The following is a 72,089-nucleotide window of genomic DNA, read 5'->3' on the forward strand; positions in this document are numbered from 1 at the left end:
CGTTGCTTACTCCACTTTTCTGTCAGAATAGTTGTGATTTCTAAAATGTGTACATAGGTCAGTTGTAGTTTTACCTCTGCAGTGTATGACATCCCTTTTTCGCATGATACAAGTCAGACTGCAGGACCTGCAGACAATGTCCTGGTTGATTAAATATGTTTTACATGTCCTAGTGCACAAATATATGAATATAATATGTTTGTATTCCTTCAGACATATCCATGACTTGTAAGAGAGCTTTTTAAAAGAAGTTTTTAAAACGACATTTCTATCTCAATGTAGAGACTTATGAAAGAGAAATGGCAGGAGAGTGAAACTTCTTGTTCCTAAAAGTAGCCTCAAGGAAGCTGAACAGGAAGCAGTGTGTATTTGTTTCCCTTGCGACAAATGCCAACCGAGTGGCACGTTAGCTATAGGCAGATGCTTGGCAAAACTAAGTCCAGAGTCACAAGTGCCCACTATATAACCAAAGTGCACACTGAGTTGTTTGTGAACACCTAAGAACCAAGCTCAGATTACCTTTATACACAGAACAGTATAGGACAACTTGGTCTTGTGAAAATAATTTCCCGCTATAACGCCATGTTGCATCACTCTGAGGCATTGTGAGACATTTAAACAGTGGGCCTAATCCAGGCCATGGGCTGCTGCTATGGAGCTCTGCTGCCCAGCATGGCTTCCAGATCAGTCCTCCACAGTTAACTAATAATGTATGAGGGGCCTCAACCAGCGGCACTTTGCCCAAAGGCTTTTCAAAGCTGGAGTCAGAACTGAGGAAAAAGTAGCATCTAAAGCAGGCAGCCTTGTCTTCTTTCAGGTTTCCAATTCTCTCTCAACTCTAATTCAATACGTATCTGTTTGTCTCCAAGTGCTTTTTACATACAATTGTTTAGTTGACCTCTCTGCAACAATTACCAGGTAGAGCTTTCTTTCTGCATTGCCTCACAGCCCCTGGTAAGTGTTTCATCCGTTATTGGGATTTCTTTCTGTTATTTGCCCTTTTTCTGTCTTAGTACCTTTGCTTACTTCTCTTTTTGTAATTACCAAATCTTTTCCCATAAGAATAACAAGCAAGCAGAATGCCAAGGTAACAAAGATCCATTTGCTGCTCTTTTATAACTGCCTGCCTTCTCATTACTAGTGAGAGAGCTATTACTTCTGCTGCAAAACATTGTGAATTTAAGGGGGGGGGGGATTTTGTAAAAGTTAGTAGATCATCTTTGCCAACCTTGTGTCCTCCACATATTTTGGACAGCAACTCACATCAGTCTCAGCCATTGTGAACTGTTGGCAAAAGCTGTACATGATAATGCGTAAACTTCCATGCGTTATGCTGTTATCCTTCTGTCAGGGAAATTGTTTCCTAATAGCACATAATGGTTCTTCCTGGAACCTAATTGTGAGGAGATGGTCCCCTGAGATCTGCAGATCTTCTGTGGGCATTTTAAGTGAAATAGCAAAATGTGGGTAAAGTGATAGAGAAGATGGGTGACTTCTGTGCCTGCAGAAATAGCAATTTGCAGTTTTCAATTTGGTCAAGTGGAGGGAGAGTGAAGGAGAGATGACTGAAATATATATTCCTGCCTGGCAGGGCTGTCTTTAGCAGATGCAATGCCGGGGTGCAAATATCCGCCCAGCGCCCCCAAATTACCACGGATAGTGGGGGGGGTTGAAGCGGAGCACTGCCAGCCATCGGGGGGGGGGACCGCAACTCTCCCCCATGCCGCTGCAGGAGAACAATCTCCACAGAGGCTTGGGAGGGAAGCTGCACATCCGCCAGCCATATGGTAGCTGGCTGGCATGCCCCTGAGAGGCCGACGCCCTGGCGCAATGCACCACTAAGTCCTATGGGAAAGACGGCTTACTGCCTGGGATGGCCCAAGATACATTGCTGCCTGAGGTCACCCACTTGCTGCTGCCTCTCCATCACCCCCCCAACATCCTGTAATCATACCGCAGTGATTACTGCCACTCAGTGCTCCTCCACAGCTCTGACAATGCGGACATCTCACCACCTCTCCCCTGAGCTGGATCCAGTTCTTTCCCTCCTCTGCTCCTCTGTTTCCAATACATGACAGCAGAGATGCAGGGTATTTCTCTCTGGGGACATGTTGCGTAGCAACTTTGCATACTTTCTTTATTAGATATATTTTTATATCTGCCTTTCTAGTTACAACTTGAACAACACAAGTTACCAACTGCGTGTTTCCCCAATGGATGGAGGCTGGGTTTTTTGGTTGGTTGGTTTTTATTGCAAATTCATTAAAGAAGAAAAAAACTTAAAACTAAATAATAATTTAAAAAATCACGAGAATGTCAGCTCACACTAAGAATACATTTAAACATCAATGCACCCATCTTAGTTGACACATATAGATGCCATCCCAATAGCCAAATTTGTATTCAAGAAAAAGTGGTGTTTATAGAAATTATGCTGAAGCGTAACAAGGATGTTAAATTCATCAAGCCCAGTATTGTCTAATATGACTATTAGTGATTACATAAAGTATTTTGTCTTTTCCCCCCATTATGATGTCAGGCGGCAACTTCAAAGGGGCTCACTGTAACTGCTGATCCATCAAGCTGATCTGTGTTGGCAATCTGTTTTCAAAGCAGCTCACTGCAATTACCAGTCAACAGCTGCATTAAGGAGTTCCCTATTGAGGAGTTCCTAGTGGGGAACTTCCTAGTGCAGCTGATCCTAGCTGGGCTCCGTGTCAGCGCAGCCAGCAAGCCTCACTTGCGAAGGAGCAATCGGGAACTTGCTTTAAGCTCCCCGTTCTTCCTTTGGAGCCACATCCTCACCTGCCCCATGCCTGATGACATCAGGTGTGGTGTAGATGGGCATGGTCTGGAGAATATGGACTTGTGGGCCAAACTGGGACAAATGCTGTGTCTAACTAGGCCCGTGGCTAGAAGCTCCTCACCCCTGTCATAGAGTGAAAGGAATGTTCAGGGTGGGGGCACAGCATTGTGGTGGCAGTCAGGCTCCTTCGCTGACTTATCCACATTCCTTCGAACATCTGAGAAGGGCTGCCATGTATTGAAAGCACAAGATGGCAAGATCCAGAACAAGTGGTATTAGTGAGAATAATGGGATCAGGGAGGAACAAAACCACCCTATTTTGTTACTTAAATTTAAATGGAATTGAGCTATTATGGCCATAGTCTTGTGATTGCTTACTAGGAAGTAGCTTCTGTTGAACTCAGTGAGACTTAATTCCACATAATCATGGACAGGATCAAGCTTCATGGCTCAAGGAATTTTCATTTCAAATAACATTCATTATACCACCCAGAGCATATGCTATGCATTCGATATGTTTCAGGTTATTGCATTCTTTGGAAATTGAAAAGGCAGATGCAAAACACCATAAGCCAAGAAAAGGAAACCCAGTAAAGAAGTGTTTATATTATATAATGAGAACCTACATCATGTGTAATTTGGGGGGACTCATTATAGCTTAATTGCAATTGTAATATGCTACAAATCATCTTAATTTTCGTTTGTAAAAGTGACACTTTTATGCGGAGAAGAATTTACTGCATTATCTCAGAAACCAGCAACAAACTTCAGCCATGAATTTTTTAAAATGTCTATTTATGCCAGAAGCATAAAGTGTTTAGCAAAGCAGATATTCTCGCTGTATTCTCTTAGTACAAAAGAGACCAAGAAGGTAATCTCTTCTGGGTCTAACTAGACATGACTTTAACAATGTGATTCAAAAACACGCTTAGACTGGCCACATCTCCTTGTTTACAAAAGTAGCTGTAAGGAGCCCTGACGCAGTTTAGGACTGGTATGTTGAAAAAGAGAGAGTATGAAACAAGACAAGTGTTGGGGTTGTGACTGTTAGGAGCAGGTGCTCCAGCCAATGCTGACTGTATTCCTCACTCCTTAAAATTATCAACCATGTTCTTCCATCTTGGAGCCCAAGGTGGCATGTATGTGGTCACTGTTCCTGGAGAAGAACATAATGTGATCTGCTTTAGCTTCAGCAAAGTGTGACGCTTGTGTGCTTGTTACAGAGTTTAAAGCAGGGACAGAGGGAGTTGAATTTCAAAGACACAGCTGAATGCAGTTAATTTATAAAATGAATAGCCTGCTTTCCTCCTTCACAAAGGAGCTGCTCAAATTGACTTAGGGATAAAAAGCAAACAGAAAAGAAATAATAACCCAACTATTAAAATCCAAATGATTAGATTAACAGCAGTAGCAGTGTATCAGAATTATGGATTGCTATGCCCCCCCCCCCCGTTTCCACTCTCCATTGCAAGAGGGAGGAGAGTGGCAAATTTCTGTATGCTCTGGAGTTGCACTAATGTTACACGTTTGAGAGGAAACTTAATGTTGAATATTACCGTATTTTTCGCCGCATAGGACGCACTGGCCCATAGGACGCATCAAGTTTTTTGGGGGGAAATAAAGAAAAAAAATTATTTCCCCCCCAGGCGCTTGTGGGGCAGGCAGCGGGGAGAAGCGCTCTTCTCCGCCGCCCACCTTGCGATCAAGTCTGCAGCGCGTCTCCCTGCTGTCCCAGGAGTGGTGGGGCAGGCAGCGGGGAGAAGCGCTCTTCTCCCCGCCGCCCGCCTGGAGATCAGGTCCGGGGACAGCAGGGAGACGCTGTCCCAGGAGTGGTGGGGCAGGCACCGGGGAGAAGCACTCTTCTCCCCACCGTCAGCCTCCAAACCACTTCGGGAGACAGCGGGATGGCGGCGTTCCGCCTCCCTCTGTCCCCCGACCTTGTGGGGCTGGCCCTGGGGCTCTCCTGAAGCCTGGAGTGTGAGAGGGGTCGGTGCGCACCAACCCCTCTCGCTCTCCAGGCTTCAGTGAAAGCCTGCATTCGCCCCATAAGAGGCACCCACATTTCCCCTTCATTTTTGGAGGGGGAAAAGTGCGTCTTATAGGGCGAAAAATACGGTATTTAACGTTTAATATCTTGTTTCAAAATGCTTTTGATCTTGGCCTGTTAGCCATCAGTTTAGAGCCCAGCTATCAATCAACAGGTCTGGTTGAATATATATAGCGGGTGCTCTGCAGGAACCATTAAAGGGCTGGGGCTCTTGCCAAGCAATCTATGTGAGACAGGTACAGGAGCCATGAGAGAACAAAATGTTGGCAATGCAAATAGACAAGGGAGTCAGACCATATTCAACTTCTGCATATCCAGCTGGCCCTGCCTACCTACCCACCTTCCCCTGAACCTTCTACTAGGGTTTCTCCCTTCTTCCAGCCACCTCCCACTAGTAACAGCCTCTTTCCCCTCAGCCACCCTGCCCATTCGTGACATCACAGGAAGTTTTTAGCCCGTGGGAACTGCTTAGGGATGCATCTGCACAGCCTCCTATCCTGGTACTGGAAAGGGGAATGTCATGAGCATTACTTAGATGCATTTAGAAATACCTTGATGGCTTGCTTAATCTCTGCTGTCCCCTTCATTGCTGCTTTTGGGGAAAGCCTTGTCGGCTTGTGAATATCCACAAAAGGCAAACACAGATACGGTGAGGGGAATGGCCCTCATTCAACAGTTATCATCCAGCCACCTCCACTGGCCAGCCTGCCAACCTCCGCTGGCTTCCACCCATGAATATCCAGTGGTTCATTCACCCAGAGCCTGGAGGGCAGCCTACAACGCTATCTGAACATGCAATATTCAGGCATACCTGGGTCTGGTGGGTGACCTATGTCCACACTCTCCATTCATACTTACCCCAGCATCAACCCACAAATATCCACACAGCTTTTGTCAATGGCCTTCTGAAGGTGCATTTCAACCAACTTACGTGCACAAACTTCAGCCTCCTTCAGCCCTGCGGCATCCTGGGCTTCCACATGCTAATCACAGCTTCTGCCAGGTCCATCGCCAGCTTCCAACCATGGATATCTGCCGCTATCAATCCGCGGTCCTGCTCATCAGGTACACTTGCCTTCTCGTTGCTCCACAGCATCTTATTGACGGATGATGGCCTCCTTCCATTTGCCACTTCACCTCCATGTGGGGGGAGATCACCAAGTACTGAATAACACAACTGTTGTCCACTGTGTCCTTTTCAAGCTTTGCCTTGGGCTTTTTCCTTGGGCCGCTTTTGTATATCCACTGAGCTGCCATGTGCTTATGTGACATCACAGGGAGTCCAGAGCCAATAACAGCAGCTGGAGAGACATCATCATCATCACCTCCTCAGGCCTCACAATGGTGGGTGCAGCTCAGCAGCCATATCTGCTTTGCTTATTTGCTATGTACAGCTCACTCCTTATCTATAATGACATCAAAGGCATGCCATAAATCCACCTTCCCATTTTGATCCTCTGGCATCCTATCTGCATAAACTAGCAATTCCAAAATATAGACGCACTTTTACTCTCGCAAGATTGAATGTCTTGCCCTCGGCTGTACTTGAGGGATGATTCCAACAGATTCCACACAAAAAACACTTATGTCCCTGTGGAGATGGCAGTACCGAATCGGTGGCGCATGCCCTTCTGGCTTGCACTCTTTATAAAGACTTGAGGAATGAGATTATCACCCCTCTCTTATTGTCCATTCCAGGTCACCCAACCACTGCCACAGTGTCTTTTCTTTTGGCAGATCAAGATGAGCAGGTGACAGCAAAGGCTGCAAGGTTTTTAGCTGGGGCAATCGGAATAAGATCCACCATTTGACTGCTGATTCAGGACCCTAAACTGTGTTTTATATAATCCACTTTTTATTTCTGTTCTGTGTATATTGCAATGTTCTTTTGTTGCTATGGCCTATGGCTGACGCAAATAAAGTTTCATTCCTTCATATATTGCAGGTGTGGAAAACCCAAATTTTAATGTGGGTTCCCAAATTTCTTTGTATTGTATCACTTTGAAAGGGCATTGTTAACAAACCATGACATGTGTCCTTAATTAACAATATATATATATTTGAAAAAATACTGCATTTGAATTTTGGGCAGCATCCTTCTTGATTTTTTGTGCAGATGAGGAACTGAGAACTAGTAGCCAACTTCAGCATCATTTCCCTAACACCATTTGTGCCAACTGCTGCGTGACTGATGAGTTCCTCTCCCTCAAGTTCTGCAGGTCTGATCTTAATGCTTCCATAATGATTCTGCCATTTGGGATTGATCATGCTGAAAGAACATCAGAATGACAGGAATATAAATTTAAGGTCTAGTGTGGAAGTAAATATGATCTTGGCTAAAGCTTAATGTTCTCTTCTTTGTAAATAAAACTCCCTCTGTGTAAAATAATGGGGATAATGATGCATTTCTGTGATAGGGGTTAGAGACTACACATTCAGGGAACTGTAACTCTGTGAGGTGTAAACTACAGTGCCCATAGTTATTTGAAAGAAAGAATGTGTTTTGAATGGGCTTTAAAGTATTGTGCATACACAGTCTTACACCTTAGACACAGCTGACTAATACAATTGTTAAATATAGAGTAATATTACACCTAACTCCTAATGCTCAGCTCTAGTTCTGCCTGATAAGCACAAGCTAGCTGCTTAACACATACAGTGGTACCTCGAGTTACAAACGCCTCAGGTTACAAACACTTCAGGTTACAAACTCCGCTAACCTCGAAGAGTTACCTCAAGTTAAGAACTTTGCCCCAGGATAAGAACGGAAATCGTGCGCTGGCGGCGCAGCAGCAGCAAGAGGCCCCATTAGCGAAAGCACGCCTCTAGTTAAGAACAGTTTCAGGTTAAGAACGGACCTCCAGAACAAATTAAGTTCATAAATAGAGGTACCACTGCAGATTGTTGTCTTGGTCTGAATGTTTTAAATAATACTGCAATGATTCTTTTGGCATAAGCACTCTGCAGTTTTTTTCCAGTACAGTGGTACCTCGGGTCACAGACGCTTCAGGTTACAGACCCCGCTAATCCAGAAATAGTACCTCGGGTTAAGAACTTTGCTTCAGGATGAGAACAGAAATCGTGCGGCGGCGACAGGAGGCCCCATTAGCTAAAGTGGTGCTTCTGGTTAAGAACAGTTTCAGGTTAGGAACGGACCTCCAAATGAATTAAGTTCTTAACTCGAGGTCCCACTGTACTTTCCTCTCTAGATTAACTGTTGCTCAACGAGGGCATAGAATCTTTCCCATACTTCCATGAGATAATTGCAAATAGGAGTGTGATTAGGAATTCTTTGACCACTGTACTAAAAGTCCGCTTACCCCCTTTTAGGGGTGTGACGGCTTTGCAGGACAGCCAGTGCCTCCCCTCCCCCACCAGCAATGCAGGGCTGGGTGTGGGGAGCTGATCCCAGCCAGAGCACGAGCTTTGGCTTCTGCTCCCATCTTGAAATCCTGTTCCGGGTCAGCCTACTGAGTTGGCCAATGGCAGGCTAGCACAGAGGGCTGGGCTCATGGGGGCAGGCATGAGGGCACAATCAGGCTTCCCTCAGGTCCACTCCCGGGGGATTTAAAAGCAGCCTGTGCCAGCCCCCACCCACCCACCCACTCACTCTGGTAGTTTTGCATTTACTCATTGAGTTGACCTTGCTATGGCTGGTGGTGGTCACCATGTTAGCGGGGCCAGGTAGGAATTTGCCTTTCAGGCGAATTGGCCATGACCTGGAGGTTTTGCCTACCTTGTCACACCTTTGGCGGTTTAGACATTGGGTAACTGTAGGCTTGATTGGAGGGGGGTGTTGTACCCTCACCTTCCCCTCCAGAAATAGGGTAACCCATTAAAGGGATCCATGATGGAGTTGCTTCTGTCCATTTGCCCAGATGGGGGACTCAGGGATCCCCCTATTTGATGTAAGTCTTAGGAATCCTCGCTGCCTGGTTGACCCCTGATGTTATTTCCGGTAGGAAGCCCAGGAATTGAAATGCTTACCCAATGCCTATGCTAAACCACCTCATCTGTAGTCAATGAAGTTGTGGCTTGATTTGATCCCATTCAACTGTGTGGTCTCTTTTATTGGTAGCTCACTTGAGCGGAAGGGGTGGGGGGAGTGCATGGCCTGGGCCTGCAAGTGTTTGGAAGTAGCAATACCACATAATGAGCCAGCCTGCTACTCGTGCAAGGGACTTTAAAACACGGAAACCCAAAAGCAAGTTATTTAATCTCCTTTAAGTAGCATGCATTTAGGAAAACAATAGTCTTTGCATTTTAATGAATCCTGGTAAGACCAATTTGCAAATAGATGAGTTGATTTAATTGCCTATTAGCTACCTTACAGCTGTCCTCCATGGGACCATAACGTACCATATTTAATTGAACAAACTAACATGTTTTAGGAGCATAATACACAAGGTTCCTCTAGCTGTCTCAGCTGTTGAACAATTGGCAGGAAAAACTTACTTGAAGGCAGTGAAGTCTGGCTTTTTTTAAAAGCCAAGCTTGATCAACAATACTGTACACTTATCCACACCTGATAATAAGTTGTACTAGCTCCCCATTTTGACTGAAGTGATGTGTGAATCTAGGTAGACTAAACAATGCCAGCCTCTATTTTCTGCTCCTAGAAAGTGTTGGTGAAGGAGAAGCAAGCTCTGTTTGTGTGTGTAAGTGTAATTCCCAAATGCCAAGATACAGGTGTGGAGCAAGTAGTCCCATCTTTTAATACATTTATTTTTATAATTACTATATATAACATTCCTGTTGTATTTGTGCTTTATTTGCACAGTAGTTTCCCAAGTGTCTTTAAAAAAACCCAACCCAAACCCACCCAGAAACCTCTTTGTTGATATGGCAACCCAAACTCACATTTCACATTAATTATCCTTTTGTGAATGGCAAAACCAGTAGGTATTTTTCCCCCCTCATTCAGGGCCTGATAATCTTCTGGTGGATTTTCTTTCCTCATTTCATTTCACTTATTTCAAATCACCTGCTGTGCTACCAATGAGGTTTTCTAGCCAGGTTGCATTATGTGTTGCAACAGAATAATTAAAGGTTGTAGACTATTGAATTGTGATCTGTGTGTCATCTTGAAAAAGTGAGTAATCTTTACTGGAAGTCTACTAGAGGTGAAAGTGCTACACACTGAGATACAAAAGCTGCTGAGATACCAAAGAGAGGTTCAGTCCCATGGCATACCTACCTGAAATGTGTTGAAGGACTGGGCACTCCCTTGAGAACAGTACAGTTATCTTCACCCGCTAGTTCTGAAAGATTATGTGCTTAAGAAAAGAAAAGAGAAATCCAAGTGAATTGATTTTGTAACTTGATAATAAAGCACTGCCCACAATACAGCAACACGTGAAATCTCCACAGACCATGCTCTTCATTTACAATTTCACCTGAGTCCCTCTGTATCGAAAAGCTGGTAGCAGGCAAATAGCAGCACTAAAAAGTCAACATGCTATCACAGAACAGGACTGCTGCCTTTATCTTTTAAAGGTTTAATTGTACGTAAGTGATAGCCAAGCCTTCACCTAGTCCTGCTGACTAGGACTGGCTAAAATAAGTTCTGTGATACTATGAATTGCCTCTCTTAGGCTGCAACTGTTTACAGACTTACAATTTAGGAGTATGTTGAACTCAATGAGACTCACCTCTGAGAAGATGGCTACTTTGTTTTCCAACAGTATAGAGAATCACCATGTTATGGGACAATGAGAAGCTGCCTTATACTGAGTCAGACTTCCATAGCCCTATTGGAGACACCTGGGATTGAACCTGGGGCCTTCTACATGTATGTAGCACAGATGAGCTAACACTGAGCTATAAACCTCTCCTGAAATCTTGTGTCTTGAGGAGGCAAATGAGCAGAATAGCTCCATGATTTTTTATGTACTTGAGCATGGAATCCTAAGTGCCTCCCTAACTTGAAAAAATTGACACATGCAAGCATATGTGTATACATGTATAAACACACACACACACACACACACACACACACACACACACACACACCCATCCATATATGATGAACTGCAACTTCTTGTTGTCAGACTCCGCTAATACTAAATAACCTTGTAAACAATCTTTTAAAACTAGAACATGGCAAGTCTGCTGCACTTAAGAAATCAACACATAGTACTGTCATGCTGAGAGAAGACATTGTCATTGACACATCCAAGTTTTTAAAAATGCATTACAGTCTTCAAACCTGACAGAGGACGAGATGGTTGGACAGTGTACTCGAAGCTACTAATATGAGTTTGACCAAACTGTGGGAGGCAGTGGAAAACAGGAGTGCCTAGCGTGCTCTGGTCCATGGGGTCACGAAGAGTTGGACACAACTAAATGACTAAACAACAACAATGATATATTACTACAAGCAGAACTGGAGTTACATAATTATCAGTTATGGAGATTACCTTGGTTTGATTCAAACAAGACCATAAAAGACTCTAACATACTGTCAGGCATGGAGAATCCTCTCCTCCCCCAGTAGCATCAAAGGCAAGAAGAACAAGCAAGTTCGTATTTATGGTTTTTATTCAGTCATCTGGTTGCAAGACAAAGAATCCATGTCTCCACAAAAAGGAGATGTTGCCTACTCTGAGTCCCTCCTCTTCCATCCCCAACAACATTCTGAGTACCTATGGGAAGTCCCAGGAGTCATACCCCTCTGCATTCTCTGTTTTTGAATGTGGAGGGATTGGCGTGACCTTGGAGAAAGGGGATCTCCCAGACTCTCCAGAGAAGTCTCTGCTGGCTGCTCTCTCCCTCCTCCTCCTCCTCCTCCTCCTCCTCTATCTCATAACTAGGCATTTTTTCCTTCAGCTGTAATTCAGCCCTGTCTCCTTCTCCTCTTGAAACTGCCGGAGACAAGGGGGGGGCAAAACTTCCCACTGCCCCTCCTCTTCTGAGAGGAGCCAAGCAGACTGAGGGGAGACTTCCCATCCCTCCTGTTCAGTCCAGTCCCTGACACATACCTACTTCCACAAAAACAATAATGAACGTATGGAGAAAATGCTCATATAGATTTAATCCACCACAATCTTCATTAATTTAAGATTTTTGAAAGGCAATTATGGAACCATTCAAACATGACAATCTGGGAAAGGTTACTTCATCTTAGCAACTGGTACAAACAAAGACATATCATCTCCAATGAACAGGCCCGAAAAGCAATAAATCAAGCGTGTTTATCGTTATTTTAATTATTTCAACTCAAATAAATAGTGGAATAATGGCAGACAAAATGTACCACATCTTATGAATCCTTTCGAGAAACTTCTATTAAAATATGAAAAAGTACAGCTGTCACAAAAATATATTCAAGATTACCTCAGTAGAAAAAAGATCAAGCACATCCATCATGGGGATGGGATAAGAACATAAGAAGAGTTTGCTGGATCAATTCAAAGGCCTGTCTCTCAAATTTTAATCTTACAGAATGGGACTTGCATATAAAAATCCATCATAATTAGTAAGTGCAAATCTTAAATTAAAAAAAAGATTTCCAAGTTATATTTCAATGTTCCAACCATTCAGAGATCAATGATACTTCTGAGGCACTGCAATATTTTGTTATATTACTTACTCCCAACCCACCTTGACTTGTTTTCTGGTACAAATTTTCATTAGCAGTCCTACTTGGTTTATCAGACCATAACAATGTCATAATTGTTTTCTGTAATTGATTAAGCTTCATTATTTCTAATTCCATTGGCAGTGTGGAAAATAAGCATAATGCTTTTGGAAATATCACCATGGAGAATGCTACTATTTTTCAAACCTTACACAGAAGGCTCACCTCAAACCTTACTTCTTTGGCAAAACCTGGCTCTGAAAATCTACATAATCCATAGGAAAGGATGGTATGGAATCCTATCTCTGAGGTTCTCACGAGGCAGAAGTAGCATTACTCTCAGCCACAAATTCTGCAATTACTGTGACTCTATGCATGATCGCTAAGAAATTTAGCCACACTATTTTCAATGGAACTTACTCCCTAGTAAGTGTGCATTGTATTGAAGCCTAAAATGGGGGTGGGATTTTCTTTGGCCTTCAATCGCTTGGGCAGGACAAAGTTTTGATGACTGTTGTCTTGCTACTGAACACACCCAACAGATGAAGTAGAAACACAGTTTGAGAAAGATTCAGAAAAGTGTAATTATTGCTAGGATTTAAATTTTGGTAGGCAGAAGAATCATCTTCTTGTATCTGAAGTGTTTAACAGAAACGTCACTCAAAAATTGCCTTATTGACATTTCATTCATGTCAGCTACGAAGTTCTTTTAAAAAAAATTTGACAGAAACTTCCCTCCACCACTGCTTCTGAACATTCATTCATTGTTCTGTCATATACTTCCTGGTGTCTGACTATGAAGGAAGATGTGTAGATGTGAACTTGATACATCCTGTGTGAGCTCCCCCACACCACCACCACATTCACTGTCCTGCATTATCTACCAAAAGTGGCAGCCCACACTTTCCCCCTATTTAAAAGTTGATTTTCCATTTATTTTGAATGCAGCTATCTTGCTGAAGAGCATTTCTGCAAAAAAGAAGCTGTTTGAAAAATAAAATTACTGAGAATGTGCCTTCAACAACAATAGAGCAGGCTGCATTCTTTCATGTGGGCTGATGGAAACACGATGGAAGTAGGAGGTGTGGTAATAAATGGTACCCAGTAAATGCCAACATACTTGTGAAAAACAAACAAACCACTGACACCATGTGCTTCAGTACATCTGCAGTCAGGTAACAAGAAATTTTATATTGGATTTTCTTCCCTTATTGAATTATCTATGAATCAGGAAAATTTGAATTTTGTGGAGGCTGGGGGAGTGCAGGCTGCTGGTTGGATGAGGAAGACTTTATGTTGATGCTGGGAAAGAGGTCATGAGTCACAAGCAGCTACAAATCCATATTAAACTCCAGCGTTGCTGAGCACTTAGTAAAATCCAATTGTGTATCTGTGCTCTGCTTTTCTTCAAACTTTTGAATTTCTCCTTTGCAGAAAAAGAGGAACTGATCCAAGTTCAAAGCAAGATGGCTGCCCCCCCTTCTGCCCTGTCCCATAAGTGCTTCATTTCTCTCCAAACCACAAACTCCTCCCCCCTCCATGTCACAGAAGGAAAAGGAAACAGTTGGCTTAGGGGGAAAAACTAAAGGAGGGTTCCTGATAAGGGAGGTGTGGCGTTTGCCTCCTAGGTGGGTCATTAGGAAAGGGTTAAATGAGTGAGAATGTGATTGGCCAGTGGGAATGCAAGGGGGGAGTAAAAGTTAGAGTGGGAGGTTTTGAAAGTCAGTTGAGGTTTGGGAGTTGAAGAAGGAAGAGGGAGGATTAGGTGTGGGTTGGTAGAGTTGTATTGTGAGAGAGTGAGAGGAATTGTCAGGTGGAGTCAGATAGATAGTTGGGAATAAACAGTTTGAAGTTGTTAGGAACTAAGATTTAAGAAACTGCCAAGAAAAATTAACAGTAACCATAAGCTTGTTCCTGCATTTAAAAATAGACTTGATTATTTGTTAATGTTAACAACTGACTTGACTCCATGTGTCCCCGTGAGATACGGGGTGGTGGCAGCAGAAAAAGCAATTGCAGTGGTTGCACAGGGTCAATAGACCGTCAAACGTCCAAGGGCCCTGTGTGATTGCCACAGGAGGCAAGAGAAGGAGATGCAGCAGCTTGAAGCTGGTTGACAGATATATACAGTACTGACACACAATGCCAGCCAAGCGAAAGCAGGAATGAACTGAGAACGGCATTGCTTTTTATGTTGAAAACAGAACATTCACAGTGTCTATATTTTCTTAATTAAGTATTCTTGTGCAAAGCTGTAAAATGTGTGCATGAAAATAATTTAACGCAGGTAGTTGTCAGGGGCTGGGCAGAGGAGGAGGAGAAGTGGGGAAGACCTCCTCCCCATCCTGAACCTTCCAGGAAAGACAGTATTGATTTACAACAGTGGTTTGCGAGAGGTCACAGCTCAGAGGAAGATGAGGGGGAAAGTTGGGAAACAATGGGAGAGGAGAAGCAGGCAGAGCCGGAGCAGCAGCTGGCTGACACATTGTCACTAGAAAGCATTCTAGACCCACCATCTCCTAGAACCCAGTGAGCCTTAAAAGTAGGAGAGCAAAGAGCTCAAAGACAGAGGGCACTTAGTGGCACCCATAGAAGAGGTGATGATGATGATGACAAATGAGGAAGTGGGAGAGATGGGAGGTGGAGATTCACTTGGGTCAACACCATTATCCAAGAGGCTGGGTTCTATAGCCTCTCTCTGTAAAGACTGAAATAAAAAAGAATTGTAAGAAACTTTTCCTTGTCTTTATACTTTGCTGGGCAAACAGAAGGGAGCCGCAGACAGCACCTTGACAGTGGTTGCCTGAAGAATGGCTGCAACTGTGACAAGGAGGAGTGAGAGGAGAGTCCAAGCAAAGGAGCTAATGGATTTCAACCACCACCTCCTCCACCACCACCTCCTCCTTTCCCTTTCTGTTGTATGGGGTGCCCGTGTGCATGTGCAAGAAAGAGAGGCAATACACAAGAGAGGCAATACACATGCTAGAGCAGGCGTCAGCAACCTTTTTCAGCCATGGGCCGGTCCACCATCCCTCAGACCATGTGGTGGGCCAGACTATATTTTGGAGAGAAAAAATGAACCAATTCTTATGCAGTTGGTGCATCAAACTGGCATCTAAGTTTGCGTACAATCAGAAAACTCTCCCTTTTTTTGAATTTCAATGCAGCTGGCAGCACTTCTGCAAAGAAAGAGGACTGCTTCATCCTGCCCCAGGCCTGCTATGCCCCTTCTTGGACAGAAATGAAAAGCACATCTGTTGAAAACAAGATAACCTGCATTGATTATGTGGTTCATTTTGCAACTCTGTGTGTTTATTATGCAATAAACTCAGAGGTTCTTTTATGCAGCTTCACTCATTCTAAAATAAAAGAAGAATTTAAAAAGCAAAAGATTGAGTAATAGAATCCCACCTGGGGTTCTAGGAAAATTTTGGCTTCTGGGCAGCGGGAGGGAGTTTGGGTTAGTTCAACTTTCAGACCAATGACAGGGGATTGTGTACTTTACTATTAGGAAGGAGAAAATAAAATACTTTAATGAATAAGCAGTAATTGAAGCAGTTCACAGCATACCTTGAGAAAAACTGAAACAACTGTTACCTTACAGCCTGATAAATAACTCACCATCACCATCTTGTGGACATAGCAAAGCAGGAGAATTATCTGCTAATATGAATCCACTTTAATGCATAAACTTTCTACACAGAAATTTTTTTCTAACATATGAAGTGAAGCCTATTCTATGTTTAGTCTATGTTTCAAATGTGATTATGTTTCTTGCTTAACTGGCCTGAGAGATACAGGGTGCTTAATCCTCTGGAATGGCGTCTCCTGTACAAAGATAAGAGTCACATTTGTCACTCCATGCCCTTTCTGCCTCTGTCCCCCCCCCTCCTGCCACTTGCATGTGGCCCCTGGAACACTGGACATGAAGGCGTGCAGCCATTAGGCTGAAAAATGACCGCCCCTAGGCTTATGGTGCTCCCTTCCCTGGTATCAGTACAGATAAGGAGTGGGCTCTACATCTTTTCAATAACAAACAGGGAAAGAGACGAAGAAAGCTGCCTTCACTATTGCAGGAGCTATGCAGGTTTTGCTGCACCTCCCCAGCTGCTGCCATTGACTGTGGACTGCCTGTGATGTCACAAATGACACATGGCAGACAAGTGGATCTATAAAGGTGGGCCACGGGGAAAGCCAAGGCAAAAGTCTTTATCCTTCCCAAAGAGGACAACAGCTGTGGCATTCATCATTGGGTGGTCTCTTTCCACACAGAGGAGAATTAGGAGACAGAAGGAGGTGGTCATCCTGCTGTTGTGGAATGATGAGAAGGCAGGTTTGCTTGCTGAGTAGAATTGCAGTTTGAACGTTGCTGATATCCATGGTAAGCAACTGTCTGGTGTCTGGCAATGGACCTGATGGAAGCTGGCAGATATTGGTGGGTAGAAGCAGGGGGAGTTCACATTTGGATGCTGGCAAATGCCGCAAGGCTGGAGCAGGCTGGTATTTGTGAATGTAAGCTGGTTGAAATTCCCTTTTGGAAGCCCATTGACGGAAGCTGTGTGGATATTTGTGGACTGAAGCTGGGGCTTGTTTGTGCCTGAATGGAGAGTGGCTGATGATTGAACATGCCTGTGTGATATGCCAGCTCTATGATCCCTGGTAAGCACCCCCTCATAAGCGATGGATCTTGACCAATGCCTTTCACCATCACATGAGTTGCAGTGTCACTGCTGACACACCACCAAACTTAATATGATTACAGGCAACTGACTAGACCAGGCATGGCCAAACTTGGCCCTCCAGCTCCCATCACCCCTAGCTAAGAGGACCAGTGGTCAGGGATGATGGGAATTGTAGTCCCAAAACAGCTGGAGGGTCAAGTTTGGCCATGCCTGGAGACTATGCTGGATATTAGATTACCATATGTGAGGTCCCTGCAAACTGGTGGAGGGCAAATGTTGCCGCTGTTTTCAAAAAGTGGGTGGGGGAAGACCCTAGTAACTACTGACTGGAAAGGTAATAGGACAGATAATTAAACAGTCTGTGAGCTCTTAGGAAAGGATGCTGTGATTACTAAGACCCAGCAGAAGAGGGCAGCCAAGAAGATCAAGGGTCTGGAAACCAAGTTTTATGAAGAGCGATTGGTTATGTTTAGCCTGGAAAAGAGGAGACTGAGAAGAGATGGGATAGCCATCTTCAAATATTTAAAAGAGCTGTCACATGGAAGATGGAGCAAGCTTGTTTTCTCCTGCTCTGGAATGTAGTACTTGGACCAATGACTTCAAGTTACAAGAAACTAGATTTCTAGAACATTCTAGAAATGGAGAATCAACAAGATCAATTAAAAGAGGAGTGGGAAAAGGAGACAACAAGGAAGATAAATAGCCAAAGCTGGGGTGGGGGCGGGGATATGGGAGAAACACACTCTGAGAATGTTGTCTATAAGGATAAAAGAAAATTACTACAAGTTAGTATGGAGTTCTGTGTGCTGCGCTGGCTCGCCAGATGCAGCTTGTCACGCTGGCCACGTGACCCGGAAGTGTCTGCGGACAGCGCTGGCTCCCGGCCTCTAGAGTGAGATGAGCGCACAACCCTAGAGTCTGTCAAGACTGGCCCGTACGGGCAGGGGTACCTTTACCTTTTAGTATGGAGATGGCACTTAACACCAGTAAGATTAAATCAAATAAACAAGGAATATTTGGAGTTATGTTGGAGGGGATGCCAGGAAACCGGTACTTATGTTCACATGTGGTTGGGGTGTAAATGCATACAAACTTTTTGGCAAAGGGTGTTTAAGGAAATCACAGGGTTAAAGTTGACTGAAAGTCCAGAGGTAGCATTGTTATCAATATATGATGGACTGGAAGGGCCACAGGCTATGAAGGACTTGCTCACAAATTTATTGACAGCTGCACAAGTTATTATAGCTAGGAAGTGGAAGGGGCAAGGTGACTATAAAATGGAAGAATGGTATAAAGAGGTGTGGGATATAACTATGAATGATAAATTAACATGTGTCATTAAGGTAAGAAGGGGAAAATGATCCTGAGGAGATATGGAAGGTGTTTGTAAAATTTGTACTGTTAAAAAGGAAAGGGGTCAAACCATCGCAAGAGGTGTTGAAATTTTGGGAGGCTGGATAATGGAATGGTCTCGGGGGTAGGGTGCACATTATTATTATTATCACTTTGTTTAAAATAATAAATAATAAGAAGAAAATACAATAAAAAATAAAAAGGAAAAGAACATTCTGACAGTATACAGTATAAATACTGACCGGACACGGGTTAGAGCTCAGTGTCGAGCCTACCAAGTGGCGGTAGCGACAGCGAAGAAGGCTTTCTTCGCCGCCTCTATTGCATCTGCAGAAAACAGCAGCAGGAGGCTTTTTCAGGTGGTCCGCAATTTAGCGGAACCACCTGCTACATCGGGGCCCAGTACGGGCCACATGATCTCCTGCAATGATTTTGCAAAGTTTTTTGCAGATAAAGTCGCTCAGATTCGGGAAGAGGTAGACGCCACCGTGGGAGCAGGGCCGGGGCGGGAGAGTGCTAGAGTCCTGTCTAGTCAAATTGCGTGGGATCAATTCCAATCTGTTACCTCTGAGGATGTGGACAGGCTGCTTGGACGAGTGAAACCAACCACCTGTCTCCTTGATCCTTGCCCATCCTGGCTTATAAAAGCTAGCCGGGAAGGGCTGGGCGATGGGCTTCGTGGGGTGGTGAATGCTTCCTTCCGTGAGGGAGCCTTCCCAGACCCGCTGAAAGAGGCGGTTATTAAACCGCTTCTTAAAAAACCATCTTTAGATGCGGCCACGATGGCCAACTATCGCCCAGTCTCAAATCTTCCATTCTTGGGCAAGGTGATTGAGCGAGTGGTTGCTGAACAACTCCAGGCACGCCTGGAAGAAGCGGACCATTTGGATCCCTTCCAATTGGGATTCAGGCCTCATCACGGGACTGAAACTGCCTTGGTCGCACTGGTTGATGATCTCCGGCGGGCTAGGGACAAAGGTGAGAGCTGTTTCCTAGTTCTGCTGGATCTCTCAGCGGCGTTTGATACCATCGACCATAACATCCTTCTGGACCGTCTTGAGGGGCTGGGAGCTGGGGGCACTGTCATACAGTGGTTCCGCTCATTCCTCCTCGGCCGTGTTCAGAAAATGGTGGTGGGGGATGAGTGTTCAGACCCCTGGGCTCTCACTTGTGGGGTGCCTCAGGGTTCTGTCCTCTCCCCCATGCTTTTCAACATCTACATGCAGCTGCTGGGAGAGATCATCAGGGGGTTTGGGCTGGGTGTTCATCAGTATGCAGATGATACCCAGCTCTACCTTTCTTTCAAATCAGAACCAGTGAAGGTGGTGACAGTCCTGTGTGAGTGTCTTGAAAGAACCAGTGAAGGTGGTGACAGTCCTGTGTGAGTGTCTGCAGGCGGTTGGAGGATGGATGGCGGCAAACAGATTGAGATTGAATCCTGACAAGACAGAAGTACTGTTTCTGGGGGACAGGAGGTGGGCAGGTGTGGGGGATTCCCTGGTCCTGAATGGGGTAACCGTGCCCCTGAAGGACCAGGTGTGCAGCCTGGGAGTCATTTTGGACTCACAGCTGTCCATGGAGGCACAGGTTAAATCTGTGTCCAGGGCAGCTGTGTACCAGCTCCATCTGGTACGTAGGCTGAGACCCTATCTGCCCGCGGACTGTCTCGCCAGAGTGGTGCATGCTCTGGTTATCTCCCGCTTAGACTACTGCAATGCGCTCTACGTGGGGCTACCTTTGAAGGTGACCCGGAAACTACAACTAATCCAGAATGCAGCAGCCAGACTGGTGACTGGGAACGGCCGCCGAGACCATATAACACCGGTCTTGAAAGACCTACATTGGCTCCCAGTACGTTTCCGAGCACAATTCAAAGTGTTGGTGCTGACCTTTAAAGCCCTAAACGGCCTCGGTCCAGTATACCTGAAGGAGCGTCTCCACCTCCATCGTTCTACCCGGACACTGAGGTCCAGCGCCAAGGGCCTTCTGGTGGTTCCCTCACTGCGAGAAGCCAAGTTACAGGGAACCAGGCAGAGGGCCTTCTCGGTAGTGGCGCCCTCCCTGTGGAACGCCCTCCCACCAGATGTCAAAGAGAACAACAACTACCAGACTTTTAGAAGACATCTGAAGGCAGCCCTGTTTAGGGAAGCTTTTAATGTTTGATGTATCATAGTATTTTAATATTCTTTTGGAAGCCGCCCAGAGTGGCTGGGGAAACCCAGCCAGATGGGCGGGGTATAAATAATAAATTATTATTATTATTATTATTATTATTATTATTATTATTATTATGCTGGAAATGTAAGGAAAAAGAAGGAACCTTTTACCACATGTGGTGGATGTGCCCCAAGGTAAAAGACTTCTGGGAAATGATTTATAATGAACTGAAAAAAGTGTTGAAAAACACATTTATTAAGAAACCAGAAGCCGTTTTACTTGGTATAGTGGGGGGTAAAATCCCCAAAAAGGATGTTACTTTTTCTGTATGCCACAACAGCTGTGAGAATCTTATTAGCGAAGAATTGGAAGAAACAAGATTTACCAACTATCAAAGAATGGCAGATGAAGATGATGGACTATATGGAACTTGCCAAAGTGACTGGGAGACTCTGAGACCAGAGAGAAGAGATGGTGGAAGAAGATTGGAAGAAATTTAAAGAATATTTGAAAAAATATGTTAATATTTAAATCTTAGAAGAGCTTTGGAAGTGGATATAGGCTGTAGGGTTAGAAGTAGAAGACAGTGTGTTTTAAAATAGTATTGTAAGGGAAAATATGAAGATTTTTATGGTAAAAGTAAGTGTGATTTTTTAAAATGGTTAAAAATTATGATATATGTAAACTGCTAAAAATGAGAGAAAATGAAAATCAGATAGGGGGGACTTGGGGAAGCTCACCTAACAATGCTTAGAAAAAATAAGGATAAGACAAGAATTTGTTTGTATTGTTTGCTTTTCTGTTTTTGTTGTTTATTTGTGTTATAAAATGAATTTTAAAAATTGAGGGGGGGAGAGCAGTTTGACAGTGGAATGGACTCTGGCAGATGGTGGACCCTCCTTTCTTGGAGGTTTCTAAGCAAAGGTTGGATGGCCATCTGTCAAGGATGTTTGAGTTGAGATTCCTTCATGGCTGGGGGTTCTATGATTCTATGTTATTCACCACTCAGAAGAGAGGAACACTGTCAGGCCTAAAAATATCTTGGTGGTAATTAACTATAGCAGGGTGCCAAATCGCTCAACCTTCCTGTGCCTCCTTGAAGCAGTGCAAGACTTTGTTCCCTTTCCTCCAGGGTTTGGAAAAAATATGCTCAAACACACAGTTGTGTGTGTTTTATATGACACCCACAATTCAAATAAATTTATAAATTACACAGACACACACACCAGCTTTCTAGGTCAGCTGTTCTAATCTTGTTGCAAAGCAAGGATTCTTGGATATGTGAAACTTTTCAGAATTTATCCAACCTTAACTTGACTTTCATTTATCCATTTGAAAGCATTCTGGCTTTGTCTTCATTTTCAGAGTCAGTGAAAATGAATTGTGTTATTTTGAAAACAAAGGGCTTCCGTGACAAACACCACCTCAGTATATAACAGTCTTGTAAACAAGACAGAAGTCAGCCCAGGGATTGAAACTGCTGAAGAATGTTGAAATTTGGTAGAGAATAGCTCTCATCAGCCAGGGATTTTGAACATTCAAATGAGAGCTGATTTTGAGAGGATAAAATTACAGTCTTTTTAAAATAGTCTACACTTAGGGTATAAGAGCACACCATTTACAACTCTGAGAGCCTTTTAGATTTCATGAATGGGTGAACTTGCAATTCAATTCTAAATGTTTGTACCGAAACATCTGCCAGCCAAAGCAGCAAAATGTTGCGGCATTGCAATGGTGTGTATATCAGGCAATATGCACAAAGTGTGGACAAACACCCAGTCTTATCCTTGGAGCTCACCTTGGAAAACAACAGCAGAGGCAGATGCAGTGGTACAAGCCAGGATCCGGCCCCCAACGGTGTGAGTCTGTGTTGCATCTGACATTGCAGATCCTGCATTGTTCTATGGGTTAACCAGATTACTTCCATGCAGCTCTACGACTCTATAATTCCACTATATTTACCAAGTTCATTGGAGTTTGCTCCCAGCTAAAAAGCATACGTCTATGCTTTTTACTTTGTTTATTTGTACTTGATTCAGGCATCAGTTTCCCTCATAAGATTAGAATCACATGAAGGATATGAGCAATACACATGCTAGCTAGTTCTGCCTCCTTTGTTGCATCACTGGGGCCATTTCTATTGTGTTGGATGGCCAACATTTGTAGAGGAATTGTGCCAGAAACCTAAGCAAGCACAGCAGACTCCATACTGAGAGCAATAGGGATGGAAACAACGACAGTGACATGACAGAGGACAGGGGTGGAGCTAGTGCAGTAATCCCCACATCCCTGCATGTAATTCTGAGAACACGTGTCTCCCTGACTCAGCAAGAGCTGCCTGTAGATTCCCTTTTGTAGACCAAATGCAGAAACTCATCCATATTGTGATGAGCCTCTGGAGGTGACTCAACCAATGCAATGTCCACTCTAATTTCATCAGGTGTGTAGGGATGCCCATTCCTGGCTCTTTTGAGGTTTAGACAGGAACATTCAGCACATTCAGAAAGCAGATATTGATCCTGACTCTGTACCCTCTTCCCAGTGCTTTTTTTCTTTAAGAATGTTTAGGAGTACTGTCATTCCTTCTGAGACTCAGGAAACACCGTAACAGGAAATAAGGATGCCATTGGTGGTGGCAACAGAACTGATGATTCACCGCGCTAGAGAAGAAACTTAATTTTTTTAAAAAAATAGTTTCTTCTCCCATTAGATTCACAAAATGTTGAGGGGGTATGCGTACCCCTGCGTACCCCCAGAAAAAAAGCACTGCCTATTCCTATTCCTTCATGATATTCCTTCATGGATGCACTGGAGAGCCGATTTGAGGAAGAAGTCTTCAGGAAGGAGTGGATTTGCAACTACTGAAGTTCATCTTTTGCAAAAAATATAAATCACAAGTTGAGAGCCAGAGTGAGCAGGCTTTGGAGCACCAGGTGCAGGAACAGAAGCAATTCTTATTGACACTGGGAACTAATTTATGAATCAGCTGTGCAAACACTAGGATTCATTAGCAGAGATTAGCACAATTAGCTAGCTTCCATTCCTTTCCTCTTCCCTTACTAAAGTAGTACCTTAATAAATACAAGCCACTTCCTTTTAGGTGATGTGCTCATTGTGTGCTGTGTGATCCTTCTGTACAGTTCAGGAAAGGCGATTCATGCCATTAGGAGATTTACTGCTTATGAGTTGAACAGACGGAAAAATTATTTCAAGCATGACATAACTGTAGCGCTGTTTTCACTACAGGTGCCTGTATATATCCATCTCTTAGTCAACATCACTAATGAAAGGTTTTCAGCAATAGCTAGATGCTTTAAAACAAAACACCACTATTTTTCAGCTATAATGGAATTGTGGTGCACAAATTGCTAGGCAAAGTTTTATTGATACATGCCAGCAGAATTTGGGAGCAAACAGTTGCACAGAGTACCTGAGTAGTGTTACAGTTCAAGTGCTGAAACTGGGAGTCCAAGATTGAAATCCCCACTCCGCCATGCAGTTCACTGAATTATCTTGGGCCAAACAGCTTCTTAGCCTAACCTAAAATAGGAGAACCACAAAACCTACTTTGAGCTCCTTGGGAAGGAAAAGTGGGATATAAATGTAATAATAAAATATAGCATATATTCAGAACAGAGTTTACTAATTATGCATATTACTATGGATCATATTGTTTATTCATGTTAGTGCACAGAATCCTGATGGTGGTTTTTTGTTTGGTTTTTTTAGTAACCCAGATAATGAGTTCTGCAAATAATAGTCATGTTAATCAGAACAGTAATAAAGCTGGCAGAAGCTAGATGGCACCAGAACCATAAGTAAACCACATCTAAAGTCAGCCTGTACTGTTTGGACCATTTGCAAAGTAAGGAAGATCTGTCTCCAAGACTAGTTTGTTAGGAAAGGCCTTTCTTCTTCTTCTTCTTCTTCTTCTTCTTCTTCTTCTTCTTCTTCTTCTTCTTCTTCTTCTTCTTCTTCTTCGCCGCTACTGCCAAACCAGAATCTTAAGATATTTTTGATGCAAGGCACAAATGAGGAAGAACTGCTTTTGGTCCTCCCTCTTTTTTCCCTTTTCCTTTTTGTCCGCACCAAGATTCTAGATTTGATTTGCTCATCTGGGTGCAAAGCAGTTTTTTCACAAAATATGCAACCAAGCAATCTTGAAAAGTAGATGCAAATGGATAAGAGGTTTGTCGGAACAATTTGTCAGAAGGAAAGAGGAAATAAAAAAGGAGGTAAGAATGTGAAAATTTAAGGTTATTTTTAGCTCTTTTTATGATATGTTTGTAAGGATGTAAAAAGGAGTTTCAAAATTATTATTGTTTCAATATGAGAGAATCCTATTTTGCGCTGCCTTTTTTTGGTTGATGTATTGTTTAGCAGGAGTTGCTGGGGGTTTTTTTAGCTGTTATTGATATTGCTTTTTTGTATCTTTATTTTTAGAACTTGCATGGAAATTGTTCAATTTGTTTCTGTACTTTTGATGTGTTTTATTTATTGTTTATCACTACTTTTGTTATATTTGTAACTGTGATTTTTTTCCAAGTCGTAAGCTGCCTTGAAGATGGTTTTAACAATGGAAAGGCAGCTTACAAATAAAATGACGTATGTATGTATGAGATGGGAATACTAGATAATGCTGTATTAGCATTTGCAATTTTCATTACCAAATATTAAGTAAAAACTGATTCCTGCCAATAGCCACAATGTCCAAAAAGCTTCCTTTGTGGTCTGCAAGTTACTCCCTCTGGTTCTGTTCCCTAACACTTACTTTCTTTCTGCCCACTACTATATTGTATACTAGCTACCACTGATTCAATGCCATTAGCTTCCTTCTTGAAGAGTCACTGTAAACCAGTGTGTAAGAAATGGTGAATAAAAAACTTCTATAATGAAAAAGGCTGAGTTGAAGCATGTTGATAGCACAAGAAACGGATCATTGGCCATTCTGATATATATAAACTGGGGAAGAATGTACTATTTTCTAAAATTGAAACTGATTTGTAAAAGACACCCCCAACTCTTTGTAAAACCGAAACCTATTCAAGACTATTTTTAAAAACTACAACAAATTCTTTTTAACTGTTATTGCAGTAATACAGTGGTACCTCGGGTTACAGACACTTCAGGTTACAGACTCTGCTAACCCAGAAATAGTACCTTGGGTTAAGAACTTTGCTTCAGGATGAGAACAGAAATTCCGCAGCGGCAGCGGGAGGCCCCATTAGCTAAAGTGGTACCTCAGGTTAAGAACAGTTTCAGGTTAAGAACGGACCTCCAGAACAAATTAAGTACTTAACCTGAGGTACCACTGTACCTATAAAAGCACATTTACTCCATGTCTGAAAGTCATTGTTTACATTGCACTGTATACAGTACACTGAAGTACTAGAATGATTTAAGAAAAGAGCAGGAAAACAGCCCTGAATAATAGCAACTCAGACAGCACACAGACCTGACTCTGCAGCAAATCCATACCAGCAGATCATGTGGAATGGGCTGGTGCCTGTCAGGGACTACTCATCTCCAGGAGGACACGGGTGGCACTGTGGTCTAAACCACTGAGGCTCTTGGGCTTGCCAATCGGAAGGTTGGTGGTTCAAATCCCTGCGACAGAGTGAGCTCCCGTTGCTCTGTCCCAGCTCCTGCCTACCTAGCAGTTCGAAAGCACGCCAATGCAAGTAGATAAATAGGTACCGCTGTGGCGGGAAGGTGAATGGCGTTTCCATGCGCTTTGGTTTCCATTACAGAGTCCCGTTGCGGCAGAAGCGGTTTAGTCATGCTGGCCACATGACCTGGAAAGCTGTCTGTGGACAAATGCCGGCTCCCTCGGCCTGAAAGTGAGATGAGCGCTGCAACCCCATTGTCACCTTTGACTGGAAGTAACCATCCAGGGGTCCTTTACCTTTACCTTTTTTCCATCCTTCTGATACCTTGTGTGCTCAGCATGACAAGGGCCATTGAACCCATTAACTTTACCTTTAAAAAAGAAGAAAGGCAATAGCTGCCAAATGAATAACCACAGTTTAAGATCTTTGTTGTTGTTTTATTGTAATTTTATGTTGTGAACTGCCCTGAGATCTATGGGTATACGGTGATATACAGATTTAATAAATAGTAATGTGTGAGGCCCTTTTCCAAATGGGTCGTCAGTCTCTGTCTGCCTGTCTTCTCTCTCTCTCTCTCTCTCTCTCTCTCTCTCTCACACACACACACACACACACACACTAATGAGAACGGGGGGGGGGGATCTGAGTGATGCAGTATAGCAGTGGAAGGCAGAAGGGACGGTAAGAGTTCAGTAATCCCTGGATTGTGACACCATCCACAGCACCTCTGGAAAAGGTTTTGGGTTTCCAGTTGCACTGAGTGCCAAGGTACAGAACCTCTCGTTCTGAGTGTGTTTTATGCTCTGCCTGTTCTGCAGTGACCTCCCTTTCTCCTTAGGCCCCACAAGATTCTGGCTGTGGGCCTGGGTCATGAGAGAGTCTTCCCATGAGTCATCTCAATGTGCAAGCTGTTCTTTAAAAACTTAAGATTTTTATGCTTTTTAGAAGCACTTTGGCCTCTCAGAAGCATGTTTCTGTCATGATGGAAACAGCCCAAATGCCAGCTGTTACAGCAGTTAGCCAAGTGTGGAATCAGTAACTGGGGTTAGAGCAGGGGAAATAACCTATGTATGCCGTTGTGCATAAACTGCAATTCCCCTGAAGGACCAAAAGAAAAGGATGTGGCATAGGGCAGAGAATTAAGTATCCTGAAAAATCTCTGCTTTCATTTTTTTTTTTTTTTATTAAAGGAACCATGAGAGGTGTGAAGATAAGCTAAAAAGTCGGAAGGTACCTGTCTGGTGAAATTAAAGGCATCAGAAGGGTTGGTGATGAAGATTTCTAGTGGTTTTTTTTTAAAAAAAGTTTGATTATTATTATTTTGGTTAACTTTGTGTTAAATATGTATTCTGCAGTTGACCTCCTTTGCAGTGTTTTATTTTAAAATCTTCTAAGGTATTTTAGTTTTCTGTTAATTATGTTGCTTTGACTGTATATTTGACTTACTTCACATTGTTCTATTGGTTGTTCTATTGATGTTTTAATATGCTGTAAACCGCTTTGAGATTTTTCTTAAAAATATAAAGCAGTATAGAAATGAAACAAATAATAATAATAATTTCAGCGATCCACATAGCTCTTCTCTCCTACACATAGAATAAGAGAACTGGAACAAATTCTACAAAACTGAGGAGATATTCTGGGGAAGAATTGCTTAATAAAACCACAAGTATTCAGAAAGCTCATAGTTTGTGGGTACATTTTATTGGTCCTCCATATATCATTTAGTAGGCTTTTTGTTCCTTTTAATAGCACCAAATCATTACAATACATGAAGATCATGCATAGCTCACAATTTCAAAGCCATTACTGGAAGCTTTCTGCAAATTAGTACAAATGCAAAAATATAGTTCAGGTTAAAAAGTAATTTGGTTTTAGTTCTTGGAATGTCTTTTACTTCCTTTTTTTTTTTTTTGCAAAATAATAACAAAAGGCACCAGATTCCTGGCTTCCAACATGGTTTTCAAAACAAGGGGGACACATTTATACAAGAGGCACTTTGCATTAAATTATTTTACACAAAAGAGGCTGAATCCAGACTATGTTAGTTGCATTTAGTCCCCATTGAGTTAAATGGGACTTAAGTCACGAAGTCACAAAGTGCCTCTTGTCACATTGATCTCAATGTGCAACTAGCATAGCCTGATCCCAGCCCCATGACTTCCAACTGGCCGGCTTAATCTTTTCAAGAGCAGCCTGTACGTTAACATTGTATAAAACTAACATAAAATACTATCAATGAAAAACAGGCAGTTCCCTAGAAAGGAGTGGCAATACTATGAATGGGATCCGATATGGATTTCAACAGTAAGTGTTACTATATCATCATACTAATGATATGCACATTGCGTCTGATAGCAAGGATATCCATGAGAAACACAAAAAAAGGCTGCAGCTGTAGATGCCAATGGAAAGCTTAGCCATACAAAGCGGGAAGGAGGCACAAGGCAGGAGTTAAGATTCTGGCTTTCATATCGCCGTCAGTTAGTCATCTTCACCACCACAGAGCAGCAAAAGGCCTTTTCTGTAATCACCAGATGTATCTTTCTACAAATCAAAAGACAGGGATCAAATGGCAATGAGTCAGTAATGATTCAGGGGGAAATTCTTGACAAATGACAGCTTTTCTACCGCAGGAAATCCATTTTTATGACTATCCACTCAGGAATGGTAAGCAAAAGTTCTCCAGAAAGCTATTTATTTTGTGCAACATATATATATATAAAAAAATACAAAACGAGGGAACATCTATTTGCCTTCCAATGGCAGACCAAAAAATCATAACCCTAAACATTGCAAGGAGGATTTAAACAACTTTGATATCCTTTAGCAAATGCAGGCAAAGGGGAAGGCTCTATGTACATATCAATTAAACCAGAATACTTGTATTTAAGCCAATTAAGGGTGCAAATCATATGGCTGCGAGGAGGGAATGCCAGCAGGCATACAGATGTCCCTGTTCATGGGTGAAGAGGAAGATTTGACTCCATGTGACCCTTCCTTGCCGCTGCAGAAACCTCCACCACCCTTTGCCTTACTGATTTTTGCCTTGCATTACAGATGCTGACATACTGACATCAGTAGAAGCAAGGGAGGATGCAGCAGATACATTGCGGCAAAGCTATGAATCTGAAGGAGTCATAGGTTTCACGGTCCCCTGACACTCTCCCCACACCCAAAATGGAGGATGGGGACATAAATACACCAACATCAGGACTGGTGTATCTTCCCTTCCATTGGCAACAATAGGAGGGGGGGGAATCCTTTAAATGGGAGGGAGAAAGCCTGGAAATAAAAGGGAAACGCTACTCTGTCTTCACTTCCATCCAGCCACCAGAAATCCAGCAAGCCATTGGACAAACTAGTTTGCCTGCCTTTAGTTTCCCCTCCTGACACGGGACTGGGAGGTTGCCCAGGAATGGGAGCCCACATAAGCTAGCTGCCTACATGCCTCATGATGGCAGATTTCACATGTATTGGAAAGTGGCCTTTTTTTTCTATTTGCAAAATTGTAACAGTTGGACAGCTAAAATACAAACCCACAGCATTCCATTTTAAAAAGAAAAGAGCCACATCAGTCAGTATTTCCCATTCAAAAAGAGAATGAAATATACTAGTTTTACAAAGCAAGTCCTACCTGAACTGCATGGTACAAAGATTTTGCAAAATTTCTTCTGAATGCCTGTCTGATGTCCAGCAGATCAATTTCACTCCTTGAAACTACAATCCTGATCAGGGTATCATCATCAGTGCCAGCCCCCTGGTAAAATAAACAACCCATTAAGAACATAAATCTACTTTCAGGTACCATTCATTTCAGCTGGAGAGCATTATGCACATGCTTCATTTTTCCCACTGAAGTTAGTGAAACTAAAGGGCTTAACTTTGGCCAATAAGCGAATAGCTGCATCTGAGAACGTCACACAGAATTCATATACAATAGAGATACTTGAAGAATGTATATACTACATTGAGGATTAATAGTCCTCCTTCTTGCCGTTGAAGTTAGGAGATTTTATCACAATTGCATGAAATAGAATCCTCAATTACTGCACTATATTAATGTGGTGAGCTCTCTATAGAGCATCCAGTGCTCAGCATAAAAAAAAGTCAGGAAAAAGTCAACATTTTACCACCCTCATTTCGTTTCCAATTGGAAACTTTTCCATTAGAAAGAAAGAAAGAAAGAAAGAAAGAAAGAAAGGTAAAATAAGTACTCACTTTCATTGCATAAAACAGTGATTCAGCAAGATATGCAGGAACACTACGGACACTTTTCACTGAAAGGGGAAAAAGCAATCCAGTTCAGTTTGAAAACAGTGAAAAATAACTTTATCTGAATGGCATGGTGCTTCACACAGAAAAGGCACCTTCCAGTATTTCCATAACAGGGCATAACAGGGAGCTATGCTGCAATTCTGTGTACATCTAGCTGGGAGTAAAGCCCTCTGAACACAATGGGATTCCCTACTGAGTAGATGTGCAGATTTGCCCTGCTATCTCCTTGCGCTGTTGTGGAGTCTAGAATTCAGAGCCCCGTGTTAAATAAAAAATAAAAAGCAAGCAAGCATCACGTCTGACTCAGATTACCAAGACGCCATTTTGTTTCTTTGATCAGCACATTGTGCTGCTTTCCCCCCAACAGCTTGCTTGCAGTTCTCATAAATAGTGCATTGCAACTAGGACTGCTCATTACCAACTGCCAGCAGAAGCTTCTCTAGTGGACCAGAAGTTTCACGGTCGATTGTCTCTTCAATTTGGAAGCCAGAGATAGTCATATATTTGTCAAAGACTGAAAGACACAAAAGGAATACATAGCAATTATGTGTATTTTACATATTGCTTCCTTTCTGCTTTTCCAAACAAACACAACAAAGCCTACACCCATCCAAACACAATCAACATTTGGGAAGAGTTGAAGGAAGCCAGGATAGTAATGAATTCAAGTGTTCAGGAAAGTAACATGGACCATTCTACTTAAGATTGAAAGTAAGGAGTGTATTATCTATAACCCCACAATCAGCATGTCAAGGAGAAATGTTCTAAACCAGGTCAAGTTCACCTTGGATCAGAACCAGGGCACCCCACACAGAAAACCAAGACCTGGTTTTTGTTGAAGCTTCACCCCACCACCACTTGCACGTCCAGTATGATGATTAAGTAAAGGGACCCCTGACCATTAGGTCCAGTCGTGGACAACTCTGGGGTTGTGGCGCTCATCTCGCTTTATTGGCCGAGTATTACAGTCCTTTAAAAAGACTGTTTTACAGTCCTTTAAAAAGAGAGCCCAAAATGTTAGTTCTCCTCACCCTTCCTTAAGTGAGTCACACTGCGAGTCCCCAGGATGGTGATGAACTTTTCTTCATCGGTTCCCCATTTCAGCTCACCAGCTCTAAACAGCTCCTGTTAAAATCAGAAGAAGAAAATAGAGTTAAGGTTTTCTCTCCCAAAAGCAAATGTACTTTACCATATTGTGAAGAAAACCACCAGAGGGGAAAAGCTTTAGCCACAAAGCCCTTAAATGTCTAAGGGGCAGCTTAGGCTTGGGACCTAACTCCACTCTACTTAGCAACAGAAGTTTTGAACTATCCCTTATAGAACTACATTTGCCACATTCATTCTTCTGGAATGATACCTTATCACAGTAATAGATCAAGGTTTTTTTTTGGGGGGTCCCTTGGACAAAATACCTCAATGCCCCCTTTCACCCTTTCCTCACTCTTAGTTTCATTACTTATATATTTGTCACCTTGGGCCCCTTCAGGAGGAACGATGGGATCTAAATCGAAACAACAACAAGGTGCTTCATAATGAAATTGCCTCCTCTTTTAATAAATGCCTTTTGGCTGTTTTTAAGGTATACAATCAATCTGTGTTTAAGTACAGTGGTACCTCGGGTTACATACGCTTCAGGTTACAGACTCCACTAACCCAGAAACAGTACCTTGGGTTAAGAACTTTGCTTCAGGATGAGAACAGAAATTGTGCTCTGGTGGTGCAGAAGCAGGAGGCCCCATTAGCTAAAGTGGTGCTTCAGGTTAAGAACAGTTTCAGGTTAAGAACGGACCTCCGGAACGAATTAAGTACTTAAGCCAAGGTACCACTGTACAATCATTCCAAGGACTGCTATTTGCAAAAGGGGGTCAATTATGGTCAGTCACATATTATCCATTTCACACCCTTTCTTGAAATATGAATGATTCATACATTAAAATGTCAGTGGCTTCCCATGTGATCTAGCAAGAGACCATAAATGGTGCTTAATTTAAGGACCTTTCCGAGACAAGATGCACTGGCAGTTGCTGGAACTTCACTACTTGGGTTAGAAACGTATAAATATCATGAAGCAGGAAGGCTGCATGCAATCATCTAGCCCAACCGCTTCTATAAAGCAGACCTATCCGCTAACAAATCCCCAGAATCCAGAGTTTCTTGTGGCACAAGCAGTTAACTGTTTAAATAAGGTGTGTCACACTGGTAAAGGGAGTAACTGTTTTGCATACTGCAAAGTTGAAGTATTTGCACGTGCTTAATGCTTCACCATCACATTATTCAAGTGATACTGGATTTGTGTCATGGCAAAAGCAGACTTGTGTCAATCTTGCTACTCAAACAACCAACAGTCCCAAAAGGCAATGTCAATATATTATTTTGGAGAACCTCATTAAATGCTCCATTCACTATGGCTTTTCCACAATCCTTTTGCATGCTCTATAGAACAGGGGTCAGCAACCTTTTTCAGCTGTGGGCCGGTCCACCATCCCTCAGACCATGTTGTGGGCCAGACTATATTTTTTTTGGGGGGTGAATGAATTCCTATGCCCCACAAATAACCCAGAGATGCATTTTAAATAAAAGGACACATTCTATTCATGTAAAAACATGCTGATTTCCGGACCGTCCGCAGGCTGGATTGAGAAGGCGATTGGACCGCATCTGGCCCCCGGGCCTTAGGTTGCCGACCCCTGCTATAGAACATAGGAAGCAGCCATGTATAACTGGTCAGGCCACTGGTTCATCTGGCTCAGCACTGTCAACACTGACTGGCAGCAGCTCTCAACAGTTTCAGGCAAGCGTGTTTCTGGAGATGCAAGGAAATGAACTTTTGGCATGCAAAGCAGGTGCTTTACCAGCTATGGCCCCCCACTTGTCTACCAGGGTGTCTGTCCTAGCCATAGGCCTAGACCATGGAAGGTCACCCATTTTGTAGCGGGCAAAACATAGTGTAACACTAGGGTGGAGGTGTATGCTCACTCTCTCATTTAAGAGGAGTACTTCTTGCAAAGACACACTGCAGCAGCAGTAGCAGTAGTGTGGTTTCCCAGCTAGAAATACAGTAGTGGGATATCACTGGCCGAGTCCAAGCAGTACTTAATTTTTAAAAATCAACACCACACTGCATTTTTAAAAATACTCCCAAGGGAGGTTGAAATACTGCTGAATTTTAATTTTAATTTTTTAAGAAAGGTACCAGAATGAAGGATACTTTGGGAACCATGAAAACCTGCCCTGGGAGGAACCTTCTCTTGGCAAGAAAAAAAAATTAAAATGGAAAGCGATAACATTTGATGAACTTGTCCTGTGATGAAGCAGCTAAGATTACTATAATTAACTTCCCAGCCAGTCTGCTCTAAAATACAGTGTGACCTAAGCAATTACTTTGTTGCTACCACTCCTTTTTCCTGTTTGTAAACCAACTCAGACTTACACACACACACACACACACACACACACACACACACACGGAGAACCATGGAAAATGTTATTCATCTGCTTCCCAAAAAGAATCCCATCAAAGTAATTTTACATGAATGGTTTTAGCACTCACTCCACCCTCTTATGAGTCACCCCTAAGATCTGAATTAACACATATACTATGACACACAAGCGGGACTTGCAGCACGTTGCAAAATGGAACACCCTCGTTCAGGATACCCCATTCTCTTCCCTCTTGCTTTTCCATTTCGAATCATGGGATAGTCAGCCTTCTACAGCCATTGAACATGCTCAGTTCTTGTTGGGGTGTTGGTGGGTCCCATCTCCTTCCCACTTATCTTTTCTTAATGTTAAGAGTGGTGCAGTTGGGTTGGTAGACATGCTGGAGCAGATTTTGAGGTGTGTGCAGGGGGAGAAGAGGAGACAGAAGTCCAATTGCATCTGTGGACCCTACTGGTGCAGCGCTGGATACAACCCTATGACTTTGTTGCACGTCAGAATGAAGCACGGCCAATCTCTGACCCAGTATAGCTGTGCAGCAGTGTAGATTAGTGCCACACTCAGCATGTTCCTACTGAATGACCCAAGGCCAGATGGGATGCAGCAAAATGGTCCCTCTAACAGGCCAGTCAAGACTCAGCTAAACATTTTCTAGAGAGAACCACCAGCTTACATTTGAAGAGTTTGGGACCTCATCAAAAGAGGAAGGTGAACCTGCACCCCCTTCTTTCTTATTGTTTTGGAGGGGAGACGTATTAAAGTTCTTGAGCCTCTATCAGGCTGCTGGCAGTTTTCCCAGAATGGAAAGAAAATGATGGTCATGGCACCCCAAAAAGTGAGGTTCACTCTTTTTTGGTTGCAGCTATTTCTTTCCCTAAATGCACCTCGGAATGGATCATTCTGGGGGAAACGAAAATGGTGGCTGCAAGCTTAACAGAGGCTCAGTAAGTTGCATCAAAACACCCCAGGAATTCTCACTTGCAAAAATATTCAAAATGTTTGCCTTTTACAGGCTGAGAACAGGGCTCTGAAATGCAGGGGCCCTTCGGGACCAGCTCCAAACAGTGCTTCCTTTATTTGCCAAGTTTGTACAATGCAGTGACTGCAGAATGTAAGATGAAAACAAGGGAAATAAAAATAATTAGTTAGGCCTGTATTCTCAATGCACGCACAACTGAATGGGCTGCAGATCTACATTTCCATGCTGGAACTGCACCCTCAAAGTGAACTTCTACTTGCATGTATTTTTAGGGTGCTTTTTCAAAAACGCTTGGGGGAAAGGACAAGTAGAGAGTCTTACCTGAGCATCTTTCTCGACCAGCGCCTCATTCACTTGGCTATCGGGGTCTCTATTGGCCTAAATGAGATAAAGGGGGGGAATAGAATGGGTTCATGAATATAATGAGATGAATATACTTAGGTATAAAAATTCTGCACTGTCGAAAAAGGTTTAGATATGGCAAAGAGAAACACAAGAAGCTGCCGTATACCGAGTCAGACCAATGGTTCAATCAGTATTGTCTACACTGACTGGTAGCAGTTCTCCATAGTTTCAGACAGGAAGTTTCTCCAAGTTCTACCTGGAGATGGCAGGAATTGAACCTGAGATGCATGTAAGGCGGTGAAGGTCCTGTGTGAGTGTCTGGAGGCAGTTGGAGGATGGATGGCGGCTAACAGATTGAGGTTGAATCCTGACAAGACAGAAGTACTGTTTTGGGGGGACAGGAGGCGGGCAGGTGTGGAGGATTCCCTGGTCCTGAATGGGGTAACTGTGCCCCTGAAGGACCAGGTGCGCAGCCTGGGAGTCATTTTGGACTCACAGCTGTCCATGGAGGCACAGGTCAAATCTGTGTCCAGGGCAGCTGTTTACCAGCTCCATCTGGTACGTAGGCTGAGACCCTATCTGCCTGCGGACTGTCTCGCCAAAGTGGTGCATGCTCTGGTTATCTCCCGCATGGACTACTGCAATGCACTCTACGTGGGGCTACCTTTGAAGGTGACTCGGAAACTACAACTAATCCAGAATGCGGCAGCTAGACTGGTAACTGGGGGCGGCCGCCGAGACCATATAACACCGGTCTTGAAAGACCTACATTGGCTCCCAGTACGTTTCCGAGCACAATTCAAAGTGTTGGTGCTGACCTTTAAAGCCCTAAACGGCCTCGGTCCAGTATACCTGAAGGAGCGTCTCCACCATCGTTATGCCTGGACGCTGAGGTCCAGCGCCGAGGGCCTTCTGGCGGTTCCGTCATTGCGAGAAGCAAAGCTACAGGGAACCAGGCAGAGGGCCTTCTCGGTAGTGGCGCCCACCCTGTGGAACGCCCTTCCAGCAGATGTCAAAGCGATAAACAACTACCTGACATTCAGAAGACATCTTAAGGCAACCCTGTTCAGGGAAGTTTTTAACGTGTGATATTTTACTGTATTTTTGGTTTCTATGGAAGCCGCCCAGAGTGGCTGGGGAGGCCCAGCCAGATGGGCGGGGTATAAATAATAAATTATTATTATTATTATGTAAGACAGATGCTCTACGGTTGAGCTATGGTCCTTCCCAAAGAGTTTTTTGCAGCCACCTCAGCCTTCTTTGGTAGGCACTGTGCATGGGCTACACATGTCCTATGTGATTCACTGTCTCCAGTATGCAGATAGACAGAGCCAAGTTGTGCATGGCTGCCATGTTGCATTTGAGCTGTGGATACTAAACAAACAGGCCAAGACTCGAGGGAAAATCTGTTGGAAAGTACCCTTACTGTCAAGATGGGCACTTTTGGACAAGAGACACCCATCCTGCAATAGTAACCTTTTCTAGAGTACTACTAAAACTGGCGTAGGGGTTCCAAGGAGCAGGTACGAAGGAGGAAAGGAAGGGGGAAAGTCACTTAAAAAGAAAACAATAAGAGGAAATGGTGAAGATGGTCTAGGACAGGGGTCTGCAACCTTTAAGACAAAAAGAGCCACTTGGACCCGTTTCCGAAGAAAAAACAACAACTAGGAGCCGCAAAAGCATTGTGACATTTAAAACAAATATATCTCCAGAGCCACGATCTGACAGCGGGCGGGAAGGTGACGTTGGGACGGTGCATGACTAACGCACGCAGCGCACACATGCGACGTCACAGCCAGTACAGTGCCCGCCACAGTGTCGGAGCGCACAATGCGCCTCCTCCCCTCGCTAGTATCCGCCCCGGAGCTGCAGCAAAGATGTAAAAGAGCCACATGCGGCTCCGGAGCCGCGGGTTGCAGACCCCTGGTCTAGGAAATTGGGACAGGACCCCAGAACTTACAACATTTATGCTCTTTGATTCATGTTTTCCTTCCACCCTGTGTTCTATGGGACACAGGCTATTAGGGGAAAATGTCTGAACTATACCCTTAAAGAAGCAAGGACCCACGTATAAACAGGCTTGGGGGAGATGAATCCCACCCCCCACAAAACATATACTGGAGCCATAATGCAGAGACTCCACTTTAAATAAAGCAACCCTTGCCTTGAACTTCTTGCTTAAGCCATCTACTGTGGATGCTTACCTGAAGAAGAACTACCAGCATCCTCTGATAGAAACCAGAAGTGTCTGAAGTTACATGATCTTCTAAGTCAGCTTCATATTCTGCAAAAAAAAAAGAGGGGGGGGGAACACACCCATCACTGTACAAAATGTGAGCTACTTTATGTTGATGTCATACATATGTATATAAAACAACTAGAATTGCAAGTCTCCGAAGTACGTTTTTTATGAATGAAAACATATATTACATACATTACATTGCTCGCAAAAATGTGTGTATCTGCACCAAATTGCACCAGGGCCTTCTTTTTTAAAAGAGGTTGCACTGATGTGGAAATATGGTGAACTGAAGACTGGAAAAATGAGAAACTTAAACAGACATTGACACAGTCGCCCGACACATGGGTCACTTTCATGCATTCAGCTATTCATGCACAACTGCCCCTTCACAGACAACCACACTGGACAAGTGAATGTGGCAGGGGCAAGGCCATTGGTCTCCTTCCTCTTCATGCAAGAGATCTATGTGAAGGTAAGGTGTGGACTGGGCTTCTGATATTCTTCTACCCTCCCTCCATGCAAACAGTTTCCCACCCCTGAGATCAGACATGCTCATTGATACTACAAGTCACACAGCTACCCAAAGCTAACCATCAGCAGATTCCTCCTCTATAGTAGAGCTACCAGAGAGCCTATCTGAAAAGAGAAACTGCAGCACAAAAACAACAGTGTGAATTGGTTGCCTCACTCTATTATGCTTTGTGATATTTTCCTCCCCCTTAAAAAAGCAATCCCATCCAATTGACTGTATTGACTGTAACTTATAAACAATGCTGAAAAGAGCACCCTTAATAGAACTTTGAACCAGGAAATAAATACTTTATCTACAATCAATGGTTCAGAATAAGCCTTTTCAAATCACTAAGTGGTACCAAATTCCCTCTTTCACATGTTGTTAGAATCCTGTTCGTTGACTGAATTAAATTCTAAAGAAAATGTTGAAGGAAGAAATTCAGTTATGTAGTGCAAAGCACAAGAACGTGCACCCAAAACAAGGCATTTGAAGCTTTTACAAGCCTTATCTCTCCAAGTACTGAAGTTGCATTCTGTATATTTTCCACTTTCCTTATTCTATTATTTCATGCACAGACAAAAGCTCCTGCAAGTACAATAGCATTTCAAAACACAGAAAAAGCACTGCTTTTACCTTCCTGATAAACTTGTTTTATATTCCGGATTTCAGCTGGTGTTCTAGATGCAAGAATTTCAGTAAGGACTTTTTCATCGGTTCCTGCCCCCTGTAATTAATGGATTTGGTTGATGAAATAATGTAGGTTATTTTTGTTCAATATACACCTCTATCTTAATCTCATGGGGACGTTCATTTTCTACAGAATTTTTTTTTTAAAGCGAACCACACCTCAAACATTTAATTACTTAAAATGCATTTGAAAGAAATTCATAATGCTCAAGACTACAAAGTTCTGCTTCCTGAATGCCACGTCAATAAGGCTACATGAAGACCCAGAAATAGAATTTGCACTGACTCACACAGGAAACGTGGCAGAGTTAAGAGCTGAAAGAAGGATTCCTACAACACAGTCCTTTTAATAAAACTAAAAGAAAATCCCAATGGGCCTGCCAAGTGGATGGTTTTCTCCTCACCAAAGAACAGAACGACCACCATCTCTTATCAGTAGTACTGCCAGATGACAGATGTCCAGCTGTGGAATGGAGACAATGAGGTCACGGTATTTCTCTGCCTGTGTACAGGAAAGTGTGTGCTTGAATCTGCCTCCTATTTCCTCCAATACAACCGTTCTCCACCAGCAAAGTTTATAACAGAAGCAAAGAAGAGGCGCTAAGAGCCATTAGTGGTTACTTTTATAACAGCTCTTGTTGCCCAATAAATACAAAGAGCAAATAAGCATGCCTGCTAATGGGATCAAGATTGCTTTTTAAAAGTTTCATTATAAATGAATGTATTTATTAAGCATTCAAGACAGAAATGATCCACTTTGGGGGGTTAAACCAAGAGAGGAGAACACCCAGCTCACAGATCAGATGTGGCTTGCAGCCAGATTTCCTCCAGCCCTCAGGTCCCCTTCTGATCACCAGTTGTTACAAACTTTTATTATTATTATTATTTTAAAAATGGAAGTCTATGAAGAAAACAGAAGACAAAACTTCAGCTTAGTTCATAACTCCATTCTAATTCTTAACAAGAATGAAATATGTTCCTTATTTCCTGAGAAAATAGGTGGGTGGAGAGGAGGTTCCTGAGACCACGTTATTTCACTGCAATTCCTGTCTGCACTTGGGGGGGGCAGCAAGCTGGAGTCTGAATCAGGAGAAGGGGGCAGTGGTCAATGGGAATCTGTACCAGCCAGGAGGCAAGAGGCAGAGGCAGGAAAAGCTTCAGAGCTGGAGAGTGGAGCATAGGATGGGTAGGAAGAAGAGGCAGAAGAGGCAGGTCAGGCAAGTGAAAGGCCAGGTGCTTTCTCACCTGGTCATGCATCACTTGTGGGGATGATTGGGGAGGCAGGAGAGGATATATTATTTAATAATATCCTTCCAAACTTGCACTAGCAGGTTCCATATTCTAGAAGAGTTCCAAACATCCCCCTTTTTAGATTATGCAGTGATCAGCTTGTTGCTGACTCATCTGAGTCTTACTATTAAAGATTCCTTCCTAGTAAAATCCCTTGCCTTTCCCTCTTGAAAGAATAAACAAAAGAATCTGATTAACGTTATTATTAAAAGTAGTTTACTCACAGATTCATTCCAGTTCCCAGACATATCCCTGAAGGCAGCCTTAGGTTACAGTACAGTGGTACCTCTGGATGCGAACGGGATCCGTTCCAGAGCCCCGTTCGCATCCTGAGTAGAATGCAACCCCTGACGGCGCATGTACGTGACGTCATTTTGAGCGTCTGCGCATGTGCGAGCGGCAAAACCCAGAAGTAACGTGTTCCGTTACTTCCGGATAGCCATGGAGTATAACTTGAAAATGCTCAACCTGAAGCATATTTAACTAAAGGTATGACTGTACTTAACTAGAACTATTCCATAAAGAAGTTAGTCCCAAGTGACTGCGGCTAAGCAGTTCCTTCTCCAAACACATAGCAACATCCAAAATGGAGAACACACACACACTGATCATAACATGGAGGCTGTGTGCTCCTCCATGCTAGTACAACAGACCACACCCTCTTCAAGTCACATGTCCACTGTAGGAATGCTGTACTTGACTGCGGTTTTACATCCCACACCACTGTCCCCCAGAACTAGGAGAGAATACAAAAGGGAGGAATGGAGGAAGCTTCCATGCAGACACAGTCTCTGGCTACATGCATGAAACCCATCAGTGGAAGGTACATAAACCGGTGGAACAGAGGTGGTCCCCTGTTGCTGCAACTGCTCCATAGAACGCGGACCAGGGAATAGCTGCCTAGCTGTTAGATTGGTATTGCGTAGATATCCAGAGCTGTAGAAGTGACTGTGTGTGTTATCTTTGACAATAAATATTTAACTATCAGCCGTGTGCATTCCTTTGGCTAGGAAGTGACCTTGACAGTGCCCAGGACTCTAAATAGTTCTAGAGTTGCATTGCTAATGCAATTACTTAATTGCTACTTTGTATAGATGTATCTTTCTTCTAATATCTATGGTCACATTACAACTCTACAAGATAATACTTTGAAAGCCAATATTTTAAACTACCTTATCACTACAAGCCCAGATTTGCTCTGCAAACATCTGGCTGAATTTATGGATGATAAACCATTTTGATTCACTTCACTCCCCTCTTTTCAGAGCTTACTACTCAGCATGTATTTGCAACACTTGTGAACAAAGTAATTCTTTATTCTGAACACATAGGGATGCTTCAAAATCAAGGGCCAATTCATGCCATCTGTTCGATGAGTTGAGATGTCAGTTGCACTAATTTGTGCAGAAGTTGCCATGTAGCAAAGAGGTCATGTATTTGCTTTCCACCACTGTCAGTATAAAATCTGTATTTTATTTTTATTTACTTCCTATATTTTGGGAGTGCCAAACAACGTAAAGTTGTTTGAATTGGGGCAAGAAATAGACTGCAAGCCATTCCAGTGGCAAAGATGCTCCCCTATTTTTATTCTGTAGCATTCATAGGGCTCCTACTCAACTTTCAGTGGCAGACCAAAGTGTGAAAATCTGGGGCATTTGCAATGGAGAAACAGTGGGGGAAAGAAGGTGCTTAATGCTTTCCCTGCTTTTGTCCCCCGGAACCTTCTCCCACCAGATGCTTTTTAATAATTTAGAAAACCATTTCACTTTTGTCCAAATGTAGGACTGAAAGAGTGGCTTGCACCCACTATATAATACACTAAAATGAAATACAAAATGCACCAAAACAAACAAAAAAACTGAACAGCAACTGGGGCAGGGAGGGAAGAAATCAATGCTCAGTGAACATCATAATAAATAAACTCAATCAGCACTGTCTTCAGTTGCTATCTGAACACACAGGAAAAGGCCTTGCCAAGTCCTTGTGGGAAGTGAAACTCAAAGGGTGGGCCCAGTACTAAGGCCTGGCCATGGGTCCTTACCTCCACAGACAGTGGAGGTAAGTGTAACAAGGCCTCTTCTGCAACATGCAGACAGGTTCATGAATGAAATGTCCCTTTGGAAATCTAGGTAAACCACTGCTTTTCAGCCAGCCAGGCTCCAAACGTGTGCTTGTCACCATTTACAGGTGCCCTGCAGAGGTGTGGTCTTTCAGTGTGGGTTCTAGTACCCAAAATGTCATTCCAGCCTCTGAGGCAGAAGGGTAAAACATCAGAAAAGTTGTAAGGCGGGTGGACATGGAGAATTATCAATGGCTGCTTTCATCAGGCTTAAAAAAAACCACAAACCTCCGACAAACGTCTACACATTCTACATAATATAACCAAGCTGGCTTGAGTAACAAGTCTTTTAATCATTAACCATTCCATCCCTGTTCCCCCTTCTGTCAGCTTAATGATTATTATTTTTATCTCTTAAAATTAATATGAAATCATGGTCCTTTCATGTCCTTTCATTTACTCAGCCACCCCAGTATGTCAACTTTCCAGTTGCCTTCCCCCTCAAATTCCTAGCTGGGAAAGCAAAATCAATATTTGGCTAGAATACTCTGCTCAGAGTGGATAAGCAACTGGAAACAGTTTATATAGTTGAATAACAGTACTAGTAAGTAACTGTATCTTCGAGGGCTTGTCCCTGCTAAACATTATTGGATCTAACCAGACATTTGCACATAATATCTAAAGATTATTTTGTTTCCCAGCCTAAGCCCTGTGCTGAAATTGGAAAGGTACTTACAAAAGGTGCTGAGAGAAATTGCCAAATGTGAGCAGTTTTACAGAACGGTTGTCAGTCTTACATGGAAAGGGCAACAGAAATGACAAGGGGCCTGCCTTATGAGGAAAACCTACAACTAGGGTTTTTTTAGAGTAGAAAGTGGGACAGCAAAGGAGGAGACGGAATAAGAGGCGTACAGGATTATGCATGGTGTGAAGAAAGTGAGGGAGTTTTATTCCCTCTCACTGATGCCATCTAATGAAATTGATGAGAAGGTAATTCAGGGCAGACAACAGGTAATTACGGAATTTGCCATTGTAAGATATAGCGGTGGCCTGTTGCTATTAAATCACAATGAATCACTAGGCCCAGAGGGAGGATGCCTCTTAATACCTCTTGGTGGAAGCAACATGGGAGCAAGTTGTTGTCTTTGTGTCCCATTAATGGGCTTTGCATAGGAACCTGGTTGGCTACTTTGTGAATCAAAATGCAGTGTTTATCAGGCAGAACTCTTGTGAACTTTCCTTGCTGGTTCCCCCATCCCTAAGAATAGCAATGCATATAATATACTTAATCACAAACTAGAACCATTAATGGCCATTAAAAACTTCCACTGGAAGCAGAACAATGGGGTTCGCTCATAAATTTTACATAGAGGGCCACTTTAAAAGGAAAGACACCTTGCGATTGTGAAATTCGAGCATTCGGCATGCATGGCTTTTTTGCACACACTCTTACGGACCAGACATTGTTTGCACTTCTTCCACAAGACAAAAGACCATTGAAAACTCAAGTGGTTGAGATGTTTCTGGAATTACTCAGGTGGATCAGAAAATAAATGAGATCATTAAAATGAAAGCAATCACCATAAATAATCAAGCAGAACGATCATCATCATCATAATGATAGGAAGACATAATGATAGGAGATACATTCCTAAAGAAAAAGGAAAAAGTCATCAATATTTTCATTTTGTGCCACTCATTTTACCTTAATGGCATGCTTCAGTGCATGGGCGTCAAAAAGCCGTGCAGGTCTCATCAGAGCAACCATCAGTCTCTCAAATTTGCCTGTAAGCTCCGATTTTAAGTCATCAACCAGGTCCTAATTGACAGAATGAAGAATGCCTAATTAATAAGAAATGCCTGACTAATGAGAAATGCAGTTTAAAATTAACCCATCACCCATAAAAACTGGAACATCACTAGGATGAATGAAAAGTTCATGAAGGGTGTATACCGTATTTTTCCGTGTATAAGATGCCCCCTATTTTGGGGGACTCAAAATTAAGGAAATGGAGGGAGATTGCCCCCATGTATAAGACTATCCCTCCCCTTTTTAACATTATTTTTTAGTTTTTTAAAAAAACCTAGTCTTGTACACAGAAAAGTATGGTATTTATTTGGAGATGGATGCATGGAGTAATATAAAATTTGCAACCAGTAGACCTGAAGTATTATTCATTACTAAATCCATATTATACAGACAAGTGCACACAAATCAACTCCCAACCCAAAGTAGCCTCCTTACCCTGCCAAACAACGTTTTAAATTCCACCGCAATTTCCTGGCGTTGCTTATTGCTTCTGCTCGTTAGAATCTTCACAATTGACTCTTCATCCGTTCCTTAAATTATGCAAATTAAAAACAGAGTGATTGATTGCAATGATGAACATAAATATTTTGTAGATGAGTATGTCAAGCATTGAAAATAGGCTACAGTACACATGAATATTCACTTTCTAGAAATTCTGTGTTGCCGGAAGAAAGTTATATAAACATCTCTCTACTTCACTATACAATTTCCAATCCAAACATATTTTAATATGCATTATTGGTATGGCATGGCTATACCAGATTTCTGCCCATGAAAGTGCCTGGTCTATGAGGGAGATTTCCATGAACTCCAATTACCTTTTTCAAGCACGGCTTGCAACTAATTAGTTCTCCAACCTCCTGCTTCAACGACATTAAAAGAAAAAGGGGAAATTGCCTCTCCCAAGGTAACCCCAGCCAATCAAGAACCACTATGTGTTAGGCAACCAATTAGATTTAGTGATACAACAACATTGCATCCGAGTGGGAGCAGGAAGTACCACTCTAATTCTGATCAGGCTTCCCAATGATGCCAAATAGCCAATCAAATTTGTCTATGCTTCGACATCACGAAGCCAAATCAGTGCTTCCAGCTCACACTTTAATCAATCAGTGATGCCCTTATTTTAGAAAAGCAATAATTAACTTTTCCTGAGAAATGTAACTATTTTAGAACAGGACTTCCACTGTTCAGGGGAAAAAGGGGATAAATAGTTACTTTTACTGGAACACATTGTGAATGATTGCTTTTCTAGGTATGTCATACCCTGCTTATGCAAACATCAGTGAATGACTGCTATGTCAAGGGATGAAGCAGGAATCCGAACATGTTGATTAACTGATAATGGTCCACTTAGTCTGTAAAACAATTAATGCCTTACCCAAGCCTTTCATTGCCTTTCGAAGGACCTCAGCATCAGCTCTGGCATCAAAGCCAGGGAAATCCATCACAGTGCCTTTTGTATACTAAGAAAGAAACACAACATTACATTAAGGCATTGCAGTTTTGGCAATATTATGATAATTCCAAAAGCAGGGGGGCGGGATCCTCAATCATCTAATCATTATTAGGTAAAGGGACCCCTGACCATTAGGTCCAGTCCTGGCCAACTCTGGGGTTGCAGCGCTCATCTCGCTTTATTGGCTGAGGGAGCCGGCATACAGCTTCCGGGTTATGTGGCCAGCATGACTAAGCCGCTTCTGGCGAACCAGAGCAGGCACAAAAACGCCATTTACCTTCCCTTCGGAGCAGTACCTATTTATCTACTTGCACTTTGATGTGCTTTTGAACTGTTTGTTTGGCAGGAGCAGGGACCGAGCAACGGGAGCTCACCCTGTCACGGGGATTCGAACCGCCAACCTTCTGATCAGCAAGTCCTAGGCTCTGTGGTTTAACCCACAGCGCCACCCGCATCCCCTAATGATTATTAATTATCAATTAATCATTAATCAAAAACACAATATCTAAAAGACATGAACCATAAGAATCCAACAAGTTTGACTCAATGTTATGATGCATAAACACATTTGAAAAATAAAATATTTAAAATACAAAACTTTCCAACACAAAAATAAGATAAAATCCTCCAGTCAATTAATTAAGGGCTCGACAAAAAGCTAGTTAGTTGCACTTCCCAAACATCTAACGCAAGTCCCTGAAGAAGGCATCCAAATATAGAAGGCAAAATAAAATGATGTATGTGGGTTTTTTAAACAAACAAAGTTTCATGAAAGCTCATTGTTTTCTTGAAGAGAATTCATATGCCCATAAATTCAGGGGTAGCCAACATGGTGCCCTCCACAGATTTTGTTGGACTCAAACTCCCATCAGCCCCAGCCACAATGGCCAAAAGTCTAGGATTATAGGTGTCCAAGATGGCTACTAGGTGTCCCAGGCTTCATAAACCAGACTCCTCATACAACCCTTCTCTTTAGGGACTGGGCAAGTGTTCTTGGGAAAGTTTGTGCTTTGGAATCACAATGGTTGAGCCTTCCTGTTGTAACTTAATCAATTACTGGTGTTTGGGCAAATGGGTACACAGCTTTTTGAATTTATTTACAAGGTGAAATCCAGTTCATCACCTCCTGACAGAAATCTGCAGCTTCTGTGCACGGATTTACCTTGTGCACCAGTAGTACACATCTGAGAAGAGAAGACTAAGTGGTCACACAATGTTGGGACACCAGAATACATGCCAATTCCATTCAAAATAATGTGAATGGGTTCCTTACTGATCTCTTGTCAGAACTGACAATAAAGATAAAGTTTCAAGAAGTTTCAAGGATAATCCAGACCACCACCTCATGAAATTCCTTTAAGATGCAGAGTAAACAGGAAGGGGAAACAAGGATTTGTGGTACACCAATGTGTTTGCTTGCAAATGGTCACCACATGAAGAACTCCTTCATGCCTTCACAACCTCAGATACTCACCTGAATCTATCCTAGATGTCACCCTGTGGTAATGAAACAGTTGTGTGAAGGGCCATTTCATTTTTTCGTCTGTTCCTTTCCTCCAAATAACCCTCAGTTTTACAGTCTAAACTACTGACATTGTAACAGTATGTGCAAGTTTCACAATATGGCAGTAAGTATCTTCTTATTCTTACTTGTTGGGTTATATTAAGCTAGCATTGTTCTCTGACTCCAGCAAGGAAACGCAACTCTTTATTCGCCCGTTTCAATTAATCTGCTCTATTGTTAGAAAACTGGCAAAAGGGATCCAGCTCAGAGGGCAACCATAAGTCAAAGGCAAAGACAGAGGACAAAACAGAATTGGCATCTGAACAGCAGCTGTAATTTATCTGGCAGCAGCTGTGTGTGTTATTCTAAGCCAAAGCGGAATCATTATATCCCAGTAGGATAGCTGCCATGCTACACTACATTTAAAAAAAAAGAATCTAGGCAAAGTAAATGCAACAGGCAACATAACAACATGTCAAACATAACACATTTTATTCCATTTATTCTGGACTAGAAAACTCGAAAGACCCCAAAAGACTACTACAAACTATTTTTCTGCCCCTAAATTCAGAATGATTATCTCCACATCCACTGGTATACCCTGCCCAAACTTATAATCAATACAAATAAATACTATTCTTCAGACTTCTGCGTTTCTGCCCATTGTGGCAAGGGTGCCAGTGTCCTCTAGCAAATGACTAGGCCCACCACCACCATCTTTGAAGTGGAAGATTTAAGACAGGATTGTTCCAGCAGTTGTGTGATGACTCTGCTCCCTCCCAGCTCCAAGGCTGGAAGGCCCAGGGTTGTTTGACTGCTTGAGGGGAGCTGTCCAGCACCCCTGCCTTCCAACTGTTCTAACAACCCCTTTCCCTGCAGGAAAGACAAGCAGAGCCCTTCTTGGACACCTGGAAGCAAGGCACCAAAGCATCTTCCTTACAAAGGGCCAAGCTTACAAGCTCCTTGCCTGCCTGTCTGAAACAACTGGCTAATAAGGCATTTCCTTAGCAAAGAGGAAATTCATGACCTCCATTTTTCATATCAAAGCCAATAACTGCAGGCCTCTGTTGTTGTTATTATGACAAACTGTTTACAAATGATTCTTAGCTTTAAAATATGAATCAATAAATAAAATTTGGGTTTAAAGGAGCGTTTGGTTAAGAAGACTGCTGCATGTATACTGTCTATTGAAATCAGTTGAGAATAACCTTTTGATTAGATTATGAACTGGTGTGGAGGAAGGTTTTAAAAAAAGAATCAAAGGGTCTCAAGACTGGGAGATCAGCAAGGATTATTTTTCATCTTGGCATTAAATACCTATGAGGGGGAAAGATACTGCAGCCAAATTAAAGAGGTACAGTACCTGCTTTTTTTCAGTATGAATTAATTCCCCAGTTCAGCTAAGTTTTCTGGGGCTGTCTGTTGTTTGTGTTAGGGTTACAACACTTACACTACAATCAGAGAACCTGCTGAGTATTCAGTGCAAGAGGCTGCTTGCAATGCATAAGAAAGAGTTACACAGAGTTGGCATAAGTGTTCATTTTAGATCTTATCATAACATGTGTGGGCAAATTCCAGCAGAATGCTTATGATGGAGAGAAATACCGCAGAGTTTTGCAACGAGCTTCCATTCACACACAAGCAATCCTAGTTAAACAGCTCAGATGATTGGAAGCCCTCCTCTTGCAAGTATATGCATGTTTAACCACTGTAATGCTAGCATTCCAACTAAAGACAGTGACATTCATTGTGAAGGAAACTTACTAGGATTTTGCTGCGGCAGAACCCAGGCGGAAAACTACCAGCCTGCCCATTAATTCATTAGCCAGGACAGCTGCCAGTATTGAACTATGTAAACAACGCTATCTGGGTGGTGGTGGGGAGGCTACAGTCTGCAAACATAAGTGTGCTCTGAAAACAGGAGAGTTAGCAGAAGGTGAATGGGAGAGAAGACAAGCTAAGCAGTGAGAAAGATCAGCCAAGGTATGTTTGAACAGCTTCCCAAGGCCTGTGGGCTGCTTTAGTTTAAAAACAATAGGAGTTATGGAAACCTGCCAGTTTGAGTGGAAGTTCAACAGAGGAAAGACTGTTTAACTCTTCACTCTCCTGCCACTTTTCCACTAAAAATATCCTTTATAGATGTGAAAACTTTTGAATTCTCTCCCACTCCGTGGGGAGAAAAATCAACAGAGGGATTTTGAGTAGACAACAATGGGATGGGAAAGGGTTAAGCAGTCTCTCCTTCCACCACTCCTTCATACCAGATTCCAGCTACTTCTCCTTTTTTAAAAACATTGCAAGGCTGTCTGTGGCATAACCATCCACTTTTGGTCCTTAGCTACACCATCGATTCCTAAGCACTTACTTTTAAGAACATCACCCTTGCCTATTCATTTGTTTGCTACAACACTATTAAAATCCGATCCATGTTCTCCTTTGATAATTGATACAAGAGAACAACTATATTCTTCTTGGGTCCCTCCAAACCAGCAGCTTGTTGCGGAATCGCACCATCTGTTTTCAGATAGCGGAAAAGAGACAACATGACCCACACTGGATTTGAAGGCCTTTTTTCTTCACTGTTCCTTTTTGCACTCCTATGCTTGCACCTCATAGCAAAGCTCCATGCTTTTGTGAAACTTGACTTGGAAAGAGGTCTCTTCCTGGCTCTCTTCCATTAGAACACTTGTGGGTGGGTGAGCGGCCAATTTATTTTGGCCAATTTGTGCCATTGCACCTGCACCCCCGACCCATTTATTATTGCTAATTTTATTGACAGAAGCTAGCACTGAGTATTTAAAAGTCTGTATTAATGTGTCCCATACCATTCTTCTTCTCCCCCCCCCCCCGGACTTCCCACAGGCAACTAAATGCTTCAAAAACCTTTGAAATGCTGCAGGACGAGAAATAGAAGCAGGATGGGAAATGACCAAGCATGGCCTGGACAGGAACAAACCTTTAATGTTTCAAGTCTGCCCTGCTCTGAAAAATCATTTTATGTATATATAGGTAAAGGTAAAAGACCCCTGTACAGTTAAGTCCAGTCAAAGGCAACTATGGGGTTGTGGCACTCATCTCGCTTTTAGGCCGAGGGAGTTGGTGTTTGTCCACAGACAGCTTTCCGGGTTATGTGGCCAGAATAACTAAACTGCTTCTGGTGCAACAGAACACTGTGACAGAAACCAGAGCACATGGAAACGCCATTTACCTTCCCGCTGCAGTGGTACCTATTTATATACTAGCACTGGTGTGCTTTCAAACTGCTAGGTTGGCAGGAGCTGGAACTGAGCAACAGGAGCTCATTCCATCGCAGAGATTTGAACCGCCGACTGTCTGCCGGCAAGCCCAAGAGACTCAGTGGTTTAGACCACAGCGCCACCCCTGCTAACAGGAAAATCCTTCTGAGTGTGCTCACAATATGAATGAGCCTGCTTTGTGTCTCCAGGGATGTGTGCTCTAGGGGCCAATTCTTATAGGATACATACATTGAAGTGTAACATACATGCAGATCATGTCTGTTATGAAAGATAGATGAATGAATCAATGATTTTTCTTTTTATAAAGGAGTATGAGCACCAACCAGAAAAGAACCAAACCCTTGCCTATGGTTTTTAAAAAGCTAAATTAATGGATGTGCCCCACCCTTTCAAGCTGATGCAGTATGCATATATTTTACAATATACTTTCCCTGAATATAAATAGATTCATAACAAACCATGGACGTGTGGCAAGGGCTGTTCAGGTTTTAAGCCATTTGAGTGACCCATTATTTTTTTTCAAATGTGTGTTCTTGAGTAGGAAGACACTCTGTACATGAGTAGAGGCCCTTCGTACAAAATTATTTTAAAAAACCCAGAAAAAGTAGCATTGTTGGTTTAAGGACTGCCCAATTCAACATACCTAAAAACAGTACACACATCTTTTATACTGCATATTCTCCAAATGTACACACATTGCAATCAACTCAATTAATGTCCTGGGCTTCCTTTCCTAGTATCTTGGGACAACATCCAAGCATGTAACAGTTGTTACTATAGAAACAGCTTTGTTAGAAAAGCTAAACTACTCCAATTACAAAGGACGTGGGTAATCATTGCAGCAAGGTGGTTATTCTAGACATTAGGTGACAGTACTGTGATATAACATTACAACTGTTAGTCAACCCAGGCTACAGCAGAGCAAGACTAAGCAAATACTAAGTGCCAGTAGCCTCTGTAATCTACTCTTTAGCATGCCTTCCCTAAGACTGAAAAATTATCTTACTTCACTTGTAGTTAGCTCCCGCTTGCTCATTCCTCATAAGCCAGATTTGCCCATGCTGCTTTGAATGTTATCACAGTGCCAGACTAGATATGATGTGGAAGGTATTTGAACAGACTTATTTCCCAGGCTTCAAGAATCAGAGTAACTGCAGACAAAACTAGCTGTTCTGAGCCCCTTATTATTTACTTCATTTACATCATTCATCATCCGATTAAATAATCAAGCTGTTTCTCTGTCTCATCTATCTTCTCAAAGATCAAACTGAGCTTCATGGAATTCAGAAAATGGAATGTTTGTATGAGCTGAGCCGGGTACTTCACATTATTTTGCCTCTTACTCCCTCTTCAGAAGTTATCTCACACACATTCTAATGAATGCATGGAGATGCTCACAAATGCTGTTCCTGGATCTGATATCTCCAACTCATATCTTCCTGTGTTGAGTAAAAGATCTGAAGAGAGAACCTATGGATATCTGGCAGAAAATGCTTAGGCTCCCCATGAAATTCAGGAAGCACAGACAGTTGGGGTTCCCTGATCATGTGAAAAAGCCTATACACCCAACACATAAAGGTCTGGGAACAGAGCAAGGATGCTCAATGTGTATGCAGCCCAGCTTCCTCCTGGATTGTAACCCCACGTCAATGTATTTTTCTCAGATGTTTTGTTCGGACTGCAGACACACATAGTGTTGATTCTCATGTTTATGAATGGCAACCAACTTCTGGTTAAACCAGTGTTTCCAAACTGAGGACCATATGACCCCCCTGGAGCCCCCCCCCCAGGATATTCAAAGTGAAAATGTATAAATGGGGGGCACAGCACAAGGCTAGGAGCCACAGAGGGAAGTGAGAAATGGTGAAAATAATTTTATTTTATTTTTTAATCCTGATTGGCTGGCTATCCCGCTTGGCCAATCACAAGCAGGTAAGAGGGTGGCCCACCAGGGCCTAATGCTCCTTTTTGCCATGTGTGTTTTCTTGGTTTGTTTTCAGTGGGAGAGGGCGATAGCTGAGGCTCCCGTTTTGACCACTAGAGTCTGCGATCCAGAACCCCCAGGTCCCGTCCCCCCAGGTGCAGTGGTGGGGTGGCAATGAGTCAATGAGTAGGGCTGGGTAAGCCCAAACTGCTTGTTGTTGCGGCCAGTGCTGGGCCCTGTGGCAGCCTGGGCCTGATTCTGCAAGGCGCAGGGTTCAATCCACCCCAGCGCCTAGCGGATCAGGACCTTTGGATGTTGCAGAGGGGTGCAGGGCCCACCAGCAACATCAGCCCATGTTTCTAAGCAGAGGTTGGATAGCCGTCTGTCATGGATGCCTTAGCTGAGTTTCCTGCATTGCAGGGGTTTGCACTAGAAAGATGATATCCCTTCCAGCTCCATTCAATGTTTTTCTTTTCTGTTTCAACAATATTTTATTATGTTTCCATCATTTTTTGCAATTGTATTTTGTATAAATTATAAAAATTATAAATAAAATATGTTCTATTTACAAACAAAACATTTAAATAGCTACCTTTCTGCCAGAGGGATGGGGGGGTCATGGACATAGCCAGAATTTTTGTTAGGGGAGGCAGACTTTGGGGGGGGGGACAGAACCTCAGATTTGTATTGATTTTTACTTATTGGTGGGGCAGCTGGCCCCCGCCCCCCTTGGCTACGCCCATGAGGGGGGCACAGGAAGGAAACAAGGTTGGGAGAGGGCCTCGTAGGGAAAAGGTTGAGAAACAGTGGATTAAACACTTTGAGCAAAAGCACCATATCACATAAAGCCTTCAGGAAAACATCTTCCAACGGAGTCATTTTGCACAATCCCCTCAATATTACTGAGTGACAGCAAAGCAGCTGGACCTACTAGTGCCAGAGGGAGCTGTGTGATAAACACACACCTGGGGGCCTATTCCAACCAGGACTGAGGCTGGGGCAAAAGCTTAAAGGCCTCTCCCACTGTGCCATGCTCCCAATCTATTTATGAAAGAAAACCATTTACCTACAACCAAGTTGAATTACAACTGCCACATATGGAGTGGCCCATTGTTCCCAGAGATTCCTCTTTTGAGTTTTCCAAGCTTTCTTAAGAGTCAAACTACACCTGATGGGAGAGTTCCTTAACTGGAATCCAAACATCTTATGTTGCAGATAGCAGCCCCAGTGCAAGGAAGTTCGATTTGCACAGGACCTATGGAGCCTCTGCACCACGCGGATTTCTCAACTTAGTGTCATTCCCCAAAGCTGCTACTGCAGGGCAAAAAAGTTGCACTTTAAACTATTAACCTCATAAGTTTCTTCCTCTCTGGTCAATAACAGCTCTGGGATGGGGCAATTTGGGCTAGCACTATGACACTGGGGAAAATGATAAAAGGTGTCCACCCAGCCCAATATCATGATCCAAATTATTTTCACCCCCCAGGGCTGTTTTTTGTAAACTTATAAAATATCTGTAGTCACATGTCTTTAGTCCTTCAGCTGCCATTCCTGGATACTTCAAAAGTAAAGTCTTGTGATGATACCGAAAAGTCTTCATATACATTCAGAAAAAAAGATAACTTTAAGGTTTATAAAGAAAAAAGTCATTCAGAGAGAGAGAAAATGAGCGTAATGCGAAAGAAGTCTGGCCACAAGGAGTAAGTAATAGAAAACAGAGGAGGAGGAGGAAAGTGGAATTTGGAATCTTTCTCTCTGTCTGGCTTCTTGCTTCTTAACCACTAGAAATAGGCAACGCCCACTCACAGCACAAAACTACAGTGCAGGAAACTTGGCTAAAAGAATGGAAAATGGGGGGAAGTCTGACGTGGATTTCACATGATTAGGCTGAACTCACGTTGCTACGGATTCTGCCTCTCTATAAAACTCTTGGATAGACTGACTCAGACGGAATTCAGCACTGAGCAGTATGAAAGTTAAGGGCAGAAGTGAAAGTCCCTTTTATCTGTAGGGCAGACTTCACCACCCACCAGAAAACACTCCTTGTCAGTAAGGCAGGGACTAAGAAAAATGATGGGGAAACAGACTGTCAAGGTCATAGAATTATAGAATCTCAGATTTGGAAGGGTCTCGGGTGGTCATCTAGTCCAACCCCCTGAAATACAGGAATCTCAGCCAAAGCATCCATGACAGATGGCCATCCCACCTCCATTTAAAAACCTCCAAGGAAGGAGAGTCCACCACCACCACCTCTTGTGGGAGTCTGTTCCACTGCTGAACAGCTCTTACTGTCAGAAAGTTTTTCTGAATGTTTAGTTGGAATCTCCGTTCTTGTAACTTGAAGCCACTGGTTCAAGTCCTACCCTCCAGAGCAGGAGAAAACAAGCATGTTCCCTGTTCCATGTGACAGCCCTTCAGATATTTGAAGATGGCCATCATATCTCCTCTCGGTCTCCTCTTTTCCAGGCTAATCATACCCAGCTCCTTCAAGCACTCTTCCTAAGGCTTAGTTTCCAGACACATGATCATATTGGTTGCCCTCCTCTGCACATGTCCCAGCTTGTCAACATCCTTCTTAAGTTGTGGTGCCCAGAATAGGATACATTATTCCAAGCGTGGTCTGACTAAGGCAGAATAGAGTGGTACTACAGGTATTACTTCCCATGATCTGGGCACTATACTTCTGCTGATGCAGCTTAGAATAGCATTAGCTTTTTTTGCTGCTGCATCACACTGTGGACTCATGCTAAGCCTGTGGTCCACCAAGACCCCTAGATCCCTTTCACACGTACTGCCAGGTCCCAACTTCCAAATAATTAACAGAGGAAGGAAAACTTTATGTCTCTGTCATAGCATCGTTTTAAAGGCAACAGCCACCATGACCGTTCCTTTGCAGAGCTTACTTTGTGAGTTTTAATGAGACCTTCCCTCGATCTAACCTACCGCACTGGGTTGTAATAAAGAGGGAGGGCGGTTAGGGACCCTGCACATCGCCCTGAGCTCTTCAGAGACAGACTGGGAGAATACAGATAAATGAGTGCCCTGCAAGATGGCGCCAAGGCTGCTTCCCCGCCCACCCACTTCGTTAATTTAATAAAACACATTTTAATAAGGAGAAAGAGAAGGAAGCCGGGTATGACTCACATTTGCCATTGTTTCGGGAATCGATCCGGCGAAGACGAGACGCTGCAAGAGAAGACGAGCAGAAAGTATCAGGTTGTGCTCTGTGCAGTCGCCAGTAAACTCTGGAAAGGGCGCAGGAAACGCGGGGGCGCAAAAAGGCGGAGCGGAGGGTTCCCTGCCAGCTCCCATAAGTTCCGATTTCGTAATCGTCACGTCGGGAGCCAACGCCCAAGCCGGCAAACGTGTCCCCACGTCCCCCCTTCCCTTCAGCAGGCGCACGGAACTATCACAGACAGAGAATGCCTTCCCTCCTGCAACGATTTTTACGCATTACTTATATACCGCAGGGTTTTATTTTATGTTTATTAGAGCACTGCAGGAGCCTTCACTACACTTCTCCATGAAGTGCCATTATCCCTCTCCACTCCCGAACTCCTGGCCCACACGCCCGCGGAACTCACCGAAACTCGGCCGACGGGGAGCAGCGAAGCGCACGGCAGCGATTACGCGCACAGAGTGGAGGCGCCTAGGGAAGCGCTGCAGTTCTCGCTGCTTGCCACGCCCTGCGCTCCGATTCTCCCTGGCGGTCAAGCGTCGTGGCTCTTCCTGCCTGTAGCCACACCCATTCCCTCTCCGTTACCAGCGCGCTCGTCCAGGCAGAGGCTGGCTTTTCATCCGAGTCCCCGGCGGATGCTTCATCCCGCCCCGTCTCAAATCATCGCCAACAGACTGAGGGCGAATTTTGAGGCGTTTCAATAGATGATGATGGATGACAAACAATATGGGCGATTCAAATAAAGTACAGTGAATGTTTAGTGTGCGGAAAGTTTTCGACGGTCTGTATCCATTGTCACTGCCTAGGCTGCTAACGTGAAACGAAGGGTGGGTTCGCTATGAAATTGAGGATATTTATTTATTGTTATGAATCTCATTTTACGCGTGTGGCAAGGTGATTTATAACAATTATGAAACAGATAAAGTGTATTTCAAGTTTTGCATATCGGAAATGGCCTTTTAAAACTTTATAAAAAGGTAAAGGTAAAGGACCCCTGACAGTTAAGTCCATTTGTGAATGACTCTGAGGTTGCAGCGCTCATCTCACTTTACTGGCCGAGGGACCCAACGTTTGTCCACAGACAGTTTTTCTTTGCACTGCTAGGTTGGCAGGAGCTGGGACCGATCAATGAGAGCTCACCCTGTCACGGGGATTCGAACCGCCGACCTTCGGATCAGCAAGCCCTAGGCTCAGTGGTTTAGACCACAGCACCACCAGCATCCCCTTAAAACTTTATAGTGTACTTTAAATGCTGTATAGAAATAACTGGAGATAGGTCTAAAAACAGTGCAAAACAAACACCTAAGGCAGAGACTGCCTTACTGCTATACTGTTATCATGGAATTGTAGAGTATGATGGGACACTAAGGGTCATCTAGTCCAACTCCCTGCAATGCAGGAATCACAACTAATATGTCTACAAGATATGGCTGTCCTGTGCAGACTTACTTGCGAGTAAGCGCCATTGAACTCAGTGAGACTTGCTTCCACATGAGTATGTGTATGGAGCACAGGACAGAAAGTGTTCTTGAAGTAAATCGACAGTGCTTTCCAATATAAGCAATTCCCATTGAATTCAAGGATACCTACTGCCAGGTAAGTGTGAATAGGAAAAGTGCAACGTGTGGCTTGGTCCTGTGGCCTTCGTTTGGGTATGCACTCTATAGGAGTTCATCCTTACTTCCAAGGAAACTTATCTGTGCTATGCATTGAAAGCAGCATTATACCACTTTAAACAGCCCTCAGATATTTTGCCAACACTGTATCTATCAAAACCAACAAGCAACAGTTACAGCATAAGCTGTGTTCAGGCCTTTATTATGATTATTTATTTAATTTGTATGCTGCCCTTCATCCAAAGATCCAAGGGAGAATCACAACAGAAAAATATAAAATGAGAATACAAAATACCGTACATAGCAACAACAAAAAACAGTGACCTCCTTCCCACAAACACATTTTAAAAGCCACAGAAATCAGCTTTGATCTTGCACTCTGACAGCTGGATATGAAAGGGAGCAATGGACACTCATGTGTAGGTTCAATTATTGTATGCTGCTTCATGCATTTCCATGGAAATGTGAAAACAAATATGAATAAAACTGGTACAGTTTCAGAAGAATAAATAAGATGTGAACTGAAATCACACAGATCAGATTGTAGGACTAGGGACCTGCTGTGTGTTAAAACTTTCAAAATGGCTGTTTCCAGTAACATTCCAGAGAGATCAGTCTGGCTGTTTCAAAGCCAAAATCAGCCTGGATATATGCCCAGGTCAGTGCATTAAAAGCCCACAGAAAAAATATTATCTATGGGAAGTCTCTGTGTACTTTAATCCAAGCTAGCCAAGTTAAACACTTTCTACATCCCCATGACTGAACTGTGTGTTGATTATCTGCATGTGGATCTTTACTGTAATTTCAATCTGTTTTAGCATTTTAACTTTTGTATGTTTTAAAGTATGGTTGTGAATTGTCCTTGGATTTTCTTGTTTTATCTTTTTGTAAACCGTTTTGAGATTTTTTTAAAACAAGCAGTATATACATTTTATGGCATTAATAAATAAAAATGGGTGCATACGCAAAAGGGGGTACTACCAAAATCTACTGGAGTGTAGCCAAATGAAACCGAGTCAGACTCAAGGGAGTATTTATGAGTCAGAGTCATATGGCGGAATCCCCAGAAAGGAGGAGGAAAGTTAAAGAGACAGCAGATAACGTATGAGAAGTACTTGGCTGCTATAATAAGCCTTTGTATTGGAACCAAAACTGGTTGCCTAAAGGGAAGAACTTTGTTCCTAACTAGAATGTGACTTCTGTACTAAATTGCCATGCATAATATGTGGAGACTTGCGAAACGTGTTCCTGCACTGAATAGCTGATTACCTACTTGGAGAATTCCGTGCACAAAAGGAGTTTTACCTTGAAAGCAAATAGCTGTGCTCTGCATTACTGGCATTCACTCAAGTAGATGTATTATTTCACCCAAGGACATTTTGCAAGAAAGTGTCACCATCCTAGAAGTTCAAAATATAAATTGAATGTCCATCTTACGGAAACAAACCCATTAGGAAAATTGTACTCAGTATTCAGCACATTTGTACCTCGGGTTACATACGCTTCAGGTTACATATGCTTCAGGTTACAGACTCCGCTGACCCAGAAATATTACCTCAGGTTAAGAACTTTGCTTCAGGATGAGAACAGAAATCGTGCTCCGGCGGCACGGCAGCAGCAGGAGGCCCCATTAGCTAAAGTGGTGCTTCAGGTTAAGAACAGTTTCAGGTTAAGTACAGACCTCCAGAACAAATTAAGTACTTAACCTGAGGTATTGAATTTCTTAAATGCAGCAGAAATTCACAACACAGTGTAACAGACTACAGTGGTACCTTGGTTCTTGAACTGAATCCATTCTGGGAGTCTGTTGGAGTCCCAAAACCATTTGAAAACCAAGACACGGCTTCCGATTGACTGCAGGAGCTTCCTGCACTCAGTCGGAAGCCACAGAAGCCATGCTGAACGTCCAGCTTCCGAAAAACGTTCGCAAACCAGAACACGTACTTCCGGGTTTGCGGCATTCAGGAGCTGAATTGTTCAGGAGCTAAGCTGTTCGGGGGCCAAGGTACCACTGTATCATGAAGAGGAATTCTTGGGCTAGCCTATGCAAAACAACCTGGCCAAACTAGGGCCACTAAGAAACAATTCAGGGTCATTGAGGGCCATTGGCAATGCAAAAGAACTGTTCTTATAATAATAATCTTCTTGCCCTGAAGCGTGAACAGGGTTGCCAGGGCAACTGGGCATGATGCCATAGGAAGAGTTTGGGGCCTTTGGCATGAGGCTTGGCATGGCTGAAACAAAGACTGAGATCCATCTTTGGCTGAAAGGAGGTTGGGAGAGATGCCTTGGACTCCAGAGTTGCACTGCCAAGGGGAACAAGCCCCTCTTGAGATGACCATACTGTAAGAACAGGACTTAAAAGACGCCTGTTTCTTGGGAGAAAAGCAATGGCAAACCTAGACAGCATCTTAAAAAGCAGAGATATCACTTTGCCAACAAAGGTCCGTATAGTTAAAGCTCTGGTTTTCCCAGTAGTGGTGTATGGAAGTGAGAGATGGACCATAAAGAAGGCAGATTGCTGAAGAATTGATGCTTTTGAATTATGGTGCTGGAGGAGACTCTTGAGAGTCCCATGGACTGCAAGAAGATCAATTCTATCCATTCTGAAGGAAAGCAGCCCTGAGTGCTCACTGGAAGGACAGATCCTGAAGCTGAGGCTCCAATACTCTGGCCACCTCATGAGAAGAGAAGACTCCCTGGAAAAGACCCTGATGTTGGGAAAGATGGAGGGCACAAGGAGAAGGGGACGACAGAGGACGAGATGGTTGGACAGTGTTCTCAAAGCTACCAGCATGAGTTTGACCAAACTACGGGAGGCAGTGGAAGACAGGAGTGCCTGCTGTGCTCTGGTCCATGGGGTCACGAAGAGTCAGACACGACTAAACGACTAAACAACAACAATAACAAAGAACAGGACTCCATCCTAACTCAGGTGTAAATATGTGAACAAATCATCTTTCTTAAAGCTACGACAACCTCCACCAAGTCTTGATTCTCAAAGGAACCCCCTGGAATCCTGCTACCACTTGGCTGAGAGAGGGCAGTGGTGTGCAACTTTTGTCACAATAGAAATGGTATAAAAACTCTGGAGATGGGCCATAGCTCAGTGGTAGCACACATGATGCTCTGCATGTGAAAGGTCCCATGCCCAATCCCAGGCAGAGCTGCGAAAGAGTCCTGCCTGAAACCCTGTGGTCAATGTAGGCAGCCCTCAGCTAGATGGAGCAGCAGTATGATTAGTATAAAGCAGCTTCCTATGCACTCTCACTGGTATTTGATCCAGAATGCTAGAGTTTCTGTTACAGTGTTAGCATTAGCACAAACCAGCACAGAGTAGAATGGATGTACCAAGGGGACTCCTGTGTTTCTTGCTGTAACGTGTTCAGAATGATATATGAGTATGCTTCAGGTTGGTAATGGCTCCAAAGCACAGTACAGTACAGGCAAAACATCTCTTTTGAGGGCAGGGGTGGAAAACAAATTAAATTCAGTTCATTTTTAAAGGTGAAACTACCTAAGTCACACTTCCCAAACAATACACAAACTGAAACGTCGCCATTCAAAATTCTCACTTCTCTGAATTTCACAGTGCCTTTCTCCAGAATGCATATACTAGGGTCAAGTGTGCATTGAAAGGCATCTGTTACTGAAAATAACAAACAAATTTGCTTTATATCAGGGGAATTTGCTTTACAAAAAATGTGTAGATTTGGCAAATTTCATACAAAAATATGTATACAGTATTAGGAGAAAGTACATACTGATGAATTTCATGAGGTTTTTTATTTTTTTAAAAAAGCACTCACATACTGATGTGGAAATGTGAAGAACTTCAGACTGGAAGAAGGTGAACCTAAAAGAAACAAAAATGAACTGATTCACTCACCCATCAAGCACAAACAGGGCAGGTGGAAGAGGCAACTGGGGGCTGTAAGTCCAGGAAAGGAATTTGAGCCACAAGAAGAGAGAGGAGGTAAGAGAGACAGGAAGGAAGAGACTATCATATACACTAGAAGCCAGGACCATACTCATGGTTCTGTCGCAAAGGAGCTCAGAACTTTAATGTTATAGACTTTAATGTTATGGCTACTATAGGAGGATACAGAAGAAGTCTGTGTTATGCTCTCCCTAAGGAGGCTCGCCTGGTACCTTCATTACATATATTTAGGCTCTAGGTGGAAATGTTTCCCTTCCACTAGGTGTTTAGCTGATTAACATTGTACAGCCTTTTAAACGTGTCTGTTGGAGTGCAGTTGTTGTTTTGTTTTTGTTATATTATGTGTTTTGTGTTTTCATTTCATATTTTTATGTTTTTAACCACCCTGTGATCTTCGGATGAAAGGCGGTGCACAAATTTTATAGATAAATAAAATAAGTTGGGTGAAGGACAGTAGTTTGTGCAGTCAACCTATTTTCAACCATGGTCTGCTCAAGACATTTTGCTGCCTGAAGTGGAAAAGCAAACGGCAGCATTTAAGTCAATGGGCAGCGTAATCCAAGGCTAATCAAGTTATTTTGGCACCTGAGGGAAAAACATATCCACACCTGCTTCTGTCTGAGAGTTAAATTACAATATTTAATACATTAAATAACTGGACAATTTTCACCCTTTCCTGACACCCAGAATCAACTGTCTGAGGGAGCCATCTCTCTCTGTCTAATAGGAGGACCAGACCCATTTCCAATCCATGTCAAGAGAGTCATGGGTTCCAATGGCAGCTCAATAGGCTCTGATTATAGTGTTATGCGACTTCTTTACAGTTAACTTCCATGGAATGAGAATTGCTCTCTCCACAGCCTAATAGCTATTTTGCAGTGAGCGCTAAGCAATATGACAGCTTCATTTTAGAATGATGGGCAGAAAGATTACATGTGTATTTTGATATTGTATATACCAAAAGTCAAAGATGCTTTATCCCTAGGGTAATTGTGATTGTTTGTGAAAGGGGGCTGATTCTTTTCCCATCTGCCATACTTAATCTGAAAGCGGGAAATGCTATTTTGAGGCCCAGTAAAAAAGCATTTTGTGAGAGATCATATATCATTTTAAACTGTAGCCCATTACAAATGGACATATCGGAAGATGCTTGAATTCTCATGTGATCCCTTGGTATTGAAGCAGAATGCTAATGTGGGGGAAAACACCACCCTACTATAACAACACTTGACTTTGTAGTTATCTTACAGGGAAAATGCTCATTCTTTCTCCAACCCTCATGTCATTTCATCTAGCTCCTGGAGGGCGGGGGAATTACATTACAGGAAGAACATGAAGTAAGTTTCTGAAACAGAAGAAGCGTAGGCCGCAAAGGCCCTTAACTGGAAGAAATGCAAAGAAAAATACTAGAGAAAAAGAAAAAATAATGACCAGAGTGCAAGGCATATGCCACATCCAGTGTTCCAATTCTGATCCCTTAGCTACTGGTTTTAGAAGGCTATACTTGATTTGGCTGAAAAAGTCAAGGAGTGGCTTGATTTTTATGTGAGGAGTGTGGATTTCATCAAAGCCCCACAGTTCAAGCACTGATTAGGATTGCAGGATGGCCCTATTTCCTTAGCCTGATCCTCATCCTGTATCAGATACAGATAGGTAGCCGTGTTGGTCTGCCATAGTCAAAATAAAAAAATTCCTTCCACTAGCACCTTAAAGACCAACTAAGTTAGTTCTTGGTATGAGCTTTCGTGTGCATGCACACTTCTTCAGATACACTTCTTGGTATCTGAAGAAGTGTGCATGCACACGAAAGCTCATACCAAGAACTAACTTAGTTGGTCTTTAAGGTGCTACTGGAAGGATTTTTTTTATTTTGACTCATCCTGTATATTAGCATCAGACCAGCTAATATCCAATATTTGTCTCTTACAGGTAGTATGGGTTGGGAAAGGGAGAGGGAATATCCTAAAATGTGGGAATTACCATGCAAATAATTCCAATTGAGATAATCACCCAGCTAGCATCCAACCATATTGTCCTTTCAATGTTCGCCTCATAATTATGATCTTTTATTGGGTGTGGGGGCAGGTGAGTTAGCACTAAATAATATCCATTTGAATTAGACTGGATTACACATCCAACCCAATTTTTCCATGGCACAGTAGACTTCCACAATTACAAATTCTTTGTGCATGTTTCATTGAGATAGTATGGGTATAGCCAAGGCCCCAGGCACAGAATTTGGGGGTGGTGGTCAGCCAGATGCCCCCACAGAGTTCCCCATGCCTTGCCTGGCTCCAGAGGTAGGGGCTTGATGAGAGAGGAGGGTGAAGAGCATCCTATATCCCGCCCTTGTCAAGAGCACCCTCTGTGTCCTGCCCCCCCCATCTGCCAAGCAGTGGGGGCGAGGGCTGGGCAAGTGCGCTCTGGTACACACATGCACTCGCCCCGGGCACCAACAAGCAGCGCTGTGCCACTGGTGTGTTTAAGTAGTGTGGAAACTATGAATCAGAAGGTATAAACCTTCACATGAGTTGTTGTGCAACTCCTTATGCTAGAGTCAAAATAAAAAAATTCCTTCCAGTAGCACCTTAAAGACCAACTAAGTTAGTTCTTGGTATGAGCTTTCGTGTGCATGCACACTTCTTCAGATACACTGAAACAGAAGTTGCCAGATCCTTCTATATAGTGAGAAGGTGGGGAGGGGTATTACTCAGAAGGGTGGTGGGAATGGGAGATTGGCAGATAGCTGAGATGAGCCTGTTGATGACTCTTAACGACTGCAAAAGGTCTTACAGGAAAAGGCAAGGGGTGAGAAGGTAAAAAATGGCTTAGTCATGTATAATGAGATAAGAATCCAATGTCTTTGTTCAGACCAGGTCTCTCCATGGTTTTAAGTTTGGTAATGAGTTGCAATTCAGCAGCTTCTCTTTCCAGTCTATTTCTGAAATTCCTTTGTAGTAAAACAACTACTTTGAGATCTTGTATTGCTAGAATTAGCAATACACATACTTTAAGGACTTCTACCTTGGGGATGTTTACTCTGACATTCCATCATGGGCAGCTTGAGGCACCTACTTGTGGTTTCCCACGGCCCTGATCCAGAGAAAGTAAGACATGCTGAGGTCCAGCTGAATGGAATACAGTGGTACCTCAGGTTAAGTACTTAATTCGTTCCGGAGGTCCGTACTTAAGCTGAAACTGTTCTTAACCTGAAGCACCACTTTAGCTAATGGGGCCTCCTGCTGCTGCCGTGCCACCGAGCACGATTTCTGTTCTCATCCTGAAGCAAAGTTCTTAACCTGAAGCACTATTTCTGGGTTAGCGGAGTCTGTAACCTGAAGCGTATGTAACCTGAGGTACCACTGTACTTTGTCCAATGGGGATTACACAGCATATTTCCAAAGTCGACATGTTCAAGTAGTGCCATGATCGAATCCTGAGCTACATAATGTCCATTCAAATTGGTTACATCCATTTGGATTAATTACATTCCGTTTTGACTGAATGCAAACATGAATTGCACAGCAGAAGAGATCAAGCACAGTGAAGGGGAAGACTATGAAGAGGTCTGGAAAGAGCAAATCATAGACCAGGACAGGTTGAAGAAGAATTCTTGGTGTGGCTTTGTGTGGGATGACGCCTGGATGAATCAGTGAATCTGTATTTTCCAGCTAACCACAATGAAACTTTTCCTCAGTCAGTCCATTTGCAGAAATCCCGCCCCGAAAATAGCACCTCTAAGGCTGCAATCATACACTGATGCTCCACAGCTAAGGGTTGATAGTATGTGGAGGAAGCCGTGCTATGCCAGCATAATGGCAGATGCAGCACCACCATGAGAGAGATGCTGATGGAATGCTCCACTCAGCTGACAGAGCCATTCCTCTGCAAACGGTACACCAGTGGAATTGATGGAATGGAGCAGTTGTGGGCATGATGGTGGTGGCATAGGGGAGCAGAACACTCATGCTGGAATCTACACCCCTTCAATTCATGGCCGCTGCCACAACTTTATAGTATTGTAAAGTTTGGTGCAGAAAATCTCTGTAACAGGTAAAAGGGGACACCACCAAACAAACAGAAGCAAAAACACAAAAGATTAGCCCTCAAAATAGTCCTATATATTTTTAAAACATTGTTCTATAAAAGTCTAAAATAGTGAAGAACTTTTTAGGGGTCACATGGGTACAGTTTTCTTATTAAATTCCAGGCAGGCTCTGGTGACATCTGGGACAAGCATGTACAGTGGTACCCTGGGTTAAGAACTTAATTCGTTCTGGAGGTCTGTTCTTAACCTGAAACTGTTCTTAACATGAGGTACCACTTTAGCTAATGGGCCTCACGCTGCCACCATGCCGCTGCCGCGCGATTTCTGTTCTCATCCTGAAGCAAAGTTCTTAACCCGAGGTACTACTTCCGGGTTAGCGGAGTCTGTAACCTGAAGTGTGTGTAACCTGAAGCGTCTGTAACCCAAGGTACCACTGTACTTAGGACTGTCATGGAATTCTACTCAGCATTGATCCAGAGCAGATTCCAGAGTATAGTTAGCAGAGTAAAAACAGGATCCCCCCAAAATAGACCAGAGGCAATTGTATTTCATCCAGCAGAGCGTTAATGCTACTGAAGGCAAAGGAGCATAATGGTCACAAATCCAATACATTCAAGATTGGCACTGTCTATAAGAAATCCAGTTGCAGCAGACTTAACTTAAACTTACAATAACTTATAATAAGTCTAAACATTAACACTACAGTGGAACCTCTACCTGTGACCATAATCCATTCCGGAGGTCTGTCCGGAGGTTGAAACGGGTCACTGGGCGAGGCACCGTTGCGCGCAGGCACGGGTGGCAAACCCACTGGTTACTTCCGGGTTTGCTGCGGACGTTGGGCGAAATGGACACAAGCAGAGGCGGATGTAAGAAGAGGTTTGACTGTACAGTGGTACCTCGGGTTAAGTACTTAATTCGTTCCGGAGGTCCGTACTTAACCTGAAACTGTTCTTAACCTGAAGCACCACTTTAGCTAATGGGGCTGCGCCGCCGCAGCACAATTTCTGTTCTCATCCTGAAGCAAAGTTCTTAACCTGAAGCACTATTTCTGGGTTAGCGGAGTCTGTAACCTGAAGCGTATGTAACCTGAAGCGTATGTAACCTGAGGTACCACTGTATATACAGAACACCACACCAGAAGGAAAAGAGATAGAAAGAGAAAGTGAAACCCGGCTCCTTCTGGCCAGCATGACCTTGACAGAAAGAGATAAGAGTGTTAGGATTCTTGCCTGACAAAGAGAACCAGTTTAAGCTGGCTGCACTCGGCTTTTCTGAAGGAATAACCCAAACATCATGAACCTTCTGCTTGTTTCACACAGAAAAGCTTCCAGAACGCTCTTGAATTAATTAGAACAGTGGAATGCTAATAGGTGAAAACACCACCCTACTGGACAAGGGTGACAAGGACACGGTCACAACTATACACTTATTCACACAGCCCCTTATACCACATTGGAGGTGTCTAGTAGCTGCTACTATCCTGGCCACGTCTTGGCAATGTGGGGAAGGTCTGTCGGTCTGTGGAAAAGACCATGCTTTGCATGCACAAGATCCCACCTTTAAATCCCAGAATCTCCAGGTAGGGCTGGGATTTGAACCTGGGATCTTCATGCAGCTTCTCATGATGTGCTGGGCATCACTGGGCTATCTTTCTCATGGTGCAGGTGTTAGTTTCTGTTTATGCCACTGTGCAGTGCTTGGGGTCACAAGACTCTGTTTTACATTCCAGAGATTCCAGGCTATTGGAAGTCTCACGGAAGACAGGAGACTGATGTGATGTTACTGGTTTCCTGTTCCTTTGTTCTTCAGTTGCTCTCTGCTTTCACAGAAAGTGGATGTTTCTTTTCTGTCTGCGTAACTAGAATTTAAACTCTTTGCAATGTAGCTCATAATTTCTCGTCCTTCCCTGCTGCTGGATACTCTGAGTAATGAGGGAACATGCCTGGAGCCTTATCAGAGGCCCAGGGCATTAATCATCGTCGGAGGCGATTCCGAAGGACTCGACCGGAGGATGAGCTTTTCCAGTGATGTGGGTATGGCAGGAGGGAGAAGAGCCAGCTGTTGAAGCTGTGCTATCACTGCGTTCAGCTCCACACCCAGCTCCTCCCGACATCCTGATATTGTGTCCATTGACACCCCCAAATTGCCCTCAAAGCTGGCACCTCTGGGTGTAAGCTCCATTGAGCACAGCAAATTTCACTTCCAAGTAAACATGCAGAGGATTGACCTGCTCTTAGAAGACTAGCCAATATAACTGAACCCAAGTTCTCAGTAACATTAACTTCTCTAGTCATCGGGATGTGGTTTGTATCTATTGCCAATATTAAGAATTCATAACAGCGGCGTCTGGGCCCTGAAGAAGAGAAGCCAGAAAGGGAACATGAAAGGGAAACATCAAGCAGAAAGAACAGAGCAAACGAACCTGAAAAATTCTCATGGTCTGAATCCATACCCCAATTACAAGGATCATTTAAACGTCTCTAGGACCCAGTATTCAATATCTCAAGATAATTAACACCAAAGAGAAAGCAAATAGCTATGGTCTGTTTCTCTTTCCTTTTATGGTCCAGCAGAGTCTGCTTAATTGGCTTGACGCAGTGTCTTTCGTCTGGAGATTTCTCTCTCTTTCTGGATAGTATTAGCAAAACTCCACAAAGCTCCCATTGAAGATAATCAAGGCACGTGTAGAAATATCACTCACATTCCAATAGGGAAAGAAGTGTGTCTCATAAACAATCACCCAATTAGAGAAGCTTGGAGATGCACACTGGGCCAAGGGGTGTTATTTTTTTTATTTCTTGAGGAGGCTTTAAGAAATAAGCAGAAGAGGAGCGATGAAGCATTGAAATGATATAGTGAGATAATATTGACCAATTTAGCAGCCATAATGGAATAAGGAACAGCAGCAGCAACTGATAATGTCTCCCCTAAGGAATGTCACCAGAGAAAATTCAAGACAGATAATAACAACTCGTGGTGTTTAACTCTTAAGCTTCACATCCACAAACAAGAGCGACAGTACTGATGGAATAAATCAAGTGATGTAAGAGGCTGATGTGACCAGCAAATTTCTCTGCAGACTTTATCACTTTCACTGATTATGTGACCGAAAGGTATGTAAACTGAATTAACTCCACAATGGCATCACAACATTAAATGTGATTTTTGCCTCAGAGCATCACATGTTGCAATATAAGCAAGCAACTTATTTCATGAATGGAACCTTTTGTTTCATTCTTAGCTGTAAAGGCATGATCATTTCATGAACAGTGTTGTCTGCAGACACTCTGCACTTATCCACACATTGGCCAGGGTTCCAAAGGGATGTGCACAGAACACAGAGGTTTCTGCCTGAGAGAATTTCCTGTTTCCTTACAGCTACCTATCAGGGTTAATCAGCTGTGCTGTTTATGTTTTGGTTTTAGTTTATTTGTTATTTTGTTTTCCCTCCTTTGCATTCATTGTACTTAACCTTTATTTTTCTTAAAGCTCAACTAGTACAGTGGTACCTCGGTTTAAGAACTGAATTCGTTCTGGAGGTCCGTTCTTAACCTGAAACTGTTCTTAACCTGAGGTGCCACTTTAGCTAATGGGGCCTCCTGCTGCGGCCACAGCATGATTTCTGTTCTCATCCTGAAGCAAAGTTCTTAACCCGAGGTACTATTTCTGGGTTAGTAGAGTCTGTAACCTGAAGTGTCTGTAACCTGAAGCATCTGTAACCCGAGGTATCACTGTATAATGCCTGAATAAAACAACTAAAGCCAGAGTTTGTGTAGAAGAATCATTCATGGAAAGTTGGTGCCCCCATGTGGAGGCCAGACACACAACCCCATGGTACAATTACAGAGTCCTTATCCCCTGCAAGGGCTACTGCGAGCCTGTAAATCCGGATGGAGAACCTTTTTCAGATTCAGAGCCAGGTTCCTTTCTCTACAACCTGGCAGTGGGCAGGAGGCAGGGCAAGACAAATGTAATTTTTGCCTTTACAGGAACTTGGGATCTCATTGATTATTATATACTTACTTGTATGAGCAGAAATTCATACCTATCCATAACCAGTAAAGTTCCCTTCTAATAACTTCTGCTGTGGCTACTCTGAAGGGTTTGGTTGGTTGGCTGGTTGGTTGTTTCCCACCTCCTTCTCTATCACAGAGCTGCTCCGTTGTAGCATTTGATGTTTGCAGTAATGTAAAAGGGTCCTGCAATTGTTCGACCAAAACGTACGAGATATGGTCTACTTTCCTTAGTGGTTGATCAACTGGGTGGAATTCAACGTCACGCTCTTGCAAATGTTTCATCTCTGCAAGTTGATCAGCTTGTCAGGTGGAATGATTCCCTCTCCCCCTGCAAACTGGGGGGGGGGTGTTCTCCCACCCTGCAAAGTCAATTTCGGAGGCACGGGAGGACAGAGGGGAGGAAGTGCCATTGCACAAGTGGCAACTCTTGTGCACGACTTCCACTGATGGGGCTTGTTAGGTGAATCCCACCCATTATTCCCCCCAAATTATTCAGCAGAAATGATTGTGTAATGTTCAACTGCTTACTGAGGAAAAGACCCCTAATCTTTTTCACAAGCTTTTTCATCCACTTGTTGCATGGACATCTATGACCTTGAGATCCTTTCTTGTTTAGTCGGCTGTGTCCATACACAATTGTTGGTCCAAAAGAGGCTGGATAAACTCCCATATGAGGGAAAGTTACCTCATTTGGGACTTTTTAGTTTAGAGAAAAGGTAAGTAAGAGGTGACAGGGCAGAAGTGTATAAAATAATACATGGGAGGAGACAGTGGATAGAGAAAAGCTTTTCTTCCTCGCTCATACACTAGAACAGGTGGATACCCAACGAAGCTGAATGTTGAAAGATTCAGGAAAGATAAAAGAAACTAGTTCTTCACACAGTGCATAGTTAAACTATGGAATTTGCGCTCACAAGACACAGTGCTTGCCATCAACTTGGATGGCTTTAAAAGATAACTGGACAAATTTATGGAGGTATAGGCTATCTATGGCTACTAACCACAATGGTTTAGGTCTAGCTCCACAGTTGGAGGCCAGTTGCTGGAAACTGCATAAGGAGTGAGTGCTGTTGTCCTCAGGCACTGCTTGTGGGCCTCCCATTGGCATCTGGTTGGCCACTGTGAAAACACGATGCTGGGAAGATGAGCCACTGGTCTGATCCAGCATGGCTTTTCTTATGCTCTTAATAAAGAATTTTGGGGAAAGATAACCGCTTTTCTCATTAATTGACTGTAATAAACTGATCACAAAACAGGCAGTTAAGCCTAACAATGAATGCTGACACAACAGAGCATGAAACACAATCACTAGATGATGGCAACTTAAGGCTGTTTTATATATACTGTATACACACAGAGAGACATCACTGTGGATTTTTATTCATGTTCACAGGAAGGCACATGTTATGACAATTCACAAGACTTCGTATCAAGAGCACAAACATATTTTTTAAAAACAATACAAAAAAGACAAACATTCATAAGACGCTTTCCCAGCTCCTCTATAACCCAATGGAAGTTTCTCTGCTTAATTTAATGGAATGTGAATCATAGCCTTGACCAGCTTTTGCACAGAGGTGTGTTCTTAAAATTTCAGTATATTCACCTAAAACAGGCCCCCTTTACCAGAAAAGTCATTATTGGGGGGAAGGGCACACAGAAGAGATAGCCCATGTAGTACCCCCCACAAGCTGGGGGCAACCCCGTCAAGTGGGCAGGGTACAAATAATAACATTGTTATCAGCATCATTATTATTCCAGCAGCCATCAGCCCTCGCCAGCATGGCCAATAGTCAGGGATACTAGGAGTTGTCCAGCTACATCTGAAGGGCACATGCCAGGTATCCCTGGCACACAGGTCAATTATGTATTGCTACTAGACTTTAACCCACGTGGGTGGCACTGTGGGTTAAACCACAGAGCCTAGGACTTGCCCGTCAGAAGGTCGGCAGTTCAAATCCCCATGACGGGGTGAACTCCCGTTGCTCGGTCCCTGCTCCTGCCAACCTAGCAATTCGAAAGCACGTCAAAGTGCAAGTAGATAAATAGGTACCGCTCCGGCAGGAAGGTAAACGGCGTTTCCGTGCGCTGCTCTGGTTCGCCAGAAGTGGCTTAGTCATGCTGGCCACATGACCAGGAAGCTGTACACCAGCTCCCTCGGCCAATAAAGCGAGATGAGCGCCGCAACCCCAGAGTCGGCCACTACTGGACCTAATGGTCAGGGGTCCCTTACCTTTACCTTACTAGACTTTAGTCTCTCCTCTGCCTATATAGTCCCATGATGGATTTTATGATAATCCTTGAGTATGATGGGAGCTGGGCTTTTGACATATAGAGTATCATAAAACAGCTAGCATATTCAATAACACAAAAGCTGCCTGATTGAGTATATGAAACACTACAGGATGGTAGTTTAAAGTCATTGTAAGCTCTGCAGAGTAGATGATTGATGTTCTGGCTTAATGGGTCTTTTAGAATAATTATTAAATAAGGATTTCTGTTTTCTTCACCATCAGTGGTGAAGGTCAACAGCCTTTAATCTTGTTATAAGTATTATCCTTTCAGTTCAGTGTTTCCAGAAAGACCAAAAACATAAATCACAAGAGAGTATAAATTTCATTTGCAAAACAAAAGAAACGAAGTTGGGTGGTAGGAGGAGATGGATGAATACCAAGTTACTGCTGTATGATGCATTTGTAATCTTGTTTATGTCGCGATCTAAAGCGATGCCTGCCGCTCAGCCACTTTCATGGACACACTCCCAAGGAGAAAGGCTATTTATGGGCTGACCAGATTTGTGGGGACTGGCAAATAAGAAAAAGACAAAGAGCATGACAGGCATTTTAAAACGCAGGTTGCAGTTCACCACTAAAACACATTCAGTTTTGCTACGTTGCATGGCCGTTATTGGTTGACTCCACGACTTGTCCAGTCTCCAAGCACAGCTGCCTTTTCAACCAGATTGCCTTTCTCCAAAGAGCATAGTCTTATTATGTTCCAGGACAAGTGATATGGCATTCCTGTCCTAATGCCCAGTGGCACAGCAGAGTCCATCTCAACTGAGCAAATCATTGACACCATGTCTTTTGTAGATTAGCAGCACACTGAAAGTAAACAAGACATATCAGGTTGGTCACTCTGCAAACTTCAGGTGAGAGAGAGAGAGAGAGAGAGAGAGAGAGAGAGAGAGATGGTGAATGAATGAGTATACTTTGCATCTTCATAGGAGCCAACTCCTAGGGGCCAAGGTCCCTGTGCTCCCCAAATAA

The 72,089-nt window shown here is 43.1% G+C and overlaps 2 protein-coding genes and 2 long non-coding RNA genes across 5 annotated transcripts in view; 2 read left to right on the forward strand and 2 right to left on the reverse strand.

The window, feature by feature from the left end:
• The first annotated feature begins 16,113 nt into the window (after positions 1 to 16,113).
• LOC310686566 lies at positions 16,114 to 29,541 on the forward strand. The gene is made up of 2 exons (XR_014515992.1): positions 16,114 to 16,813; positions 29,294 to 29,541. It is a non-coding gene; the product is annotated as an uncharacterized lncRNA (long non-coding RNA).
• On the reverse strand, positions 27,919 to 55,810 carry ANXA5 (annexin A5). The gene is made up of 13 exons (XM_083460350.1): positions 55,604 to 55,810; positions 55,164 to 55,205; positions 45,257 to 45,341; positions 44,311 to 44,405; positions 43,771 to 43,884; positions 38,663 to 38,753; positions 37,478 to 37,557; positions 35,250 to 35,306; positions 31,543 to 31,636; positions 30,930 to 31,025; positions 30,455 to 30,513; positions 29,871 to 29,993; positions 27,919 to 28,780 (listed from the first exon to the last, which is right to left on the reverse strand). Exons 2-13 carry the CDS (start codon positions 55,170 to 55,172, stop codon positions 28,718 to 28,720), a joined length of 966 nt encoding a protein of 321 aa, XP_083316476.1. The 5' UTR covers positions 55,173 to 55,205; positions 55,604 to 55,810; the 3' UTR covers positions 27,919 to 28,717.
• On the forward strand, positions 31,643 to 34,853 carry LOC310686568. Its single transcript, XR_014515994.1, has 2 exons — positions 31,643 to 32,105; positions 32,331 to 34,853. It is a non-coding gene; the product is annotated as an uncharacterized lncRNA (long non-coding RNA).
• Positions 55,811 to 70,133: 14,323 nt separating the features above from the next.
• Positions 70,134 to 72,089, reverse strand: part of SMIM43 (small integral membrane protein 43) — an 8,733-nt gene continuing 6,777 nt past the window's right edge. For both annotated transcript variants that reach the window (XM_083460407.1, XM_083460406.1), the window contains one exon: positions 70,134 to 71,924. The gene's annotated coding sequence lies outside the window, so the exon portion shown is untranslated. The remainder of the gene's footprint in view (positions 71,925 to 72,089) is intronic.

The sequence above is a fragment of the Podarcis liolepis genome (genome assembly GCF_965112155.1).
Source record: "Podarcis liolepis genome assembly, chromosome: 9".
Lineage (NCBI taxonomy): Eukaryota > Metazoa > Chordata > Lepidosauria > Squamata > Lacertidae > Podarcis > Podarcis liolepis.

Coding starts and splice junctions, on each gene's coding strand:
- ANXA5 (XM_083460350.1), bottom strand. Junction 44,406..45,256: donor AAAGGCAATGAAAGGCTTGG/GTAAGGCATTAA, acceptor GCATAATTTAAG/GAACGGATGAAGAGTCAATT. Junction 43,885..44,310: donor TTAAAACGTTGTTTGGCAGG/GTAAGGAGGCTA, acceptor TCTGTCAATTAG/GACCTGGTTGATGACTTAAA.